Raw genomic sequence first — 59,402 nt, 5'->3', positions numbered from 1 at the left:
GGAGACAGTTGATCTCGTTGGACTTTATGGCTTGACGGTTGACGAATCGTTGATAAGGTCTTTAAATGTTGATGGAATAGGTTACGAGTGTGAAGAAAAACGTTTAGGAGAAGAGTCACGTACTGGCATAAAACACCAAAGGTTTGTTAGAAGGGTCAAGCAAAGGCGTATATACTTTAAAGACAATCCTGTATTTCGCCATTCATGTCCAAGTCATGAAAAAGGGAGTAAACATTCATACTTATTTATCAATAAGGCACCAATTCTGAGCTATTATTGACCCCTGCCTGATCTTAGGTTTACAGTACTCCAGTCATTAGGAGGTCAGATGAAAGAAAACCAATGTCATTTCGTTCAATCACAAATCATTTATCCAATACATTTTTAATATTTGTAATGAGGACGGTTGCTGACATAGGTTTCGATAGCAGGGATCTCGTGAACATGCTTGTAGATTGTAAACAGGGACGGGTATTGCTTCTCAAGAATCTTGGAGCCCCACATACCCTCGATTGATTCCATGATGCCCACGAAGTAGAGGTCAGCCCAGGATAGTTTCTGGAGGAGATATTACAACATTAGTTCAGAAATTATAAAACTGAATTCCAAATTTCATCATTTATCAATTCTTCAAATTCCAAATTAAACAATTTCATGCAGTATTTGTATATATATTTTTATATAAAAAATCTATTTCATTGAATTCAGTTCGGTCGGAGGAGAAGTAAAATATTTGCGGTGGCTGCCAAATATCAACTGGTTCTGAACTCTATTGAAATTTGAAAAAAATAAGGAGTTCAATAGCCCAATGTTACTAACCTGTCCTCCGAAGTACGTTCCCTTCTGCTTTACGATCTCTTCCAAGTCACCAAGGTATCTCGGGCACCAGCGTTCCTCCAACTCCTTCTGCAGATACAACTTCTTCTCCTTGTCTTGCTCGTGGTACCATTCGTGAACCTCTGCGAGAAAAGGTAGACAATTTATATAGTTCACCGTCTTTATATATTTTTATGAAAGAGGTCTATATCGCCTAGAAATCAATATACTTACCTAAATATTACATTCAATAAAAGCAGTCAAGAAATATTGTTTAAGGTTAAGATGCATTCAATTCAAAGATAATCGTAGGCTTAAAAAATTCTTCTTATTCCTGAAAAGCCCGTTACGTTGTTTTTCCTGTCTTTGCAAAAGTCTTTCATACTTACTGGTGCCAAAATCGAAGACAGTCAACGCAATAGCATCAAGCTCAGCTGCTTCCAAGTCGTCATTTGGAAGTAAGCCGACCAGCTTCCCAAGGTAGCGGCTGATGGCCACAGATTGGTATAGCACCTTCTTGTCTACTTCCAACACTGGCAGCTTGCCGAAAGGAACCGCTGAAAACAAAATTAATGGAAGTATTTTACTCTGTGCAATTTCGAGATAGTATTTATTGAAAAAAAAAAGTAAAGAATATTGGGAATATTATATAAAACATATTACTACAGTGATTGGTATATTTTTAATGGTGGTATTCATAAGCCACTCACTTCTTAATATAAAGACAAAATTGATATGTAGATTAAGATATGAAGTCATTAATTTAAATGAACAAGCCTACGACAAGAAATTAAATGTATTTGATTCTATTTGCACATTACGACATTACCTACATTGAAGAACAGGTTTTATTAGAGTACAAAAATAATAAAATTAAGTTAATTTTATACTCACATTTCTGCACATCTGGCCAATCAGCGTCTTCAATTTCGATATTCTTGTAGCTGATACCACCAAAGGCAAACAAGTACCTTATGGGTTCAGCAACACCCATGAAATTAAAGAACTTTAGTTTGTAAACAGGAGCCATTTTAGCTTAGTTAAGTACGAAGAACAACAAAAACTAATATAAAAGAAGTAAAGAAAGTTACTTGCTTATATAGTTGCAGTTATATCTAAATAACCCTTTGTAGAATTCAATGAACTTCAGTTAGTGTGAAATCGTAGTTGTTGTTGTTAATTTTGAAGTCAGTTTGTTCGTTTGTTGCACCTTTACGACTAACGGGCTGAAACGATTTAGATGTTATTTAGTTTGGATACAAAATATAAATAGATTGAATTTAGCAGGAAAAATTAGGAACAAAAAATGCGGTTTTACCCCTTGAAGCCTTAATCAGAAAACAAAAATTGATTACCTGCCTTTTGATAAAGTAAGTTCAGATTTAAGTGAAGTAACAAATAAGTTAATTAATTCAAGGTGTAGATGGACCTGCGGGAATAGTCTAAGTCTAAGAGATAAATAAGTACCTAATATTGTTTTTACTGTTTACTGTCCTTTAAGTGCACTAAAGGATGAACTTCGCAGGTCATGAATTGCAAGTTGTTTACTGAACTTTTAACTGATACCTACAAAGTTAGTAGAAATATTATCAATTGTTTTTCAAGTCGAAATGTTATGACTGTGCAATTGAATTATAACGATAATAACGACCAGGCGAATCATCGATCACGGTGGTTGTTGATTGTTGATTCCACATTCTTCTTTCTTTCTGTCTTTTTATCTTTCTTTGAGATGAAATGGCTTTGGCTGATCAGCCAGCAGGACAGGATATAATTTTAGTGTACATGCATTTGGGCAGACGTAAGTAAATTACATATTATTCACTAATTCCAATAGTCCGATGGGACGTCTCATCATCATCATCATCACCTCAGCCATAGGACGTCCACTGCTGAACATAGGCCTCCCTCTTAGATCTCCACAGATACCTGTTGGAGGCGACCTGCATCCAGCGTCTTCCGGCGACCTTTATAAGATCGTCTGTCCACCTTGTTGGTGGACGTCTAAAACTTACAAACCAATTTCCAGCCGACCCGGGAAACGAAGCCAACACGCAAAGAAGGCAAACAGTGACGCTTTAAGAAACTACAACACTAGTTCAAAATGATAAAATCATGATGACAGGTTATTTATGACAGGCTAAAATCAAAAATAAGTGTGCAGCTGGTAGTCGATAACAACCACGATTGATATACCTACCTAACCACACGAAAATAGCATACTCATTCCGAAAAAAATTATAATGTTACAGTGTTACTCATGACTAAACTCGGCCATTTTATCTTACCGAGAAAGATCGAGCCGTGATATAAAACAATTGGTAACAAATTCAGTTCGTATTGGTGGTTTAAAAATGACCAAACTGCTGAATAATTCCGTAACTAGATAAGTTTCAATTCTGACCGTAGGTAATATTCTTACCCACTTATATTTAAAGTAGAACAGTTTGTTTTCTTTCTTGAACGCACTAATCTTCGTAACTCATCTGCCTAGCCTTTTCCCAACTATTTTAAAGTCGGAGCTTTACATGGAGGGAATCTCCGGAACTATTGGTTCAATTTAAAATACTCAAAAAAAATTATTATCAACATTTGGAACTTGAAAGGCTTTAAAGTCTAGATCTACAATTTGTAATGTATATTTAATATTCGTAGGCGGATAGACCAAAATACACAGACATTAGAACAACGTGTATCGAATAAACCAACGATAAAACAAAGTCTGGCTACGAAGGTCACAGATTATATTTCCATAGCTACAGAAATATATACAGTGTACACTAATATTATGGAAACTAGATCTAATAATAGATAGCAAGGATCTATTGTCTAGTCTTTATTATTATATTGAATTACTTGACTGTTTTAACTAAAGCGTGTCAGAATTAAAAATAGGTTTTAATATCGTGGGAGTGTTGGTTATCGGAATAAAACTTGGAATTAAACTTTCTAGTGGTTTCTATGTACGATACACTGGATTTAAATAATCAAATGCTAGAATGACATAAAGAAAAAGTTTTTAGAATTTGGTCACAGTAAACTATTGTTAGATACCAATTAACGTCTGTTTTTGTAGAAGGTAAAAAAAAAAACAATAAATAATATTTAATTTTTATCACCTTTAAATAATGATTAATTATTATGCAATAATATTATTAAGTACTGCAGAAATATACTTGACATAAAGTAAATAACATTATCGTTAGTCAAATCTACAAGAAGCACGCTTCGATGGTTGATGATGATGATGATGATTGATGATTGATGATTCGAGGTTGATGATTTTTGTAGAAGGTAAAAAAAAAAACAATAAATAATATTTAATTTTTATCACCTTTAAATAATGATTAATTATTATGCAATAATATTATTAAGTACTGCAGAAATATACTTGACATAAAGTAAATAACATTATCGTTAGTCAAATCTACAAGAAGCACGCTTCGATGGTTTTCAAATAGTCAGACAACCTTCCGTTTCCTTTCATTATCCATGGCATAAAAAAGCCTAATACCAACATGATTATCTATCATGCATATACATATTAGCATATGTAGGTACTGTCGTACCGGGAATAATTATCTTGCTCAAAATGAAAAACTGATTCGATATCACGACGTTTATTGCTTGGGCTCGAGAGGTGAAGTGACACACTTCAATATAAAAAACTTATTCTATGGAACAAATCGAATACATTTGAAATGATTGCCCGGTCAGTATCAAAAATATCTAACGAATAAAACCTCACAAATGAAAAAGTTTCTAACTACGTTACACGAGCTACGCCCTTAAGATAAAGTCGAAACTTTATCACAAAAGCGCAACTGTAGGCTGGCAATCATATTAAATGTCCCTACCTAAACAACCTATCTTAAAATTTACCTATGCGTGGAAATTAAAAACACGTCCCTTACAACGGGATAGTTTACAATAACATTTAAGTTGTTTACTTAAGTGTGCCAATCTGCACTGTAAGAAAACATGTTATCGTGAACTTTTTCGAGGCAAAACCACGCAAAAAGCCCCGAAACATGCCTCTAGTAGCAAAGGATATTCAAAGTGAACACCCGTCCTGAAGGGATTACCTTTCAAGCGAAGAAAAACTTTGTATTGACAACTTACAACTTCGCCGGACGCTAACGTGTCAGATGAAGGGATAAGTCACCGTTATCAAAGTTTCTCACCTAACGTGATACAACTAAACATCTTACCCAATAATTATTTTTTTTACAATTTTGGAATATTAAATAATAAATAAATCAAATATAGGGATCATAAATCTTCGGCAGAAACCATTGTGTCAAGCAAACACTCTTCGCGAGGCTATGCCCCTTATTGCGAAGTTGATCTCAACCTCAATTCACCATCCAAATATTTTTTTTTTTCAAAACCAAATCAGATAATAATTTTGGGATCAGATTTACAGAGCAATATTAAAAAACTTATAAAAATAACACAGGCTTGACCACATTGGTTATCTTCATCTTCTTTCATATTGAAGATGAAGTAGCTCTGCCGTGGACATCATCTTCTCACGAAGATGAAGTAGCTCACCTTCTTATCCCTTCACCGGCAATGCTCGTACAACTCGTTCCAGGTAACATGTAATAATAAAATAAATTTAAGAAAAACCATACTATAATAATCAAGACAATTATTTATAACCTAGCATTAAATGGTTTTAATCTATTTACATGAACTATATCTCTAAATCTCCTATTATTTAACTTTCTAATTACATAATTAACATCAGAAATTTGTCGAACAATCTCATATGGACCTTTATATAATCGACACAATTTCATACTTCTATTACCAATGCGCCTAGGTGTAAAAACCATTACCAGTTGATTTGGACTAAAACGCCTAGTCTTTGCCTTTGTATCATATACTATTTTCTGTTTTAATTGAGCCTTCCTAATATTATTCAAGGCTTTCCGGCATAACATATTATGTATATTATGTCTTCTACTAAAATCAACCTCACTACTCCTATCATCATTTACTCTTATATCTGTCTGAAATAATGGTTCTTTAGCGTACATAATCATATAGGGCGATATTTTAGTACTAGCATGCTTACTAGTGTTGTACGCATAACAAACTAACGGTATATAATAACACCAATTACGCTGATCCCCAGAAACATACATTGATAACATTTGTGTTAATGATCTGTTAAATCTCTCAACTAAACCATTAGAGGCTGGGTGAAAAGCTGTCGTGAAACATGACTTCGCTCCAAAATAATTAATAGTGTCCCTAACTAAATGTGACGTAAAAACCGAACCCCTATCCGAAATAACTTCTTTCACGCCTCCTAGTCGACAAAATATTTCTTCAATCAGAAACTCACTCACACTCTGCGCTGTCGCTCTAGGAACTGCCTTACAAATCGCATACTTAGACACATATTCCACGGCTACAATCACAAATCTATTACCATTTCTCGACTTCCTAAAAGGACCTAGTATGTCTATACCTATCTTTTCCATCAAATGGTTTACCACTACTGGCTGTAATTGTGCAACACCTTTCACCTTCTTTCGTTCCTGACAAACCATGCAACTCTTAACATATCTTTCAACCTCCTTTTCCGCATCTTTTATAAAATATTTAGTGCAAAATTTCGTCAAAGTCTTTGCTAGTCCTAAATGTCCCCCTGACCATGGGTCATCATGTAATTCTTGTAGTATACTTGGTAATATTTGTTTTGGTACCACAATCAAATTCTTTATTTCATTAAACCTCCTCGCTTTCTTGCATAGCACATCATTGACAAGTCTGAAGCTCTTATACTCTCCTCCATCATTCTCACTGATTTTATCTGAAATTTGTCTACAGAAGCTATCCTGCCTTTGCTCGTCTTTCAATCTGACTACCTCTATCTTATATAAGTGCATACCATCTTCTTGCATATCACCTATCGTTTCTTTACCGCTATCCTCCTGACTTAATGGATTCCTACTCAAAAAGTCCGCAATTACATTCTCTCTCCCTGCACAATGAACAATATCAAACTCATACGATTGAATGCACAAAGACCATCTCGCCAATCTTCCGTTCATATCCTTTCTATCTCTCAGCCAACACAACGCCTTATGATCTGTCATCACCTGAAATTTCATTCCCCATAGGAAATGTTTGAAATAGTTCAGAGCCCATACTAACGCCAAGCATTCCTTCTCAGTTGTAGAATATTTTCTTTCACTCTCACTCAGTTTCCTAGAAGCATATGCCACTGGATGCATAATTTCCTTACCTTGCATCAAACAGCAGCCCAACGCCTCTCCACTTGCATCTACATAAAGGCGAGTCAAGATATCTTTATTAACTGAATAAAACTTCAGAATCGGTGGGTTGGACATATATTTTATGATGGTGTCGAAAGCTTCTTGCTGCTCCTGCGCCCAACTAAATTTGACACCTTTCTTTAATAATTTAGTTAATGGAAGAACTATGTCAGCAAAATGGTTAATAAATTTACGATAATATGAAAATAATCCTAAGATAGATTTGACTTGTTTCGTATTAACCGGTGGTTTTACCGACATCAATGCCTACAACTTTTTCTTATCATGCCTAATCCCTACTCCCGATATCTCATGCCCTAATACGCTTACAACATTATAACCAAAGCTACATTTATTAGATTTTAACGTAAGATTCGCTCTTTTAAGTCGTTCTAATACTTCTGTGAGTGCAGTTTTGAACTCGACAAAATTTTTACCCCAGATCAGGATATTATCAACATAACATATAGCATTTTTATATTTGATTCCCGCTAAGACTTTATCCATCGTCCGCTGAAAAATGGCCTGACTTGTTTTAAGTCCAAATGGTAATACATTGAATTCATATAATCCGGAAGGCGTTACAAAAGCAGTCTTGTGTTTATCTTTTTCAGATAGCTTTTGTTGCCAATATCCTGAATTTAAATCTAAATCTGCAAAAAATTTTGCTCCCGACAAATAAATAACAATATCTTCAATTATCGGTAGTGGATAACTATCTGTTATAACTTTTTTATTCAATTTTCGGTAATCAATGCAAAATCTCCATGTGTGATCGGGTTTTTGTACTAATACCACGGGTGATGCATAGGCGCTTTTTGACTCTCTAATAACCCCATTTTTTAACATTTCATCTACTTGTGTGTTTATAATCTCTAATTGTTTCGGTGAAACCCTATAAGGAGGTCGGTGAACCGGTATTTCGTCAGTTGTTTTTATTTCAATATTTACTAAATCACAATTTCCTAACTCTGACGTGGAAAAAGCAAAACATTTTCTATATGAAAGGAACAAATTCTTCAATTCTGTTTTTTCTTCAACACGCAGGTCTGGGCTTATGTTAATAGTATCTATTAAAGACTTATCATCTTGCGTTCTTAATGAATGTGAAACATATTTAGAACCTAACACATAATCGTCATTATCCCTAATCTTTTCTGAAAAATAAATATAGTCTGATTTTGACAATGTTTTCAAACTACCTGATGTCATTATGGCATTATGATGACAATAAACTAATGTATTTGATTCTGAAGCAATATCTCGGGAGACTTTGTGAAACGGAACATATATGCGATTCATTACAACTAAACGTTCGTTACTAAAGTCTATCAATGCTTTATTCTTATATAGAAAGTCTTGACCGAGTATCACATCTTGACTTATGTCTTTAATGATGATGAGTTCGTTCTTGAAGAGATATGAATCCAATATTATATTGACCATAGCGGATCCAACAATCTTCAAACAAGAGCCGGAGATGGACTTGATGCAATACCTCGTTTCGTCATGAGTGAAATTAATGTTTAATTTTAATGCCAGCTGTTCAGACATGCAGGAGATCGAAGCTCCAGTGTCTATCAGCGCAAGAATGTTTTGATGGCTGATGGAAATGTTTATTAAAGGAACAGACTGACCGGTTTTATTGTTTTCATCTGGGAGTTTATTTTCTTCGGACGCAGCTCGCAACTCCCCTGTCATTTTCTCTTTTTCTAATGTCTGCGTCCTTGGTAGTTTGGGTTATCATCACGACTTCTTGGGCTAGAAAAGAACCGAGCGTTATTGCTGTTCGTATTTGTAAACCTAAATCTAGGTCTCAAGTTGTATCTAGGCGTATGAAATGTTTCCGTATTTCGTGGTTCCATTGGTCGGGGTGTCGAGGTTGATGGTGATGGTGTTGGACTCTGTGCCCTCGGTGTCGATGTGGATGGTGATCTCGTAATTTCGAAGGGGTGTTCAAATCTAACTTTTGACAAAATCCCTCGCGGGGGTTGGATGGGCAAATTTATTGACGATTTCTGATCTTGACCAAATAATTCTTTTATTTGTATTAATGTCATTCTCAACTCTGCCTTCGAATTATATACACGCGTTCCCAGCTTTTGTAAATTTTCGTTTGTCAGCCCCTTTAGATATGTCTTGATGAAAATACTTTCGTCATTTATTTGGGCCTTCATACTCAAATCGTTTAATCGATAATAAAACATTATAAGGTCCTCGTCTTTATTTTGCCGAGAACTATAGAATTTCTCCACGTAATTAGTTATGGATGGAAATTCTTCCTTTATTTTGTCACAAATAGTCTTGAAAGCAATGCCTTCTGTGTATAGATTTTTAAAGAAGGACAATGCAGGCCCTTGCAAATATGCACCTAATATTAGTGCGAGATCATTCTCCGCCCATTTATTAATTGCGGCAATTAGTTTAAATTGGACCAGAAATTCATCGAAATTCACGTCATCTGTACCCGTGAAAAAATTAATGGTTTGCGTCATCGTTATAGTGATAAATATGATTTTACTTAACTTGTCTGTAGTTCGCTGGCTCCGCCGCGTAGTATACGTTACCCTTCTCGACTCGACACCTCCGCTTTTTCTTCAATATCTGTCACCAAGCCAATTTTTTTTCGCGTGATCTAAAACTTAGTACTTTGTATTTTTAGGGGCTTCGGCGACGGCGCCTCCACCAAATTGTCGTACCGGGAATAATTATCTTGCTCAAAATGAAAAACTGATTCGATATCACGACGTTTATTGCTTGGGCTCGAGAGGTGAAGTGACACACTTCAATATAAAAAACTTATTCTATGGAACAAATCGAATACATTTGAAATGATTGCCCGGTCAGTATCAAAAATATCTAACGAATAAAACCTCACAAATGAAAAAGTTTCTAACTACGTTACAGTACCTACACAAAAACGGCTGTCTGTGAGTCAATGTTCATTCTAAAAGTTGGTTCCAACTTTGAAGCGAATGTTGGTTGTTTAAATTGGAAGAGAGATAAACATTGACTGTTGGACTAGTCCAGACAGTGCCTGACTATTATTATATCATTTTCGTTATTACACACATTTTATGTACTCTTATAGTATAATTTGAACGATTTATTATAAAGGTATAAGTTATCAATCCATACTGTATTATTTTTATTCGAAAACCGTGCTGCCAGTGAGCGCCCACTTCTCTTCCACGCACCGGATGAAAACATTGGATCCAACATTGGACCCAATCGCCTCCACTTTAGAGGAAACGAAACAAACAAAACTTGATAATACTAGAAGTGCTGCATCATCATACGTTGTAATATTATTAGCTATAACCGTAGAATTTAGAAGCGCAACTTTAGTTCGTTAACTGATCCCAACGCAGCTAGTTGTCCGTACCAAAAACGTCATAATGCCTAAGAAACTTACGTATTTCAATATCAACGGTCTTGCTGAACCGATAAGATACATTTTGCATTACACTAAACAGGATTTTGAAGATAATAGAATTGAACTTGGTAATTGGCCCGACCTTAAGCTGAAAGAGAGTGAGTAAATATTTTTATATATTTTTTTATTACCTATCCGTTTAATATAATTTTGTGGTTGGATATTAGCATCGATATAAATTCCGCTTTTCTTGTGTATTAATGCTGTTATAATTTCATTTAGACTCTAATTAAAATCCGAAAACCCCTCAATTTACTAAATACTTAATCGGATAAATGAAGATTTTTAATTTATTTGTACCTAGTACCTATATTACAGTCAGTGGCACCGAAAATACAATTATGATGTAATGTTACAATTGATTTATGCTTGTAATTTTTTCATGAAAGATGTACCCTTATCCATAGCGTTATTTGTACGCAAATATAGCGTTGTCGCGATAAGATATAAAATGCAGCTTATATTTATCAAGTACAACATTAAAAAATATTGATATAAAAATATACTTACCTTAATTACTGATAATGGTGAACTAAAGAGCAAACACCGATTTTCATGTCTTCTTTGCCTGTTTTGGGATAAAAAAGATGGAGTGATTATAAGGCGCAACCAAACATAAAAGAACAGAAAGACCCCTTTTTTGGGAAGTCGGTTAAAATGAAACTGATTATCAGGATTTCAGTTTAATATGCATTAATTGTTCTACATAGGGAATTTTTATTTTTATTTTTAGTAAAATAAAGTTTCTAAATAAAGGTGTAGTTTGTATTATTTATTTAACTGAATTAAATGTTAAAATGAAACCGATTATCAGGATTTCAGTTTAATATGCATTAATTGTTCTACATAGGGAATTTTTATCTTTATTTTTAGTAAAATAAAGTAATTTTAAGTTTCTAAATAAAGGTGTAGTTTGTATTATTTATTTAACTGAATTAAATGTTAAAATGAAACTGATTATCAGGATTTCAGTTTAATATGCATTAATTGTTCTACATAGGGAACTCTTTTTTTATTTTTAGTAAAATAAAGTAATTTTAAGTTTCTAAATAAAGGTGTAGTTTGTATTATTTATTTAATTGAATAAACTTTTTTTTCTACATAATGTTTCAAACCTTAATTCGATGTTTTCTCCTCAGAGCTCCCATTCGGTCAGCTGCCCGTATACGAGGAAGATGGACGTGTTCTATGTCAAAGCTTAGCTATTGCCAAGTATGTAGCCAGGGGTACAGATCTGATACCCAGTGACCCTTGGAAGTACGCTCAGGTGGAATCCGCTGTGTATTCCGTTTTGGATTATTGGAAAAGTGAGTATATACTTAAACAATTCGATATAACGACACGATTATATACGATATAAGTATCATTTATACACTAGTTTAAAAGTGGGGATCTATAATTGGCTGCATGTTACTGGCTACGGTTTGCAAGATATGCGTCAGGCATTTTCCTCAGCTGAAACAAAAAAAAAGGGCTTGCAAGATATAAAACTGCCTGACCATTCTAAGGTTCTCGCAGATTGCAGACATCAAATTAGTCCTGACCAGTTGTGACTGGCCAATAGGTTAAGGTTTTTAGTTTGAAGGTAGCCGTCTCATCAAGCTTTTTAGTCATCTAGTACAAAATATGTAACTATGATGATTTATGTAACCATTAATATAAAGAAGACAATTTCGATGCATCATGCCTATGAGCAATTAAGTAACAGTATGTTTACTTTTGTTTCAGATGTAACCCCAGTAATCCAAGAAAAGGATCAAGCAAAGCAAAAGGAGATGGTTGAAAAACTACACACTGAAACCATTGAGTATTACTTCTCAAGGTTCAATAACTTATTGAAAGAAAACGGCGGATACTTCAGTGGAAAGGTGAATATCACAAAACGATTTTTTTTTTCTTATAATTTGTTTTAAAAAAGTCACAAACCACAAATTGTCTTCATATAATCTGCAAATCGATTTTAAAACTTTGCAATCCTCTTAAAAATAAACTGTTTTTTGTGGAGGGAAAAATCTATCATACTCAGGAGTGTTTTTGAAGCTGATCCCGAAAATACTATTGTATTTTTTATACATATGTGCTTATTCAATTTTTTTTTTCCCAGCTATCCTGGGGAGAATTCATACTCTTAGGTATTGTTGAAGCCGGTAATTTGTTCCTGGGTACGAACGTGGAAAAGAAATACCCTGCTGTAGATGCTCTGGTTAAGGAAATCAGGAATCTGCCGGGAGTGAAGGAATATATTGTCGCTAGAGGACCTTATGACTTCGAAGAAATTAAAGCGCGTATGAATAAGCAGTAAAGATAATTATAACATGTTGTATTTGTAAATAAATTAAGTTATTATTAAAACCCTTTTTTTAAAACAGAATATGTTTTTTTTTTTATATCCTTGCTTTAATTACCAGCTCATTATAACTACTGCATCATTGATCTAGTAGTCGCATAGTGCGACTGGTGTGCACAGAGTTTTGGGTTCGATACCCAGGCTTGTCCAAAATCGCTTTGTAGTAGAAGCAGCCCAGAAACTGAAAATTGGTTCTTGTCACACACACAGCCTTAGTAATTTGACGTCCGATGATTCCTCATTGACAGCTTAGTCATATCTTCACTTTATCTTGTAATACATAACCAGATATAATATGGTGTTATCTGTCTAGCTATCTTCTTCATATCTTTGTCAAGTAAACAACAAAGTGTTGCTAAGGAAAACTTGAAAATGACTGAACTGATTTCAAATACTCTACTTTTGCTAGCTAGATGCAGTTACCTATATGCAAGTTTATACTTACTAAATGAGTGCCTGGATTGAAACCATACATTAATTGAGGCTTAATGTTGTGAATGAGATATAATCATCGGCACGAATCTTGGGCGCTGACCTTCACGTGCGCAGAAGTAATTTATTGGGTCCCTTTTGTGTTATGAAGTGAGGCGCGGGGGCGGGCTAAAGCGGTGATTGGCCCGCAGCGCATCGCGTCATAGCCGTCGCTCGGGATTGGTTCTTTGCTAATAAATCACTTGTGCGCAGGTCAGCGCTCCAGATTCGTGCCGATGATTCTTAGTTCAAATGTCTCCTAATAGCGTGCAACTCATGTCCTAAGAAATATTATCAATAAAATTATAGCGGATAAATACGCGGACAGTTTGTAAAGAACTCAAAATACAGAAAGTACCTATGTATTAAAACTCTTCAAATAAAGTGCTTAACGCTCGTCAAATATACTGACTTCAAACCCGTAAACTTACGTATTTGATGAGAGCTACAAATAAACAATCAAACATCTGTCAAAAAAAAAGAAACAAAAAAATCTGCAGGTTTAGCTTCTTTGTATGATAGTTTGCTTGCACGGACTGATAATCCATTTGTCAACGGAGAAGGATGATTGAGAAACAATAAGGTACGTTGCGCTTAATCAGCGAATAGTTTTAAGTACTTTGTGTTGTATGGTTATTGGAAATTTGGCAATAATAAATCAGACTTTTTCGAAGCAACACGTCTTTGAATACACCACCCCTATGGAGATGTTACATGGCGACCCTGCCAGGATAGCTAGCTAGGCTATAGGCTACTTTTATGCAAACGGGAAAACGGTGTAGTTCCTGAAGAATATCATGGATACCCTTAAAATATTGTAAGCACTACATACCAAATGTAATACCCGTTATGTTTTAAAAAGAGTAACCATGAAGTTTCTTGCCTGTTCTTCTCTCTAGGAAGCTGCTTTTGGAATGGGCAACTAGAATGAACCTTCTTTATAATTTTTGACGTTCATAAGTGATTGTAAAGGCCTAAATAAAATAAAAGATTTGATTTAATTTGATGAATTCGCTGGGAGACATCAGTTACAAAATAATAAGTTTTCCGGGGAAATTGTCGCACCCAGATTGAACTGTCCCTTATGGTACCACATATCACCAAGGTGAATTTCTCTAAAAACAAACTAACTTTCTCATTTATTGATCAAAGACTATTATTATCCCCCGGAATGTGTTGCCCACGCCACTAAAAATAATAACAACGAATGACATTGACTTTGAACTCCTATATTGGCCATGGACTTTATACACCAATTTTATTCACATTTGTTTGATTAAAAAATTGATGTAATCGTCGACCGAGGTCAGATGAGAGATGCTTACAATGGAGACTACGGACAGCTCATCGGATAATGGATTGTATGTGCATATTGTGTATGTAGCTGTTATATGCATTTAATTTGTATATTTTTTGAATATACATAAGACATAAATAACTGGTGGTCAATTAGCTTCCTCCAACGGCGAATACATCGCTCACCTTCGGTTTGCCGACGACATCGTAGTCATGGCAAAGTCGATGGAGGAACTCAGTATGATGCTCGAGGGCCTCGACCGAGTTTCACAACGGGTGGGCCTGAAAATGAACATGGACAAGACGAAAATTATGTCAAATGTCCATGTTCAGCCCACCCCAGTCTCTGTTGGAAGCTCGGTACTCGAAGTTGTTGACTCATATATCTACCTAGGACAAGTAGTCCAATTAGGTAGGTCCAACTTCGAGAAAGAGGTCAACCGCCGAATCCAACTCGGCTGGGCAGCGTTCGGGAAACTACGCAATGTCTTTTCGTCCGACATACCTCAGTGCCTCAAGACGAAAGTCTTCAACCAATGTGTGTTACCAGTGATGACTTACGGCACCGAAACGTGGTCTCTCACTATCGGCCTCATCTCAAAGCTCAAAGTCGCTCAACGAGCTATGGAGAGGGCTATGCTCGGTGTTTCTCTACGTGATCGAATCCGAAACGAGGAGATCCGTAGACGAACCAAAGTGACCGATATAGCCCACCGGATTAGCAAGTTGAAGTGGCAATGGGCAGGCCATATTGCTCGCAGAGCAGATGGCAGATGGGGCCGAAAAGTGCTGGAGTGGAGACCACGGACTAGCAAGCGCAGCGTAGGACGTCCACCAACGAGGTGGACAGACGACCTTATAAAGGTCGCCGGAAGACGCTGGATGCAGGTCGCTTCCAACAGGTATCTGTGGAGATCAAAGGGGGAGGCCTATGTTCAGCAGTGGACGTCCTATGGCTGAGATGATGATGATGATGATGAATTAGCTTCCTCTGTTAGAACCACAGAACAGGTTTGCAGATAGGTAGCTTCTAATATTTTTTTACAAATAATACTATATTTAATATGTACTAAACGTATTATATAAAATTATAAAAAAATATATTTTACGATAACAGTTCGATCGTCCCTATATTTGGCATTTTAAATTGTAAAATGGTTATTTAAATAAAACTACTTTTACGGATTTTATCGCGTTATATTAATATTATTTAATCCCAATTAATAATCTAATTAATTTTATTGTAAAATGGTCTTAAATAGAGAAATCATTTGCTTAACTGATTTTTGTCACTTAGATGAAGGTAGGTAATAATAGTGATTTTTATCACTTTAAGATGTAGGTAGGTGTCGATGATTGGCAGTCAGAAATTACTTTTTTCTGAAACTTAATCTTGCACTTTCTCTTACATAATCATAAGTCAATAAACCTTATCAATAGTTTAGTGGAAAAATACCACAGACAGAACACATTTTTCAGATCGCCAACAAAATCTGTTTCAACCGAGGTCATGTTGCGCAATATGAAATACCTACGGGCATGAGTTTTGCAAGTCATCGTGCTAACATCATCATTTTGAAATGCGACATAATGTTAAAAAGCAATTTAAAAATAATGTAGGTATACCTAACTACTGCTTGTTGGTAGAATAAGGAAAACATCTTCTATTTTAGAATTAATTTTTAATAGAGAGCTGCATTTCAAATTGGTACAAAAAACACATTAATATATTTGGAACTTACCTACGAAATATTTTTAGGAAAATTACATTGAGATCTTAATAACTTTACTGTGAGACTGATCTGCATAAAAATCAATGTTTTTCTTATAATCACAGGAACTAAACAATCAACGAATTCAACAAACTATATGCCATTAAAAACCAACATTATCTCCGTGTAATAAAGTCCAAATTTCAATGCCAACATATCAGGATACCGTGAGCAAAAACTACTTATGAAAAAATCAATGAGTGAGACGGAACATAAAACAGTCTCTGTTTACTCATTCTAAACACATTATCCTATATAACGATGTTTTGGGCTATACGAATTTAGTACGCAAACAGTGTCGGAACAAGTTAGTTGTTTAGATTTTTTTAAATAAGTAAAAATGCCGCGTAGACTTCAGTATTTCGATTTTAATGGTCTTGGTGAGAAGATAAGATATCTTCTACATTATACTGGACAGGAATTTGAGGATGTGCGTCACGATGTAACTATTTGGCCTGTACCAGAAATTAAAGAAAGTAAGTATCTTTATTTATATGTATAGTGGTATTTAAATCATTAAAGGTTGTTAGTATTTTTTAATTAGTTTCCCCACGGTTTCAGCGGCATCTCAAGAGAAATATTCTAGCATAATTATTTATTATTTTGACATAGGTACCTGTAAGGTATATTACTGCCAAGTTTTATCGAAATCCATAAAGTTTTTAGTGAAAGAGGAACAAACAAAACATAGAACCACCCATAGTTCGACCCAAATTTTCATGATGAAGTTTTATTGATATAGTTGTGTATTCGTATTAGAGTGACGTCAATTGATGTTAATTATGTAGGTCCAATTTGTTTCATGAAATGTTCTTACGCCTTTTAAATATTAACAAAGACATTGTTGTGGTAGACCCAGATCAAAAGATAATAGTATGTTTAGTTATCGGCACGGATATTGAGCTCTCGGCGGAAGAGTGGGGATCGCTTTGCGCACTGTACACATCATCATCATCATCATCTCCCGAGCCTTTTCCCAATCATGTTGGGGTCGGCTTCCAGTCTAACCGGATTCAGCTGAGTACCAGTGCTTTACAAGAAGCGACTGCCTATCTGACCTCTTACCCAGTTACCCGGGCAACCCGATACCCTTTGGTTAGACTGGTGTCAGACTGCGCATAAATCAACACACTTTGCGCACTGTACACATAAGGCAATAAACCAATAAATCGCTTCTGCGCAGGTGAAGGTCAGGGCTCAATATCCCTGCCGATGATTATACGTAAGTTGTTATGGTGACCATAAATCTCACAGATTACGTAATGATATACCTACCTATTGAAGTAGATGGATCAATATAATGACTCAAAGGTCATGTTTAATGGCTTTCGAACAAAAAAAAAACATGATTATACACATTACTGTTATAATCGTTACACAAAAAGTATAGGTCAGTACTTATAATACAAAAATAGCTGACAAGCCTTGAAATGTTATCAGTAGAATAAACATTAGATTGTCGGGATAACTTCCTCATACCTATTATTAATTTATGTACGCGACATGTTTTATTTTAATAGTACGCATTTAATGAATCGTATTACCTATTTATGTAGTTCTTCATACGAAGTGCTAGAAACTGAGAAACGTGCATCTATTTTGAAACTACTCTCAAAGTTTATTTTCGACATCTATAGGGGAAGGATAGTAAATCATTAGTATGGTCTTAATTTAGATTTCTACTAAGTATTTCGTATGCCATACTTTGTGATCATGTTGTAATAAGTCATACTTAAAGCATTATTGTTCATATAATAAATTAAATAGGTCTCTCTGATCTCTCGTCTCCTAACTCTGATGACCCTTGAACTTTGATATTTTTTTGTAATTCTCCCTTCTATATATAGATATTCTCCCTTCTTTATATAGAAGGGAGAATTACAAAAAAATATCAAAGTTCAAGGGTCATCAGAGGTATACTTTTTTTACCTGATGCATGTTCTTCGAGCTCAGAAGTTATGAAGCTATTTATTTACAGCTCTGCCATTCGGCCAGTTTCCTGTATACGAAGAAGATGGCAAGGTTCTGTGCCAGAGTCTGGCAATCGCTAGATATGTAGCCAGAGGTACTGATCTGATACCCAGTGATCCTTGGAAGAACGCTCAAGTGGACTCTGCAGTATATTCTATTATGGATTACAATAAAAGTGAGTATGAACTCTAAATCTCTTAAAATCTTGGATATTAATTACTGATGGTCGAGGAAAACTTAGTAATGAAACCTAGAATCAAAAAGTTAGCATCGCTGATCTACGTTGAGCAAGCGTGGTGACGAATGCTCTTTCTTTCCTTCATTGTACGAGAAAAGGCCCGTGCTCTGCAGTGGATCGAAAGGGATGATAATGATGAAATATTTTAGTGGTGCTGCCCTACAAAGTGCATAACATTATTAAATAATTAAAGCAAATGATAAAAATACATTATGTGATTTACCTTTTAGATGTCATCGCAGCTGTTCACGAACCAGACCCACAAAAGAAAGTAGAATTGAGAAACAAATTGTTCAATGAGCACATTGATTACTACTTCTCGAGGTTCGAAAAGTTGTTGAAAGAAAACGGCGGATATTTCAGTGGAAAGGTGACTATTTAAAACTACTACTGATATCCACCTGATGTTTTACACGCTTCCCTCTAGGGAACTATTAGCCACACCCGTACAAAGACATGCCTATACCTATGCTTTTCTGATGTAAATGCTGTATTAATACCATCCAAATCTATTAAATATTTATTACATAAAAGAGTAGCAAAAATTCAAATTTAATCTTAGGTATTATAATCTGATGTTACACTTTGATCATAAATAGACAGGTGATGAAACTTAGCATACCGATAAGACTATCCATATAAATCAAGTTGCCTATCTACGTAAATAAAACGATAGCAACTTTGATAAGACAGGATTATTTTTACAGTATCTTGTATAATTCTCATAATATTATTAGATATGATATGCCCAAGTGAATCATGCCCATTGTATCTTGTCGAAATTTTTTTAGTTAATATAAATTATGATTTTTTAAGGTTTTGAAAGAAATTAAGGGCTTGCAAGGCCTTTTTTAACACTGAAATCATTTCATTAGTTGCTGAGGTTACGCTAGTGGAAGCCAAAGAGAGATAAAACGACTCGACGATGTTAAAAACGGTTGTTATTGTTACAGCTTTCATGGGGTGAGTTCGTCCTATGCACTACAGTTGATAGTACAAATTTCTTCTTCACTATGGAAGTGGAGAAGAACTATCCAGCTATTAAAGCTGTCTGTGAAGAGATCTGGAATGCACCAGGAGTTAAGGAGTATATCGCAGCTAGAGGACCTTATAACCTTGACTGTATTAAGAAACGATTTGGATAAGAAGTAAATAACTTATGTGTCTCACGCGTTAGGTTAAGTATATGTAATGTTAGTGATAAGGATTATGAATAAATAAATTAATGTTCAAGTCAAATCTGCATTTTGGAAAAGAAGAGAGTTAGATACCCGTTTTTGTCTCCCTTGAGCACTCAAACTCAACTTATGCATTTAAGTGTTCAGGTATATTGTAAAATTATAATTGTGGTATCGGACTTTTTGTTGCTGACTATAAAGGAAATATTAGGCTACATTTTGTTAAACTATATGATATCAATGCTACAAAAATTGTCCAATCTAATCCACTTCTTCAACTGTCATACAAAACAAACACACCAATTTAATATGGCCGAAAAAAAAATCTAATAGTCCAAGGCCGTTAGAATAATGTTTTTAAACACGGAATATCAGATCGATAACAGTACAACGCCTTTTCCGTCATAATAACTGATATCGTGTTACCTACTGTAAAAAATCGTCAAAACATCGATACATGCCTTGCCGAATCGTATAGTCAACAGTTCGTACTTAATGTGAATGAATTTGATTTGACTGTGTGTTTGTTGGCCTTTGGTGCCTTGGTGGATTGCTGTACGACTTAAGATGAAACTCATCATGGGTCTTCTTTAAGTATAAGTTACATTTAAAATGGGGGTCAAATTTTCTCGGGCTTTGAGAGGAACTGCGAAACATAATGAGGGGATCCAGAAAAGAAAATTACGTAGGTATTTGTTTACACACAAAATAATTCGCATTAGGTGCAATTTAAAAGTATGTCCGTTTCATGCATAAGTTTTAAAATCTATGTTAATTAACAAAATGTGGGTTCTTTTGAGTTCATATTTTTTATTTTATCGGGCGAAGTCATGGGCAAGAACTTGTGCAAAATAATGACCATTGAGTGACACGGAATGTAAGACTCTTTGTGTCCATTGTAAAAACATACTATAAAACGATCAATTTAGACGGTCGGGTTTAGTTCGCAAACAGTATCCGTAGTTGTCAGTTGTCAGGTCATTATGCCGAAGAAACTCCAATATTTTGATTTGAACGGTCTTGCTGAGCCGTTAAGGTATCTTTTGCATTACACGAAACAGGAATTTGAGGACTACAGACATGATATTGCTACCTGGCCTGACCCGAAAATTAAGGAAAGTGAGTACCTATACGCTTTCTTTGGAAAATTGTTGGTTATCCTACGCTAATGGTGAATTAATTGATTTATCTTGTTTTTCAATGAAGAATATAGATATAGAATAAGATTTGAGCTAATCCATATTATCATTACATAAGTATTAAAAATAAGATTTAGTTGTTGAAATAAGAAAAACAAATGCGGATATGTCGGTTAAACAAATACGAAAATAAACTGACGGTCTTGAGATTTATAGAATAAATTCTCGTAGATCTCTGTCAGAAAAAGTATTCCAAGACTTTGTTTGATTTGAATGATTAAAACACTAGAGACTTAACTGTATCTATGTAGTTTCTTATCAGTTCATAATAATAGGAGTTTGCTTCATGTTTCGGAAGTTTAACCTCGCCATCAATTAGTAGATAGGTACTCATGTACTAAAAGATGTACAATCATTATAATGATGTTATAATGGCATATTGATCAATGTTTAAAATAATAATGTGTTAGTTCGGTAACTGTTCACAAATTGTATTGAACGAGTGTTGCGTAGGTATCGGAGAAAATCTTTTACACATCTAAACAAACAATTTAGCAATTAGTGACTGCACAACTATCAGAACATGTTTATCAAATTGCTGTCTAGTACCAGCAAAGTTATTTAAATAAAGGCGTATTGTGTCTATTTTGATTTGAAGGAATTCGAAGAGGTGTAGTCATTTGAACTTGACGAGGATGCCTTTTTTAATAGGTCTCCCATTCGGCCAGTTTCCTATATACGAAGAAGATGGACGCGTCCTTTGCCAGACCCTAGCTATTGCCAAGTATGTGGCGAGAGGAACCGACCTGATACCAAGTGACCCATGGGAGAATGCTCTAGCGGATCAAGCTGTTTATTCTATTACTGATTATCATAAAAGTGAGTATCAGCTCATCGAGAAAATCAGTCTTTTAAATACTACATATTTTGAATTTTTTTTTTGTGTCAACTTTTTGCAAGATTGTGTGACGATCTGCGCACGGATTCAGTAAAAAAAGCCGGAAGCATCTATTTTGCATATTTTGTCTACGGACATTTTGTTAGTGGTTTTTCAAATCTTCTGAAGAATTATTATTTCTTGAGACACAGGGGCCCGATTCTCCTAAGTTAATATTGTCAAAATCGAATAAAAATTGAATCGCAATATGATCGCAATAGCAGTTTTAACCTTATCGGGCATTCTGCTACTAATATAAGACCAATCGTATTCCAATGACATTCGATTGGTTTGCGATTGGTCTGCTATTTTGGTGATTTTGGTCTATACGGTAGTTTGCTGTACAATCATTTTGCAATCGTAAATCATTTGCAGACAAAATGATTCATTATTGAATGACAGAAAAGGATAAATACGTTTATTTCAAAGAAAAAATAGCGGAATGCCACATATGCTTCAATCGTAATCGAGTCGGGATTGGATCTCAGTCGAACCGAGTCGAACGTGAATCGTATGTCGCTTAAGTAAAATTAGGAGAATCGGGCCCCTGGTCATACGAAAAAGACTAATAGAATAAATTGCATCTTTTATCAGACGAATCAAGAGTATTCTTATTATTGCTATGTACTGACCTATACACATATATCACCTACCCCTACAATCTTGTACAATCAATGAATGTTATGTTCACCACCCAGTTTGACTATTGACACAGGCTAGGCAGGTGCCGGAAAGCTATGTACGCGGAAGACATCTCGGATCTCCCCTTCTGGAAACTAAAAAAAAATCAGTTAATATAGTTTTAATATTATTTTCAGATGTCATAGCATGTATTCAAGAACAAGACAAGGAAAAAAAATCAGAAATGAAAAACAAACTGATCAATGAAACCATTGAATATTACTTCTCTAGACTCAACAAGCTATTGAATGAGAATGGTGGCTACTTCAGTGGGAAGGTAAATATTGAAAACTCTTCATTGTGATTTATCACTAGCTTATGTCCGCGGCTTCACCCGAATCCCAACTGCTTCATGTACTCGGAAAAAAATCAGCCTATGTTTACGCCATATTACTATTAAGGCTGGCTTGGCCGTGCAGGTGTTGGTCTTCGAAGACCGACGCTTAAATATTTAGTCATGTTCTTCTAGCTGACTCAGTTACAGCGGCTGTTATCGATAGGTCTCAATCTGGCATAGTGCACAAGCATTTGTGTAGACACAACTGCACTCCCTGTTCCTTCACTCTCATAGCCTGATGGGACAGAAATCCGACACTAGTATCTATGTAGTAATCAGTATAATATGCTATAATAAATATTATCCACAGATGTTATCATTGTACATTAGACCATTTTTTCCGCTTATATCGAAACCTTTCCATTAAAAGATTTACTTCGACATATAACACTATCTAATCTATACTAAGCATGGTCATTGTTTTCACAAGGATTTATTTATTTTGAGGAAGATTGCATCAGGTATTGAAATCTTAAGATATAAAATCAGACCACCCACTTCACATGATTATGAACAAGGCAAAAACAGAAAAAAAAAAGTTTTTGAAGGTTTTTGACAAAGCCAAACGTGAGACCCAACATAAATACAGGACCAACTGAGTAACTTCATTTTTTTGAAGACGGTTAAAAAATACTTCCGTGGAGATACGGAACTGAAACTACACTTGAAACAAAATCTTTTTTACAGAAAATAAAGACCCCAAAAATGTGCGTAATCTTTGACTATATTTTCCAGCTCTCTTGGGTCGAGTTCGTTCTCTGCGGTACAATTGAAGCCAGTAACCTGTTCTTCAGCTTACAAATTGAGAAAGACTTCCCAGCTATTAAAGCCGAGATGGAAGAGATCACGAGTTCTCCTGGTGTTAAGGAGTATGTTGAGGCCAGAGGACCTTATAATCTTGATGGTATTAGAAAACGGTTTGGTGATATTTAAAGGAAATAAAATGTATTTTTTAAATATTTCTGTATTTTATTTTGGACCTGACTTTGGCAACGATATTCGTTTAATAGTCTATTTTCCAACAGAGACCATTTTTAACATGAAACGAGTGTCTAACTTGTCTCCATGGTCGAGCAAATCTACGGGAGTTCGAAACTTCACTTCAGAGATACAATATTAGAGATAGACTAAAATAAAAATATTTATAGATATGATTATTTTTGCTATGTGGAAGTAGAGTCGTTCATGTCGATCTTCAACTGTTCTCTTCGCTACTCAGTCTTTAAATAATTCGCATAGATATGGAATTTTATGACATGTGCTAAGAGTTGCTCTTATAATCATGACACAGCAAAATGTAAGCATGAAAACAAAATGATCAATGTCCTTGGACTTTTTGTTGGCTAGGTATACATTTTTGAATGTTATTTGTATGGATTATAGTGTGTGAGTCAGATAATGATTTGAATTATTAATAAAACCTGAATTAGTTTTACATAATTCTGTTTTTCTTACAAATTTTTTATTTATTTTTCTAAGAATGCGATATCGTCAGAATGATCATCCGAAATGGGCGGCAGTATAAAGTATTCTTACAGACAATATCCTTTTTCCTACAATAATTGTCCTACACTTTCTAAACTCCTCCTGCGATAACTTTTTTTTCAAACATTCTCTCAAAGAAATTCTATCAGCAGCTTTAGAATAAGAAGGGGTCTTGTTAAAATGCATACCACAGAGAATAACAGTATCTTTATTATGTACCAATTATGAATAAAAAAGCTTGTTATCAAACAGATAATAAGAGGACACTCAATGATAATAGTGTGTTGTGGCATGTTTTTGCTATCTCTTTGCTGGGGACCGATATAATATACTCTACATGAGTATTTTTTGCATTTGTGTTTGTTTGTTGACGGGTATTTAAAAATTTTAAGAAAAAAAAAAAACATAGCATGCTACATGTATGTAACCTTCAAGTTCACTAAAAATCAATGAAGTTTTATCTTCAACTAGCGACCCGCTCCGGCTTCGCACAGGATAACAGTATTTCCTTACTATTAAATGTATGTTACTGTACATATAAACCTTCCTCTTAAATCACTCTATCTATTAAAAAACCCGCATGAAAATCGGTTGCGTAGTTTTTTAAATTTAAGCGTACAAAGGGACATAGGCACAGAAAAAAAGCGACTTTGTTTTATACCATGTATATAGGTATTTATTACAAATATCTTGTCACGTCTATTATGTTCGAGCATAGCAACCCAACCGATATCAGTTATAGAAGCGTCCAACAGTAATACTGTCATTCACCATGACTTGCAAAAACTTCTCAAATACATTAGGCACTAGTGTCCGTAGTGTTATGACTATACGCATGTGACCAAAATATTAAATGACAAAACTACGATTATCTATAAAATTATAGCGATGACGAGGCCATGATATCTCCTTACCATCAAGATGGGTATCATGGTTAACAAATTATGATGAAAGTAATTGGACAATAATAAACGAATCAGTGAATTTTTATTAGTGATTTTTTTATCATCAACATGAGTAATCATATACCTACCAATACATTCTTTGGTAACTGATGCAGTTAATTTCACAGTTGTTTATAATTATTTATCGTCGTGGGTCGTTTACAAAAAAATATGGCGAAAAAACTGCATTATTTTAATTTGAACGGTCTGGCTGAACCGATAAGGTATATTTTGCATTACACGAAACAAGAGTTTGAAGATGTCAGACATGGTTTTGATATGAAGAAAGAAGTAAAGGACAGTAAGTAGAAAATACTATTATTTTCATTAACACATAAATCTTAGTATACATATGTTATATGTTATGGTATGTTTGGCATGTCGTGGGTTCGATCCCATAATCTCCATGCAATAATCGCCCAAAAACCATTTTTTTTTTAAATGACATAGTCCAAAATGCAGTTTCCTTTCTTCAATTTATTACGAATTCAAAGAATAAAGCTTTTTCGAAGGCACTTTTAAACCCAAAACATGATTTACAAATAGGCAGCTATAATATTCCGTTCTGTGAGCATCATTAGAATGAGTTTCGCAAAACTTATCAAAATAAAACCGCAGACAAAATGTTTGAAACAACCCAAAACGTGTTCGTACTGCTAATGGCGCCAAAACGAAAGTTCATTTTCGTTTTGTACGTTTTTGTTACTGGTGCTACGTATTTTCCTGTTTCTAAAATGTGTGAATTGTTTTCGTATTAATGACTGTGGACTCTAATTAAGGAAGAATGTAGTAGATAACTGAGTTCATGAACCCATGCTTATTTCTTGTTACGAATGTCGCTCGTATTTCCACTAATAAGAATAAAAAAATGCTTTAAATCCATGTTACCTAATTAGCGTAATATTTTTTTTGGGCTGACTCAAGTTTGAACAAAACTGTTTTTGATGGCTGAACTTAATATAAAAAAAAGCACGGAATGGCTAGTGCTTATTAATAATACTTGTACATGCGAAAGTAACTATGTCTGTTAGTCATGCTTTCACACCTAAACTACTGAGCCTCACTAAGGACAACAGAAAGATGACAAGAACCTAAGGCGGATTTTTGTTTTTTTTTTTTTGTTTTTGTCCACGTGTCACACGCGTGAATAAAATGTTTTTTTTTTTCCTTCTTCTTTCTTTCTTTCAGTAAACAGCTAGTAGTCGACTATGACGTGAAGTGTATACCATTTCTGCAACAGGCAACACTAAGATGATCTCTTCTCCTTATATTACTGCTATAATTATTCATGTTTTCAAAAACAGAACTCCCATACGGCCAGTTACCAATCTATGAGGAAGGTGAACGCATCCTCACGCAATCCCTTGCCATTGCCAAGTATGTGGCTAGGAATACTGATCTGATACCTGTGGATCCTTGGGTAGTTGCTGTGGTGGAGGGCGCTGCGTACACTATCTATGATTTTTGGTTGAGTAAGTACCTAGTTTCTTTGTTATGTACTCATGATAGAGGGTGCAGAAGGGGTCATAAGATATAGGTAAATAGAAGTTGAAGAAGCTGAAAAATTAAATGTGCCTGCGAGTATTTTTCTGACCAGGTTACCCTAGTCAAAAAAATATGAGTTGTCAGTTCAATATGCAAGTATGACATGTATGCAAGACGATATATCAAAAGGGTTATCACAACACCTTTTGAATGTCATTAACGTTAAGTCGAGACTTTCTACTTAAACTAATTAAAAGACAATTTCTTAAACTATTTTAATTTAATATTTTTTTTCTTCCATTTTAGAGATTGTACCTTACATCAAGGAACAGGATCCAGAAAAGAAGAAAGAATTAAAGAAACATTTACTCGAAGAAACGATTGATTTCTTTTTCACGAGATTTGAGAAACATCTCCAGGAGAACGGTGGATATTTTGGCGGCAAGGTACTGTATTCTAAAAACTACTAGCTTCCACCCGATTCCACCGGTTCACTCGTTTTCTGAAGGGACTACTTCCCGCACCTGGATAAAAAGAAGCCTATGTATTATTTAGATACTACTCATATTACTGCAAAGTTTCAACAAAATCTGTTTCGCCGTTCTGCTTGTAAAGAAGTCACAAACCTACACATATACTCACAAACGTTTGCCTTTATAATATTAGTCTGATTTGCTATGTACACAAAGCTAAACCCGCTATTGTAGATTAGCAGTGACAGGTAATCAAGAAATTCACGTCTTACAGTTAATTGTTTCGACAGCTTCATAATCAGTTCTAAAATGAGGATTTGTGAAAATCACATGCCTATTTTCCTTATCTTGTACTTGCAAACGTATTTGTAAGTTGGCCCTGATGTTGCTGCCAAATGTTGGCAGGGCCAACTTACTGGACAGAATTCAGTGATATATCTAACTGACCGATAACTGACCTTGTCAACCCAGTTACCCGGGCAAACCGACACGCTTTAGGTACTAACATAATTAAGTGACATAATGGTATAAAAATTACCTGTTTTGCAATCAATCCGATGACAAGTTATTCATTGAATTTCATAATATATCGTAATATTTGTGATGAATTATTCAATTGCTTGTAATAATGAGAGTGCTTTTTTGAGTTTATCTTGTACTGTTGTTGGACAACTGTATAGATAAGCTGCATGACTCGATATTTTTGTTGTTGTCAATGCAAAACAACAGATACCTACAGGGGGGCAGTGTCATCCATATATCGATTACGAATAAAGGCTCCTTTGTAGAAGGTCGTCTTTTCACTATTCTTTTTTCTTATGAATTCCTAGCTGTTTTACGTGGATTTACCCGCGTCATAAGGGAACTGCAATACTAGAAAAAAAATAGTCTCACAAGTACCTATCGTGGTTTTCCTTTAGTAAGAAATACTTAAAATCATTTTTATTAAGGCATGTGTTTAAACGCCGCCCAAAAAGTACCTATTTCGCAACCAAAAAAATTCTAAACGGTTACCAAAATGGATTAATGGTCACCAAATAACGTTTCCTAAAATATGAAATAAATCCATTTTTTTCTATTATTGTCTGTCATAAAAATATACGGACGCCTTAAAAATACACTTTAGACTAAATATTATATATACACTCTTTTGCAAAAAAGCGGGCACCTAGGCGAAATCTTGCTTTTAAGGACTTTACGTGTATTTCAAAGGGTTTTAATGACAATAAGATGTTACCAGCATCAAAAGGGTTAGCCAAGCAAGCGTGAGAGTGTATTCTAAATTTGAATTTTGGAGAAATGCTAAGAAACTGGTTAAACCTTGTTTTGGACTAATTGCTGGCAGAAAGTCACTATAGTACGCGCCAAATAAACTTGCAATAAAGGTCATTCAACCGCCCTGCCGTCAGGGGCGCATCACCTGTCCGCCATTTTGTAATAATGTCCTTCCGTCATTTCGAATTTGGAATGCGCTTGGAATAGACTACTCAATTTGTGTAGGTACTCTACTCGGAAAGTTTTACTGACTGATCATACTTTTGACCAAAGGTTTGTAATCCTTTGCGACAAGGACGCCTCTTACCACGATACATTTTGTTTTGATCATGTTACCGACACTGCCCATACATTTTTTTCGTATCGTTTTGGAATATTGGGATACATTAGTAGAAGGAGGTGAACAAACTTTATTGCACGTTTATTTGGCGCGGACTATACTTTGTACTACTTAGCTGTTATTGTCACTACTTAGCTGTTACCAATTATGTAATACCATGAGTTCTAATTTGATAATTTTTACTAGGCTAAATAAGCTAATGATCGCTAGAATATTTCCCAAATACCAATTAATATACTAGGGTTCCCAAACGTACGTCGCTTATTTATTGTTATGTGAATTTGGATGTAACTCAGTACGTTTAAAATGTAAACGCGGTTTTGAATTGCACTCTAGGGGTAGGGCAGACAAGACTACGTGGAGTCGGTTTTGCAGCGATTCGTTTTCGTCACTAACTTTGATTTTTGGTAGTAATATTAATCTTTGAGTTGGATAGAATTTGGTGACCGTTGATCCATTTTAGGGACCAAAAATAATATTTGTGCAAGGTTTGTGATTTTTCTGATGTTATTTCATTTAATTTGGATCATAATATTATATAGTTTAGGGCCCTCATAATAAAGTCAATTGATTTTTTTTTGGAGTTGTTTATTTTATTTGGTGCCTAGGCTTAGAGTCTTAAAAATATTTTTGGTGGCCGTCTAAATTATACCCTTTTGTTAATCCATAGATTACTCTATTTACCTTACATACAACTACAACACAAGCCTATCTACTAAGGGCTTAATTTTGTCTTAAGTTTCAATTTACTATTCCAAATTATTTCCAGTAACATTTCTTTGTCTTTTCAGCTAACATGGGTGGAGTTCATCCTATGCGGTATAGTTGAGGCGAGCAATCTCTTCTTAGACACAGAATTGGAGAAGAAATACCCAGCAGTTGAAGCTGTGGTGGAGAAGATAAGGAATCTTCCAGGAGTGAAAGAATATATTGAGAAAAGAGGGCCATATGTTATTGATCAGTGATTCACTGCTTTGAATTAAAGGGAATACTAAGTAGAGACTGGGTTTTATTGCAATTTACTGTCATAAGAATAACATTTATGTTGTAATGACAGACATGATTACATTGGTATATTATACCAATGTAACTTATAGTAATGTCCTTTCTAGCCATATCTTAGGCTACAATGACTTGAGCATCAAATTTCTGATTTCAAAGCGGAAAGTTTTGTCACGAACAGTAAAAGCCAGTAAAACTGCAAACAGTATCTTATCATCCCGAAATACTTCATACTATCCATTATCAGAATCCATGACCGAAGATCAAAAGTAATAAGAAGGTAAATAACAGACAGAACTCTCAATTATTTCGAGATAAAGTTTACCAAACAAACATTAGAACTCTTTGTCGAAGCGACAACCGTTCAAGACTCCAAAATTAGTTTTGTTCTAATTACTTCTGGAAAGTTCCATTTGTTTGCTCCGCGATTTGTAATGGCTTTGCCAGAAATGAGTCCAAAAACAATTGCTGTATGACACTTTTTGTTTTATATAGCTAAAGGAAACAGTTCTGGAACTGTATTGAACAGCTTTTAGAAAAAGGTACGAAATTGCAATCTTATGATTCTTCTCTGTATGATTTTTTGTGCAATATTTTTTTCACCCACGTCCCGATACATCTTCTTTCCGTACCTACTAGGATAAAAAACAGCCTTTGTACTATTTTCATGTCGTGTAAGCTAGCACCAAATAACGTATTTAGCCAAACATCCGCTCAGCTGGAGAAGCGTGATTGAGGAACCAACATCCAGGTAAGTATCCAAAGGGACCAATCCATGGACATGAAAGTATTTATGTCTCTTCTATTCTGTAGCTCTTAAACAAACTCTAATTACTTCCATACAATCCCAACATGTAAACAAAACACTGTATTCATTGCAACTTCTCTATTACCATAATCCAACGTCTTCTAAGAACTGGAATATTCAGTAAAGATGATAAAAAAGCCATAAGCTGCGTTCTAACAGCACTATGTGGATAACAATTCATATATTTTACTTTTAACGGCGACTGAACTCAATTTAGTATCTCCCTGGGGCTTAAAAACGCTTTCCACAGGTTTTATGGAAACAATTTCTTGGTGAGATGACTGTTTTAATAAGCTCCTTTGTTAAGGGGTATGGCAATGTGAGGAAGTTATTTTATGATGTATAGAGGTACTTGCTCAATGTTTTTTCGTAGGCGCTGATTTGAAGCTGTCGATTGATCGCCTTTTTTGTAGAACTACATGAGTATCTTTACTATGAATCTATTGCTAAAACCTTACTATTTTACAACTGCCACAATTACATTTTGCTGCATTTGGTAATGAAATAAACAACCTTTTTAAACATCTCCCTATTTCCCAAGAGATTTGCTGCCGTTGCACAGTTAAGTCTTGTTATGTTAAACTAACGTATGGCATTACGAACTTCACTATCAAAATAAGGCTTGTTCAATTTCCAAAGAATCGAAATAGGTACCTTTTCATCGATCAACTGGGTGGTATGCACTTATTCTATTACCTCCATCATATTCGGTTTAAAAACGTTTAACTATCTTCGCCTTAAGTAAGTCCCTTATTAAAACAACAGCATTGTACATAAGGGGTGTAATATTTCAACCCCCCCACCGAGATTATCAACAGGTGTGTTAACCTTGCAGGGAGGTGGTCGACTGGTCATCAAGTTAGTAGTTATTTTGAAATATGGGCTTGACTGTCATGGACGCCGGTACAAAGTCACGTCGGATGGTAGGAACTTGGAAGTGTACTTTTAGAGGCGGAACAAAAACGGTTCCAGCTGTTATATTATTGAGAATGGTCATATAAATAAATAATATTAAGTTTTGTCATTAAATATATATTTAGGAAGTGACACAGAGATCGCTAAAATATTAAGTTTGCCATAACTTTTTGATCAAAATCATATAGATTTATTTGACTTGTGTGTTGCAAAAATATAACTTTCAAATTATGTAAACGTCTAGATTAAAACAGTAACAAGTACACTATCATTGAAAAACCAAACGAGACACCACTACCACAATCCTTTACCACAAGGCTTTATACAACACTTAATCATATAAAAATGTTGAAGGAATGTTAACGCTTGGCTCCAGTGGACTAGTTCAGAACTTCTGGAACAGTTTACAGCGGGAGTTCATTAAGAACGTCGTTACTTTGTCGTATGGCCCGATTTGTAAGCAACAGCGATTTTAAACTTTATAGCGATAGAATTAAGAGTCATAATACCGTAATATTTGATAAAAAATTCAATGATTTTGACTTTCATTAAGAAAGTAATCTAATACTTACGTATTAGGTTTTTGTATGCATCGAACTTTGGCTTGGACGAAATGATAGTTCAGTAAGTATACCCAAACATTAAGGCCTTGTGACGGAAGGCAACTTGGTAGTTATAAAACTGGAAATTACAAGCTAGAATGCTTGGATCAATCATAGTTATAATCCTTTATGAAATTACATTTGCTGTCACAATGAATGATGTTATACTAATACATCCACAAACTTCTATCATTGCGCGATCAGAAAGTGATTGGGGGCAGTTCTTAACCGCTTGCATGCCGCTAGTTATAAAACAAAAGAAAATCAATTGTGTCAACCGCAGTTCTCTTCTGCAAGGACCACCGATATCATAGAAGAAATACTTCACTTTCTATAAGTAAGGAAATGAAGTTTTACCCACTTGGGACTCGTTTAGACTTTGCTGTAATTGGACTTAACTTGGCATTGTTTGATGCCAGTTTTGAAGCTTTACCGTTTGGTCTTCGGACAGCTTGCCACTGATTTATACGACTTTCTAATTGGTTTTGACCGCTATTGATTCTGTTGATGGAGTGTAACTCTTAAAAGATTACATTCAGGTAATTGATGCAAGTGTTATGAAATAAAATATCGTGGGGCTTCCAAATAGATAGACTGACATAAAAAAATATCTAAAATAGACTTGATTTAGAAGTGTCACAAGAAGACACCTAGTTGGCATTCCTTGGGTGAGATAAATTTCCTTGTCAATTGTTATAGGCTGGTAAATAGATGCAGTTTTTCAGCTTTCCTCAATCCAGCATAATATATGTATATCCCGGCTGTTGTCTTTGTCATAAAGTTTATACTCACACCAAGCAATTAAACTCTTAATTCCCTCTACGCAACAACCTTTAACAACCAATCAAAATATGCCATCCACACCAATAGTATCAGGCAATAATCCCGATATTTTTCACAAGGACAAATTCGAGAAGTGTCCCCCAAGCCCAAGCCTTGATCTTGTCACGTGCTCGCTGACCTTAGTTTTGTATGTTCAGGATGTTTTGACCTCTATCGGTTGCTTTACGTGACCTGCACGTCCGAATATGGTCAGGAAAAAATGGGCTATCCAATTAATATTGGCTATCCACTTTTATTTTTTTAACGACGTCAAAAATCATCAAATGACCCCTCCCGCTGTGGGTTAGCAGCGGAGAGGGAGTGTCAGACTCTTACTGACTAAAAACCGCCGTGTTCCGTCATAGGCCTTTTGTGTACCAGGGCCGCGGTATCTCTTTCGAACAACCCTCAGCCCTTGGCTATCCACTTGAGAATTACATTTCAGATTTTTTTTTTGGTGTCTTCCTTTGATTATATTTTTTGGGCTGTAGTATACTAGATACTAGTTAAAAGTTTTTGTTATTTCCCTTAATTTATTTTGTTGTATCCAGCCTGTTAAAGAAACTGAAACATGCCTAAAGGCCTACTTAAAAAAAGTTGAATAACTTTTACTTTTAAGAACTTAGCTAATTTATGCTTGTATCTGGACAGAGTTTATCATCATTTGCAGTATTCTGGGAGGGAATCGAACTCACGACCTTTCGACTTTGCATTGCTCATTCACAACCTTTTCACTTTGAGGCATACTCTGTTCATATGAACTTTTGCAAATCGAAAATTCAGGTAGGTATCATCTAGGTACAGCATATTTCTTTCAACGGATAGAGATAAGACAAAATGCATGGCTAATCCTTTCGAAATAGTGAAAGAAGTGTGAAATCAATTGACTGTCTCATTTCAGTAGTTAGATTAGTTTAGTAATGACAAGAAGAGAGATATTATGTCTCTTAAAGAAATATTTATATCTACATCAATGTGGTATTTAGTTTTGATTCTTTTTGTTAATACAGGTAAGTTATAAGTTATTAATTATTAAATTACTACCCGTGTCCCAAGTGGACTACCTACATCCCAAGGTTATAAAGTTATTCTGATAAAGGTTTAAATAAATATTGTCAAGTACCTATCATCAAAGTCCATTTAGCCGTTGACTGAAAAATACATATCCAAATTTATATTCCGGATCTCGATTGAGCTATTAGGTAGGTAAACCGCCACCTAAGATCAGTTGGCTTATCGCTAACTTCATGGGAACAACTAGCGACCCAAAGACCTGAGTGGCGCAGAACTGTTCATGAGAGCGTACAGGATTTTGAACAGCGGCGTCTTGAAGCCCTAGACGCGAAACGCCAGCTCCAAAAATCCCGCCCTAAGCCCTCCTATAACTACACCTATAATGCGCAAGGGCAACTCTACTGCGCTATTTGTGACCGCGTGTTCAAGGCAAAGTTTGGTTTCGCTAGTCATGTACGAGCCCATGAACGAAACTAAACTGCCGATATACGCCAGGGTGTCGCCGTCGACGGAAACGTCTAGGAGGACATCATCATCATCATCACCTTTTTGAAAAAAAAGAAATGATTTAAAACATTTGATTTATAAGAAGAAAACAAATACATTTGAGATGATGAATATCGAATTCGTAGATTAATATCCTACACTAGTCAATAAATATAAACTAAAGTACTTTCATTACAGTTGCTGACATATCCGTATATTACTTCGGTTCAAATGAACCTCCGAGAACATCCAAAGCGCTCAGCTACGGTAATTGTAGGACAGAAGAAACAGCAAATTATTGTTATGAAAAGTGTGGGTCTAAGCATACGTGTTTACTGGGTCAATGTTTTTGTGTGAAAGAGTATGTTACTTCTGGAGACAGTAGTAAGTACAAGCTACAATAATCTGTCAAATTTCTGTAATATGTTTTCCTTTTTAGGGTTCCGTACCCAAAGGGTATAACGGGACCCTATTGTTTTCGCTCCTTTGTCCGTCCGTCTGTCGTCCGTCCGTCTGTCACCAGGCTGTATCTCATGAACCGGAATAGTTAGAGAGTTGAAATTTTCACAGATGATGTATTTTTGTTGCCGCTATAATAATAAATACTGAAAACTAAAATTTAATAAATATTTGCGGAGGCTCCCATACAACAAACGTGTTTATTTTTTCCGTTTTATAAATAATGGTACGGAACCCTTCGTGCGCGAGTCTGACTCGCACTTGGCCATTTTTAGAATAAGTTACCTATGTAAAGGTTATGTAGCGACATGATAAAAACCATAGACATTTTACTTGCTGTTGCGGCGAACTTCGTGTCACCTTATAGGGAATACAGACAGAAGCATCACTGCCCAGATGAAACCATTTTAAACCATTACGATAAACCTGTAAGCAAAGGTCCATCAAGTCTAGTAGGAATCAGGTGAAACTCTCATGTACAGAAAGATTAAATAATAGGATATTAGTTATCCACATTTTTTATTCTAAATATGTAAGTGGGTTTTCCGATCTTATATCTATGCATTTTAGGTGCTTAATTTAATTGTGTTCTGTAAAACTTTGAAAACTTATAAATCCAATGTACGTTTTAGACCTAGTAATAAAAACAGAAGAATTCAGAGTAAGACATAAAGTTTTACCAGCAAAGTCATCGGAAGAAGAAGATGAAGAAGAATCAAGTAAGATCTCTTATTATCTCAATCAGCTGTGCCATCTATACTAAGGAGAAACTTCTTCCTTTTCCTGGAAAAAAAATAGCTTTTTTCTCTCTCAGGCTCTAGACCACTTTTGGCGTGAAAGCCGGACAGACAGAGCTAATTTCTCGTTTATTTTATTAAGTAAGAATTTCTTTAAAAAATCAGAACCAAACTTATTAAGATAACTGACAATTTAATCCATCAGATTATAATCATGATATTATTAATTAATTAATTTAAATAATACAAGATTACAAACAGTCAATCAATCATCTGTTAAAATACAGAAAATAATCTCACTTCTATAGTTAAGAAAGTTCGGTCACCATTAACAAAGCTTATAAACTTCACAATTTCCTCAAATTACTTTGTATTCAATGTTTCCTGATTACTTGCGTTTCCAAATGCTCGAATTTCGTTGTATCGATACCTACGTCCAAAGTTGATCGAATGAAAACTATCAATTTCAATCAATTAACACGATAATTAACGCTGTAACTTGATACACGGGATCGGAAGCTTCTTTGTTACTTTGCCTTTGGAACTGCCGTTAGAAACAAAGGCGGTATAGAACTAAGGTTATATTCAAATTCTAGTGAAAGCTAGTTCTAACTAATATTAGAAAGTAGCTCCTGCCAGCGGTTTCACCTGTTTCTCTTCTGAACTTCTTCATGCATTCTGATAAAAAGTCATCATCCTCCGAGCCTTTTTTCCCAATCATGTTGTCGTCGGCTTCCAGTCTAACCGGATGCAGCTGAATACCAGTGCTTTACAAGAAGCGACTGCCTATCTGACCTCTTCAACCCAGTTACCCGGCCAACCCGATACCCCTGGTTAGACTGGTGTCAGACTTACTGGCTTCTGACTACCCGTAACGACTGCCAAGGATGTTCAATGACAGCCGGGACCTACAGTTTAACGAAACACAGTCAATTGTGTCTAAGATTTACTTAGAAAGTACATACAAACTTAGAAAAGTTGCATTGGTACTTGCCTGACCTGGGATTGAACCCACGCCCTCATACTTGAGAGGCTGGTCCTTTACCCTCTAGGCCACCACGACTTTTAAACGGCACTTCTTATTAAGCTGCTTATCTGACATGGTAATTATTATTTTTAAATTGGAGCAGTAGTTTCACCATTACTGCGTTAAAGCAAATAAACTCCTCAGCTTTAAAATATAAGTAAAAATTTAAGTCACACTAACTCATTGGTTTCAAAACGTCTCGAAAATAGTGTAACTTTTTTAGACACAAATTCAAAATACAACCCACTACAGTTAAGTATACCTTATTATAACTCAATTGCATTATTTTCTATAACAGCAAATCTGGAACCTAACAACTTGGGCCAGGGTTTAGAGGAGCATCCGGCACTGAGGCACCACATCGCTCACTTCTGTCCAGACCTTGACCTAGCGAGAGATTGCATCTACCAATGCATGGCGGTTGGGAAACCGGCTTTTTGCGGAAAGGACCATGTATGTTACTGTGGTCATCTCTATGACAACCCAGCAACAAATCCTGGTATGAATCCTAATGAGACTTACAATCAATTCAGAGATTTGTACGAAAAATACTTCGGACCTGAATATCCTCACATACCGAAGCTCCTAAAAAAAAAGAATCCAAAGGAAAAGAGGACAAAGAAAAGGAAGGCATCGAAAGGGAAGGCAACGAAAGCCGAGGAAACGAAAGCGAACGCAACGAAAGCGGAGGAAATGAAAGCGGACGGAACGAAAGTGGAGGAAACGAAAGCCAACGCAACGAAAGCGGAGGAAATGAAATCGGACGGAACGCAAGCGGATGCAACGAAAGCCAACGCAACGAAAGCGGAGGAAATGAAATCGGACGGAACGCAAGCGGATGAAACAAAAACGGACGAAAATAAAGCCAACGCAACGAAATAGGAGGCACCGGCAACGAATTAAGGTTGCATCTACACAGTGCAAGTAGCTTGCGTATGTTGAGGTACATGCGCAGGTTACATGCATTTTAACACATTGAATGCCAACTACGCAATACTGCGTAGGCACTAGTGATGCTAGGGGCCAACAACGTAGCACTTTCTTACAATTTAAATGGAGGCTTGTGTTCGTTGGCATTTCAAATAATACATAATGTCGAGTAACACACTCATACACGTACACATGCCGAGTACGCAGTATAACGTAGAAGACCATTTGTATGTTGGGAACCAATAATGACATGAACATAATATTTGGCATTCAATGTGTTAAAATCGTGCGGGTCCAGCGATTTGCACATGTACCAAAACAAAATACCCACCCGCGTGCTTTTGTCACTTGTCACTTGCACCGTTACAGCTACATGCACCGTGTAGGCGCACCCTAAGGAAAGATGAGTGGACAACAGAGTGACAACATAATGCAGCAAGATCAGGCGTTTTCTTCTAATTTAAATAAGTACTGTTGGAATGATCAAAACGATCAGTTACGAGTGAAACAACGAGGTCTTATCTATCAACATTTTTTCGGTATTACAAACAATAGGCGGACTTCGAAGTCGGGGTAAACGGCGGAGACAGTAACGTTCCTTGTCCCCCGAACACTGACATGTTGGTACGCATTTTTTTAGTTTTTCCGTTATGGCATCTTCGATAGTTACTTTATTCTCTGTGGACGTGATGGTTAAGTAAAAAAGTATTAAAAAGTATTGTTTCCTTTCTATGCCATTTACGCATGAGTTTGTATTATGCAAGCATGTTATAGGCTTAAATATGACCTTTTTTTTCCGACGTCAAAAATCATCAAATGACCCCTCCCGCTGTGGGTTAGCAGCGGTGATGGAGTGTCAGACTCTTACTGACTAAAAACCGTCGTGTTCCGTCATAGGCCTTTTATGTACCAGGGCCGCGGTATCTCTTTCGAACAACCCGCAGCCCCGGTTTAAATATGACCTTCGTTCAAACTGTAGGTAAATTCATTAACTGAGCTTAGGTACCTAGAAAAATATATAAAAAACACAGAGAAGTGTAAAGGAGACATGTTGAGCCAACTTTGAATAACTATTTCACGGTCTTATGTACCACAGGTAGTAGATTTTGTCAATATTGAGTTTTTTGGTGACATAACATCAAGTACTGCCATAATTCTCACCCTCTTTTTGTATGGAAGTAGGTACCTATCATGGGCTTGAGTCCTCTTAAGACAAGATAATTTATTTTGTCAAAAACCATGTAAAATATATAATACTTTAGCTTATATAGGTACGTAAAATATCTAGTAACGACAAGAAACTGATAATTACATCTATATAATACATTTCAAATTACTCTTTGCCAAATTATAAATACTTAAACGTAAAGCACTTTATTATAAAACGGGGTCTTAAAAAGTACCAACATTTAGCACTAGGCTTAAACAAAGTTAATGGTCTAAATTTTGGTACTAAATTTACCGTATTTGTACGGTACTCTTTAAGACCACGTTTTGTAATAAGGTGGAAAATATTTCCTAAAACCAAAACTATTATGTATCGTGCAAATCTCGATCTTATAGCTCAGTTCTCGAGTTCTCGATTATTTAGCAACACGCAGGTCTCGATAAAGCGGAGAGGGGTGCCACGACGGCTGTCTACTCTGATTTATATGCCGCTAACAGAACCACAAGCCAACAGAATTTTAATTACATACAACCCTTGTGAAGTGTTGGTCAAAGAGTTAAATATACTAGATGTGATGGGTCGCACGTTTGTAGCTTTATTTTGTATTCTGTTTGAAAGAGAGAAAAAAGAAAGGGAGACCAAAAATATCTTCTAATATGTTGTCAAAATGTTCATAAAATTGTATTTTGTTTTTTTTTATTTTTATATATAATGATGGAAGTAAGTATATTCAGTACGGTTTCTAATGGTTAAATTGATATAAAGATAAAGATAAACCATTTACCTATCTAATAAAATATTCATAAGAATAAGAAAAGGGCGTGTGTTTAGCTAAAAATTGCTTATGGTAATCAGTTTTACCATGAAAGTGTAAGAATTAAGCAAACTTACTTTCACCATATACAACATCAGTATCGATGGCATGGTGGATCTTACCGGTCGTGTCGGATTGCCGTCCCATCGGGTTATGAGAGTGAAGGAATAGGGAGTGCATCTGTGTCTGCGCAAATGCTCGTGCACTATAATATGTCCTGCGCAGCTGGCTGATCTCCTTAAATGAGAACAGCCGCCGTGGCTGAAATCGGCCGTGGACGCCATTATTGATGGTAGGTCGTTTCTAGCACGTTTACATCTGTTGAGAAACTTCCGAAGTGTTAGTCGGGATATTTATTGATTGTGGAATAGACATGTGTAAGTAATGCGAGTAATGCATTACGCGTAATATAACCCGACCGCGTAGAGTAATATCACACATTACTCGACTAAATTAAGCATCACACATCACACTAAAGCATTACTCGGTCGCGCAGCTCTAGAAGACATGACTTGTGCGATGGGTGATGTGATGCGGTGTTCGTTCTGCCTGCAATCGTTCGGCAGAGTTCGGCTAACTTCGGAAGGAATCGTCAATATTCGAGAGACCGAGCGGCGAGCGAGGCAGCCCCACCTCCGAGTCCGCAACCGAACAATTCGGTTTGCCAATTGCTCTTTGATTTAGAACTGTATGCTTTAAGACATAAGGATTACATTTTTATAAAGTCACTCATCGTAATTCAAGTATATAAGTATAAGTATATACCTCGTAATTTCGCCGACACTTTTTTGAAATTTCTTTAGTTTGTTTGTTTTGCGTTTGCGTTCAAGGTCATGTTACGACTGCACTTATCGTTTTAAAATATTTCATAATTTATTTAAAGTGAGAGTGATAGCGTGTTTGACATTTTGACAAGTAATACATACAAACTGGTTGAACAATACTTACTTGCTTCGTGTGAGTGAATGTGTAAATAAATAGGTTTAGGTATAGGTATAGACTTGGAAATAGTAAGTTAGTTATAGAAAATAAGTTGTAAATAATTAACTGTTAGTGAAAATGTCCAAAAGAAAGAGCAGCCCCCTTTGGAACCACTTTGAGGAAGTTGTGCCTGGAAAGAAGGCAAAATGTGGCTACTGTTCCCGGGTACTGGCGGTTTCATCAAGCTCAATCGGAAGTTTAAGCCGACACATGAAATCCGTCCACCCGACTGTACAAATTAGCAGTAGCCGACAGCCGGCAATAACACCAGCGGCAGTAGAAGCATTCGACGGCGACATCATAGCATCAGCGGAGCCGGCAGCAGTACCCTCGAGTAGCGGCAGCGTGCAAGGTGAGGATCACAGAGCCGATAATGCTTTGTTTGTACGACTTGGCCAGAGACCGACCGCGGCTGCCCCTACAATGGCTGATTACGTGCAGTCAAAAAAAACCCTGCCAAGACATCGAGTGCAACAGCTCGATGAACAATTAGTTCGAATGATTGCGAAGGGATATCACGCCCTTCGCTTGGTTGATGAAGTGGAGTTCCGCAAGTTCGTGGAAATGTTGAACCCGGGCTACACATTACCGACCCGGAAAACTCTTTCCGAGAGCTTGCTCCCCAAGGTCTATAATAAAGTCTTAGAAACAGTGAAAAAGCAAATCGCTAAAGCTGCAGCTGTTTGCATTACTACAGACGCATGGACATCCTGTGTGCACGATGGCTATATTGCGGTCACTGCACATTTTATTGATACTGAAACGCACAAAGTATGCACAGTTATGATTGGGTGCTTAGAGTTTGAGGAGAGACACACCAGTGCAAATCTAAAAGGCTTTTTGGAGGCGAAGTTCCAGGAGTGGAACATATCACAATTCGTCAATGTAATAGTCAGTGACAATGCGGCGAATATTTTAAGTGCTGTGCGGCTAGGAGGCTGGCGATCTTTGCCTTGTTACGCACATACCTTAAATTTAGTGGTGCAAGGTAGCTTGGACGCCTTGTCTGATACGATGGATAGGGTGAAAGGCGTTATCGAATATTTTCATCGCAGCCATCCAGCGAAGAAGAAATTGGTGGAAATTCAGGAGCAAATGCATATTTCCCCATTGAAACTGAAGCAAGACGTAACTACGCGCTGGAACTCTACATATGATGCGCTAAACCGGTTGCTGAGGATGAAAGAAGCCCTAATTGCCACTTTAGCAATTATGAGGCCAGACATCAACCTGCCGCAAGATGATTGGATCGTTATCGAAAAAGCCACTGAGGTATTAAAACCCTTTTATGAGGTCACTACTGAAATTAGTGGCGAACAATACGTATCTGCGTCAAAATACATTGTACTCTGTAAAATAATAAATCGGTCCCTCAGCAAATATTCTCCGGATGGTCATCCCAAGTTGGAGCGCCTACATAACGCACTCAAACAACAAATGGCGCAAAGATTCGGAGATGTAGAAAATAAACCACTTCTTTGCGAGGCGACCATATTGGATCCGAGATTCAAGAAAAGTGGCTTCAGTGATTTAAGAAATTTTGAGAAAGCAGTGGCTGCTCTAAAATTGAGAATTGGCTCGGACAGAACCCTGACCCACGTACCCGTTCAGGAGGAGGCAACGCAAGTGCCAGCTCCTCAGCCGCCGAAAACTGGCTCTATTTGGGACGATTTCGACGAGGAAATTTCTGCTCTCGTCCCACAAAACCCAACCGCTGCTGGCATTGTCGAATTCGACAAATACTTAGACGAACCTTTGATAAAAAGGTCAGAAAATCCTTTGCTCTGGTGGAGTGATCGCAAAGGCGTGTATCCCCGGCTGTACAGATACATGTTGAAACGCCTCAACATCGCAGCAACATCGGTACCGTGCGAACGGGTCTTTTCGAAAGCTGGCCTAATATTAAATGAGAGGCGAACCCGACTCAAATCAAAAAAACTGTCGGAATTAATATTTATAAGCTGCAATTAGTGATTTTATAAAGTGTAAAATATGTGTACAAACTTATATATATATGTGTAAATATTAACTTATATACATACATCTATATTATTATTATATGTAAATATGCAATCATTGTACATACAGTTGATTTTTAAATACGCCAATATTCATGATTTGTTCAATTACGTACCTACTTCGTCTTGGTTAGTAGGTAATTAATTGTAATCTACGAATATTGCCAGTCCTAAGCCTGGAAAAACGGTCCGTAATATTTGAGTACGCATGGTTTAAGTATGAAGGGAAATCAACTGTAAATAATATTACACTTTAGTCATTTATATGTATATTCTGTGTTATGTGATAAATCTGAACATTACATTACAACATCACGACAGTGATTATAGCCCCTATATTACGCTTATGATGCAACATCACGCGTGATGTTTGAAGTGATGGTAAAATGTAATATTACTCGGCACGAAATGTAATGACATATCACATTACTTCGTGATGTACTGTTTTGCGCATGTCTATTGTGGAACAATGTATAAAGGGCAATGTTCCCTTGTCATGCTGAAGTATTGGTCCTGCACTCGGTGATGACGTCATCTTTATATGAATTAGAATAAACAACTTGACACAGGTACATATAATATGATTTGTCTAAGTTTTGTATGGTATATTTCGTAAGCAACTAGATCTAAATAAGAGTGCCCACTGTAGACTAAATAGTCGGCCCACAGTTGGTTAAAATATTTTTTTTAGTCGCTATACCGATCAATTACCTGATCGTTGTTTTGTGCGCATTCTCAGACAATAGTTAATGGTAAAATGAAGCTAAAACCAACACACTTCCAGCCAGTTTCTTCATCAAAAGTAATGTCATAAAGTAAAAGTAACGGTCAAATATGCTTTTCCACGATTTTATCTATTATTTTGCTTATCTATTACTTTGGCTTTTACTTATGATGAAGAAACTGGCTGTATGTCAACTTTACACACCTGCAAACTTATAGGTAAATTAAAGCAATATTTGACTACAGCTGACAAGAACTGCAACTAGGGACTCTAAACAAACACCCAGCATTTGCACCTCAGAAATCTGCCTCCAAATATGAGTATGTACGACAGCACATACCCTACACATATAACACTTTTTATAAATCCAAGGATTCATCTCCGGGCAGCAGATGTGGTTCCCGTGAGTAATGATGCGGCAAGAGTTTAATTTATATGAGCTGATGAATAATTTGGGGCCATCAAACATGGTGTTATGTTGTAGTGAAAGCTAAGCATTTTAGAGCGTCGAGAAAATTGTGGCTGAAAGTTTTTGTTTTGCAATTCTAGCGAGTACAAAATGGGCTGAATTTTGATGGTTTGAGTGGTAGATTTTACTGAATAATCTCAAAATAAATACCAGGAGTACCTACATAAAGGACTAACATTTACCAAACTAAAACTCTTTAAGACAGACACGGTCCATTGAAAACAAGACGACAGCATTAAGTTTAGCAAGGCTCCATTTAGGTAACCCAAAGGTAATTCAAGATCGTACGTATTGCAGGTGTGGTAGCTCTAAAATCTTATTGTATCATCGCCTTGAGTTTACAATTGGTACATCACACAAATATTATAAAGGCGTATGAATTTGTATGTTTGATACTCGCTCAAACACAAACAGCAGAATAGATATTGAAGAAATTTGGTAGTCATATAGCTTACTGCTCTTTTCCCGCGGTTTCGCACGCATTCCAGGGGACTACTGCCCGTACTCGGATAAAATATAGTTTATGTTACTTGGATATTGTTGACGTTTCGTCTTTATTATATTAGAAACTATATTACGCCCACTTCACCAGACAATTTCACAAAACTGAATAAAAAGCCTACTCCTGCCTCCGTTAAGTTTGTAACTAAATAATGATAAACAAGATTTCACACTACCAAACTCCTACACAATCTACCAGGAACATATAACGCCATAATTATAATTCACTTCGTCAAACAGAATTACATAACTACATCCCGCTGAGAGTAACGCGTAACGTAATGAACACAAGTTTTGACAAGCCCGCAATGCGATACAATACCGCTTGTTATGGAGCACAGCTTTAGCTTTATCCGCGTCTAGTTAGTCTAGTTTTAACAGCCTTTTCACACCTGCGGATTTTCCGAATGCAAACAACTGACAACTATCGAAGAGGATGATGACGTTTTAAAACCGAGCGACAGATTTTTGCCGCTCCGAATGTGTCGTGCGTATACGGTCGTTCGACAAAAATCCCGCCAGTATGAAACCGCTTCAAACGGGTTGTAAATTTTTCTGCGAGCCTTCTGTGAAAATTGGAACTAATTTTACCCTAAGCAAAAGGTCCAAACTCCTTTTAAGTAAAAGGAACTCCTTTTGCAACGGGCTGTACCGTTGACGGCTGTTCAGGGGGACGATCTCCCCTTCTAAACTTCCATATAAGATGCCCTGCAGTTATGAGCTATAGAGATTACCTACGTGTTCTACACTTCGACTCAAATTCTCCATACATATTAGCAAAAATTATAAGGTTTTTCTAAATCAGTAACTACTAACACATACACACATAATTTGCACCATTGTAAACATTGTCTATGAGTTTTCCTCTTTCCACATAATTACGTACCTACATTCAATGTTTTCTCAGAAATCGAATGCAAACAAATAGTGAATAAATCCTCTAAATGTACAAACAAACCCTCACATCCTTCATATTAGCATTAACATTGTGTTGAAGCAGCTCGAGTGGCCTATTGTTCCACGCTACAAACAAACAAACATACATCTACGAGCTTCACAACCCTTATTGGAACGCAGTAAGGTTGATTTTGCATTGTGGGAAGATGTAGTTAAGTTGGTAATGTGAGACATGGTGCAGAACCAAGTTGATTTGATTATACATTCGGTTTCCACCCTGAAATCTATTCTTCTTTAGCTATGATAGTGTGAGCTTATGTGCTTATTAAAACATGGTTTGTTTTGTACTAAAATTATTAAAATAGCATGTTTAATTTTATTTAAAAAACCGGCTAAGTGCGAGTCCAACTTGCGCACGAAGGCTTCCGTACCATTATTTATAAAACGGACAAAAAAATCACGTTTGCTGTATGGGAGCCTCCCAAAATATTTGTTTAATTCTAGTTTTCAGTATTTGTTGTTAGGCATAGCGGCAACAAAAATACATCATCTGTGAAAATTTCAGCTCTCTAACTGTCACAATCGGACGGACGGTCGGACGGATAGAGGAGCGAAAACAATAGGGTCCCGTTTTAACCTCTGGGTACGGAACCCTAAAAACCGTCAAATTTTATCGGTGACAATATGTGACTCTAGTATTTTAACACCAGCGGATTTTGACCGCGTTTACGATAAAGGACGATGGGCGTTTTGGTACCCTGTCCAACAGTGTTGATTCTAGTACCATTGCGTAGGTCTTGGCAAGCCAAAAAATGTTTACTACGACGACTAGTCCCAATTCCTTGTCCATAACGCGTGACATCGACTAATAGAATGTATAATGTTCATAAATCATCAACGTAGATGTAGTTCTGAAATCCAACTGTATTGAATAAAAACTGGTAAAGTAACAAAAAAACAAGAATTTGGCCTTCTTAGAATGTTTGCCTGCCCACTGCTTTAAAAAAAGTCTGTGTGCAAACCTTTGCAGTTCACGCAGAATATAGCTTATGTATTTGATGAAAGTCTTTCAGTATTTACAATAAATTAATGTTTAATGATTATCGTGTTTTAATAACAGGTTTTTTTTTATTTCATATAATGTGTAGGTACATGGAAGCCAGTATGTTTAAAGATAGTATGTAACTAAAATGTTTAGTTGTGTTTTCAGAAATGTTTTGAACTTTTGTCAAATCAGATGACGATTGTGTTACCGTAGTATGACTCCATAGACTATTACAACCTTTAGATTATAGTAGAGTGTATCTCAAACAATTTAAGATGTCTATTAACTTAGTTTAAAATTATTATACTGACGACATATGCCTCTTAATGAATTTGCATATATGGATGACATACTTGTTTCTATGTCGATTTAATTTTTATCGTTACTCGGATCGGACAGCTAATTGAGGCAAGCCCCATAGTTTTTATTATTGTTCACGTAAATACCTTTCTAATGATATATCATACGTTACTGTTGGAGCGGGTACCAAATCCCATACAAAGTGCCCATTGTCCTTTTATTTACGAGTGATTCCTGGTGTCATCATTTGAACCGTCAGATGTCAAAGTTGACAATGCTTGTAACGCCCTTAAGATCAGCACGGAAAATACGTCAGAGTAAAAGCCCTGTTAATAATTAAATGAATAACGTATCAATACATATACATAATTCAACTACCGTTATCTCAGCAAGTAATAGCTAACCGAGTATAGCAAAACTATATTTGACGAAAACAATCTAAAAAAAAGAATCCCGTTTTGTTATTTATTTTACAAAAACTCCATTTACCTACCAATATTTTTCTAGTTTAGGTCGATTTTGTTCCGCAAAATATTATAAAATAAAACTTCATTCAAAGGTGTTTCATTTCAATACAGTTTTCCTATTCCTAGTAAATACTAAAAATTGAAACAAAAAACCTATACAAACCTTTGCACTGTAGTTGTTGTTTTACAAATACACTGTTGTATTTCTGTGTTATTTTTGGAAACACGAAACTTTTTACTATTGTTACATTTAAAAAAGAATCCTGCTTTTATACTGTAATCAAACAATATAAAAATCACACTACACCAGTAGAAAAAATTAGTTAGTTTAGTATTTAAAGGGTAAATGATTACTATTTTAGGTTTGTTTATTCACTTTAATGGTACAGGTAATATTTTGTGTTGTTTGCTTGGGTAAGTAAAACTAAAGATTAACGCTGGAAATAAAATACTGTCATATTGGATACATGCTGACAAAAAGCCACCACACTTAGGAATTCTAAATGACTATTACTTATATGACGAATCCGCTCCCAAGAATACCCACTGATCCCAGGTTTCGCCAGAGCTTTCACCCGCGTCTCATGGGAACTACTTCCCATACCTGAATAAAGGTAGACAATGTCCATGTCTTTCTTTAGAATATCTGTTTACCGAACCTTTAAATAAGTTTTGTCATGAAAGCCCGACAGAAAAATTAACATTCAAATTTTATTTTACTTGAAATATTAGTGTGACAACCTGAAACAAAATATACTCTACAGTAAAACATACCTTGCTCCAAAGAATTACACTTAATTGCAGAGTTATCTACCTATCTAAAACGAAATGCAATTTAATACCTGACAGGTTCATACATCATGAAAGGAGCTTAAGAAAAATGTCTGACATCGTTGACAGACCCTCTAATTCTATCCGAAGCTACAGGGGTCCTTTTGGTCGAGTTGTCAGGAACATTAATAAGCTTCCACAATAATACCAGTGTAAATTGAACCCTGGAGAAATGAGACGTTTAAATTTTGATGTTTTTAATCCGATGTTGGACGTAATTCTGTTGTGGGAGAAATGGTTTGGGAGCTAATGTATTTTGAAAGATAAAATAAAAATATATCTGACAAAAATTATAGAGTAATAATTATGTAAAATATAGCAGAAGTAAACGGAATTTACTCTCTCGTACCACCTGTTTGGAACTCCAACATTCCAAGCCAAAAACTACTAGACCTAAGGATACAGTGAGCTCGTAGTAGCTTGGGTAGCTGTGTGTAACTAGAGGTATAATATCAAGACGACCAACACCTTAGGCTGCCCGTGACCATGGATGCTGTAAACGATCCAAAACGTCGGGATTAAATAATATTAATATAACTGCGATAAAATCCGTAAAAGTTGTTTTATTTAAGTGTCTAATATTCGCGTAAGTGTTTACAGCACATTTCAATGTTTCAAGTAATTAGTTTATACAAATACCGTACTCCAGTTCATGCCTATGTTGTACAATAGACAAAAACCCAAAAATAAGTTCCGAGTTAACTTTTCATATCTTTCTAAAAACATGAGTACCCATCGATTATTTTCCAAGTGAACAATATTGTCCAAAAGTATCGCCAATATTATTGACATTTATTTCATCTCCCAGCTCGATGCTCCACGCTTGAGTCAAGATACACTTGTCGTCCAGTTATGAGCGGGATACCTGTGTCAATATGTTTGTGTATGTGTGTGTGTAACACAATAATGTCATCAAAGTGCGTTTACGTAAAATAGGGGGCATGAGATTAGGTGTGCTTGTGTATGTGTGTGTGTGTGGTGGAGAATAGCATTAGTGGAACTGTAGGTAAAAGTTTCGTAAATAACATCCATCTTCTTCTTCTTTCATATGATAAACAAATAACCAATGCGATTGTTTGGGTTTAAAGTCATTGTATTATTTATTTCATTAAATGTATCAGAATACTATGTAAGTTACTATAGTAGTAATAGACGTCAGTGCTTGACAACAACTGATTTATTCATATAAAAACTCATTACACAACAACTCCCCTTTTAAGAACATAACACACATACTATATCTATGTACATTACATCAAAAATGTGTCTAAAAATTGTGGATGTAACAAATGCATTAAAATCAAATCAAAATGAATCTTAAAGCATGCTGTTCAAAGCATAGATTACTGCAAGAGCGAACTAAAATACTATTAACAACGAACATTTAGGAATAATATTAGTAACAACGAACTTTAGTCCCACGGATTAAGCACAAAAAATACTTTTAATATTGAGAGAAATATATATGGACACAAAAGCTTCCCAACAAACAAGTTTCCTCTTCCGAATTCTGGGAAACGAGTGCAACTTCATTATTGTTGAAATCATCCGCATCGGAAAACCGTTCATTCACCGATCATCCATTTCCCTGTAAAGGAAATATTTACGGAAAAATCTCCCACCCACACATGTACATAAAGTAAGTAAGAACACACACATTCACAATCAGATAACGCCATCAACGCTTAAAATCTGTTTACCTTTGAGAAAATTTCGTCAGTTCAACTTAGAGTACTCACACTGCAGACATTTTTTTAAATAAAATCTTGATTCCAATCAAAGCCTTCAGTTGATTTGATACCGGCTAAATACCTGATTGTTCTAATATGTGTACTACCATTCATCTTTATACTGATTTAAGAGCTCAAACAAACTATCGGCTGACTAAAAGTTTTGCCATTTCTACTTAATTAATACATCAAAAATTACAAAATAGTTACAAATAAATAAGATCAAGCTACCTAAGTCAACGAGCAAAATAAAACATAATTCATTTCAATAATTCACTGAAGAAACTTTGCCCTTTTCTGATGTCTCTCTTCTCGGTATATCTGTCCCTTTCTAGCGCATTACTGTGAATGGTATCACGTTGTCTCGCTCCAATACGCGTAAAGTATTGCCAAGTTAATGTTATCCCGTTTCTATGCATTTGTAAGGATAACGAATTGTATTTTGCTCTGGTGAGCCGAAAATGCGTTTTAATGAAAATTTTATTTGTGTGATAGGTCTGGTGCAAAAGATTGGTCTCTTGAGTAGGATTTTATATCGTTTTTCTGAGTAAAATTAAATCGTTTTGCGTCCAATGTTAAAAATTGGAATGAGTACATATAAAATATATTTTTTTTGTTTTGGAAAACAAACCTGCAGGGTTCATTGATAAGGTAAACGAATTTTACGAGGCACGTAATTAACTTTATCAAAAGTTTACGAAATTTTAATTCCTTGAAAAACAAATAGACTGTCCTCTATACTTATTTTGTATAAAATATTCAAAGGTGGATTATTTTGTGCCAGTACACCCCATATCCCCGAAATAAAATGCTAATAAAAATAAATAAAATAATAAGTCCCCCAAAACCCCTTAATCCGGTGCGTTGTAAAATAATCTCAAAAATCCAAGTCGAGCACACTCCCATTTCGCGCAGCTTCACTTCGATTGGCTACAGATCTCCCCTCGTAGCTCGTAGCAACGTGAGGCTGTCGTACGGGACTCCCGCTACGGAGCGGACGTCTACGCCGTAGCAACTAAAAGGGGACCTTGACACGATTGTCACACCCCGAATTTCGTTTATCTTCTCGAATAATTCGAATTCGATTGTAAATTGTGTGCTATTTTTCGAGGAGATCAGTGTACAATGTATGGGTACACTTGCGGCCAAATTAAATGATACCTTTCACTTTCGAGTGTTTGTTTAGTGTGTGTGGACATTGACTATTTGAGGTGTTTGCACGTGGAGTTGTACGTAAGGTGAGTACTGGCTTTTCATTCATAATTATTTTTCTATGGATTAATAATGGGATTTTTTATAAAGCTGCTGAAAATTTTGAAATTCAAGACTTTAAACCGAAAATATCACAATGTTATGATTAACAGGTCAAAATTTACTTCAATTCTTTAATAATTATTTTGAAAATTCTGACGGTAGTGGTGGTGCAGAACAGAATAGTTAGGTACCTAAACTAAAAGCTCCTACAACGTCAGCATGTGTATACGCAACGAAAATAATAAATGTGTAGATTTTTCATCTTAATACCATCTGCTAAGCATTTTTTATTCTAGTCAATTTTTTATGTGTCATATTATTATATTAAATTCGTATTTTTCAACGCGATACCCGAGAAAATTCACTCTTTAAACACGATTATCTCAATTTTTTTGGATAAATCAGTATCGAGGCTTTACAATTATTCCAATACACACTTCTAAATAGGTTCCAAGTATAAAATGGAAGCATTTTCTTTGGAACATTAATTCAAAACCAGAACATAAGCCGGTTTCTTGTTTTTTTTTTCCGATACGATTTTATTATTTTGACTGACCCGATTTTTCTGGTTTCTAGTGCAGCTATTTTTTCCAATAATTGGAATGGACATTATCAAACAGTGTAAAATCTTATGTATTTTTGCTGAATTTTGTATCTAAACGACGTTCTAAGAACGTTCTTACTTTATTTTTATTTATTTTATATTTTGTTTGCTGCCTTTGATTACGTGAATGCATCAAGAAAAATATATAACGACGATTTGATATCCGTTTGGTCCATATATATTCTTCGAAATAATCGTCACCATCGGAATATCGATATAAAAATATTTAAAAAACTTTTTGACATTAAACCAAAAGCCTGTAAGCTGTCCTTACAGTTCTTTTAAAGGATTATAGTATAGATGAAAACATATTCACTTTGTAGCAAGTCTTCTCAAAGACGTTTGAGGCTTAAGGTGACACCTACGTTACATAAATATGAATGACAGTGGCACTGAATTTACGCGGGAAATATGCGTCATAACGTTATATTTTTAGACATTTTTTTACATAGCATAATGTTGAAATTATACGATGAAAAAGACAATGTGCGATTCTTGCCTATGGATTTTTTTAAGGCCTGTGCAACAATATCGTTTTTAAAAGGTCCTCTCTTATGGTTTTCAACGTGAAAATCTACAGTTTAATAAGTATTACAAAGCTGAAGAGTTTGCCTGTTTGCTTGAACAAGGTCACTTGGGTACTACCTACTGAACTGATTTGATTTTTTTTCTCTGCCAACTAGCCCATTCATCAGGGAAGGTTATCGATTTTTTATAAAGGTGAAAAGAGTAGTTCCTGGGTGGTTAAACTTATAAATAGCATAGACACTTTATTTTCATTTCAAAATTGCAAATTATTTACGCTTAAGAAGATCTTAACGTAAAGCTCATACAATGATAATGGTGACGTAATCGTTCAGTGAGAAAAGTTCAGATTTCAGTATGTAACTTTAAGCGATGCATGACCTTAAAACCTTTATTCATATTACATGACCTACGTTTCATAACCGTGGGACTAAATCGTAGTTCGTCGTTGTAATCTGTTGATAATTTAGGCGACATTAGGCCTTTTAATCGAAAACACGACTACTAAGGATTTAGGTCTTACCTCCGATCTCTATCCTTACTAATAAATGCGAAAGTTACTCTGCCTGTCTGTTGGGCTTTCACGCTAAAACTACTGAACCGATTGAATCGTTAGTTGGTATAGGTTTGCAAATTAGAACTTGAGAAAGGATATAGGAGGACTACTTTTTACCGTTATACAAGTGGTTCCCTAGCTAGTCTATAGTATCTATATTAGTTATCTGTTTCATTTTATTATCAATTTAATGTCTGTAGCTATCTGGTCTAGATTTGCGCATAGCTTGCACTAAAGCATGCAAAGTGGGTTTTCTTTCAATAGAACCTTTCTCTCTTGTTTTAAACGAAATCATCTTTTTCAATAAATACACATTTTAATATAAAAAGTTAAGGATTCGACCAAAATAAAAGCTTCATTAAGGTGTAATCTTTAACATATTGTCCTTAAATTCGAAATGTACAATCCAACCTTTTAGCGTACGACTCATCTTACGTACTTAGACGTGGTCTAGACAACTAAATGGGGCTATTGCTCTATGACGTCATTCATCCTTCTAGGTTTTGACCTACAGACAATACAAAGTTAAACACCGTGTATTTTTTTGTACTGTATTGTATTTTCTTTATCTTTGAAAGACAAAAAAATATTGTAAGTATTGTTGATTTCTTTAGCTCTGAATAAGATGAATATAAATGGTTAGGGGCGAGTCTTAAAATATTTTTTTTTAGAAGATATTCATTATCTAGGCCTAATGTATTAAGGCCAAATATTATTTGATCATCAATCTCTCACTCTGAACTTCAACGTTTCAATGATGCTTAAAATATACTTACATTTAGCGTACCCGGGCAACCCGATACCCATAGGTAAGACTGATAGTCGGACTTACAGGCTTCTGACTACCGGTTACAAACGCCAAAGATGTTGTAATGATAGCGTTGAATGTATTTCTTGAGTAGAACGAAATGTATTTGTCGGAGGGGCACATCTAGGATGGCACTATCGTCCGACATCAGTTAGGGAAATCGAGCAAAGAGATAACTCAAACAGAACTCAAAACTTAGAAAAGTTTATTCAAATTAGTCAGAACAAAAGACAACAAATTGTTGTTTCACCGAAAACGCCACCAGAGGGCGCGCTTGCGTCTCGTTCAGTGACCGTACTATTGACTATCTCCGACATATTTAATTACAACAAACCCATAGTGACCATATTTTTTCATAATACCTACAAGTCATTAAAAGCCAGAGTCCCATTCGTGGTAGTGTAAGTAACCAGGAGCTCAATTCTGTTAATTTGATAATGTGTCAATTGGATATCAGTTGAATCTCAATAGCAGTTTTAACCTTAGCAGGCATTCTGCTACTAATATATGACCAATCGTATTCCAATGACATTTTATTGGTCTGCCATTGGTCTGCCATTTCGTTAGAAAAGTCGTGGTGGCCCAGTGGGCAAAGAACCAACCTCTCGAGTATGAGGGCGCGGGTTCGATTCCAAGTCAGGCAAGTACCAATGCAACTTTTCTAAGTTTGTATGTACTTTCTAAGTATAGCTTAGACACCAAAAGACTGTGCTTCGGATGGCACGTTAAACTGTAGGTCCCCGCTGTCATTGAACATCCTTGGCAGTCGTTACGGGTAGTCAGTAGCCAGTAAGTCTGACACCAGTCTAATCAAGGGGTATTGGGTTGCCTGGGTAACTGGGTTGAGGAGGTCAGATAGGCAGTCGCTTCTTGTAAAGCACTGGTACTCAGCTGAATCCGGTTAGACTGGAAGCCGACCCCAACATAGTTGGGAAAAGGCTCGGAGGATGAACATTGGTCTGCCATTTGGTCTATAGGGTAGTCTGCTCTACAATCATAGTGCAATTGTAAATCATTTGCAGACAATATGATTCATTTTTGAATCACAGAAAAGGACAAAAACGTTTGTTTAAAAGATGCCTCATACGCTTCAATCGTAATTGAGTCGTGATTGAATCTTAGTTGGATATCAATAATAGTACGTCGCTTAAGTAAAATTAGCAGAATCAAGTCCCACTTTAAACAAAAGACAGTCATGTATTACACAACTTGACATGGTAGTGTGTGATCAGCCTAACTCTTTGAGAGAACCAAGGACTAATAGTTGTGTGTCTATCAAAGTTAGTTACTTGACGAATCTAAGTTTAGGTACATATTGTGTTGTGAAGGCCAGACTAGCAAGTTGCTTGTCGTTACTTGAACTAATTTATTATTTAGTTAGTGTGTCTTGGTTGTAGTTTGTTGAACAAAACTGAAGTGCATTTTTAATGTGATGTGTGAGTAAGTTCTTGTCAAACTTAATATTTAGAATAGATGAGAAATATTCGATTATGCCTGGAGCAAACTTTGTGATCAACGCTCATCGCTTCTCCGTATAATGAAATGAGGCCTATGACTTGCAGTGAAACAGTAAAAAGTCATAACAATCATGGCCGAAGAAATTTCTATAAGAGTAACATAGACCTGATCACAGACCAGTTAATAATTATGCCAATTCACTCAAAGTCAGATTGTCATAAAAAATAAAAGATAATTAAAAAAAGGTAAACATCATTTTTTTTTTCAATTTTATAGCGATACGTAAAAGCTCGCTAAAATTCCAAAACGATTGACTCGATGAATATCGATACATAATCGAATCATGCAAAATTGACGAGCAATTTGACCTAAAACTATGTGACTGTATCGAATGCAATAGCAAAGCATTTTATTAATCCGATAAATATTTTTGGCTCACACATCCTAATAAAATGGTGGACCAGTATTTTTCCTTTTCCTTCGCAAATGGCCCTAAGAATATTATCACGGCTTCGCACAAACGGCCTGAGTAAATATAGGGATATATGACATCAATATGTACTAACAAAAGTATAAGAAACCGAAAATATGAGACTATATTGAGCCCCAGGCGCCGCGCGGGTGGAGGTCTGCAAACAGTATTTTGAGCGTAAACAAAAGAATGGTCAGTGTTCAGCTGTTTTAGCGACCATATTACATCAAACTATATAACTAGGGTTAGTTTAGCTTCTAATTAGGAAAAATGTAGAAAAACCTTTTCTTAGTGTCGTGGTTGTTCTCTTTGAGCTTTGTCTGGTGTAAAGGGTGTATAAAGTAAGATATTTCTTATAATTTTTCCTGTAGAATATTAGCCATAAAGAGGTCGCAACGACTTTAGCTGACATAGAATGGGAAATATGTATCGCCTGTAAGACCGCAGACTTCAAGATGCTTTAAAATCATTTTTATTGTAAATGCAATCAGTTACTGCCTGACTTAAACACTACCATTAACCAAAACACAGCAAAATACGATAAGAAAATAAATAAGTAAACTGAGGAGAGAAAAAGTCGAGTAAATATAAGTCTATAATAAATAACTTGATTTATAAACTTATTTTCCTAGTAATAGAGTTAGGTTTCTACGATTGGCAATGAAGGACTTTTCCTTGAATACTGCCAATCAGTAAATGTATAGTCCTCATGTAGGATCACAATTTCTCAGAAACCCTTGAAATAGTTCACTTATTTATTTAAATAAATGATTATTTTAACGTAGAAGTTTCCTATAATTATATTATATTAACTGCTCTTTGAAATAATATCTATCGTACCTTATTTCAAAAGTATATAAACACTGTTTTGAGTACGTTTAAGTGAAATAAAAATTACCAATAATTTTATGTATAGCAGAGGAGAAAGAATATTAAAAGCAATTTCTCGTTAATAGGTAGCAACTTATAACCTTTTAATTAAGTCAGGTAATGAGAAAAAATGGCTCTGCTAGATGTTTTTATGGACATTAAAATAATGAGGTTTTTTAGCTTATTTAGCAGCTTTGTTTTTCTACATGTATCTAGTTTTGTCTTCTTTTATTTAACTTTTGTGGCGTATTGAGGCTAAAAAACTATCCATAATATGTTTTATAAATATCTTCACGTGAAACCGAGAATCATTGTTATTTTTCCCCATTTGAATTCTGATATTCCACCGTACATATATCAATTTCAAAAGCCATAATTGTTCACTTTTTCCACCACCTTTATATTCGCATTGTTATTACATTTTACATTCATAGTATGATATCATCTACCTCTATATATAACTCACTCAAAATATTTCAAGGGATTGATGAATTTACATCAGAAAACTACTTTCAAAATGTTGCTATAGAAATGTTAAGTGTAGAATCCAGACTAACGGCCAGTTTCTTCATCAAAAGTTAAAGTTAAAGTAATGTCTAAAGTAAAAGTAACGGTCAAATTCGTTTTTTCAAGGCTAAAGTGACAGCAAAACTAATAGAAAAATTGAATTTGACCGTTACTTTTACTTTAGACATTACTTTGACTTTTACTTTGGCTTTAACTTTTGATGAAGAAACTGGCTGTAAGCCTATAATGTTTCTTTCTCTTATGAAAATATGTACAAAACTATGTGATACGTTTTTACATAATTATTTATGTACTCGTATTATAATTCTAAATGACGGATAACAGTTGCATTTGCACACACAAGCCTACGTCATAACCTAGTTATACCTATGCCTAACCTATTCCTACACGAATCTCTCGCTATACGTATCCATACTAAACAGACGTACAAGTAAAAGCTTGTATCTATACACATATTTGTACAAGCAAACTTCGTTGAACACGGTAGCGAGGACTCGATCAATCAAATCTTCGTGGCGCATCTTTCAAAGCAAGTTTAAGGAGAACTGATTGCTTACAATCAGAGGATTAATTGATTCCTTCCGTTTTATGTAGCGCCATTTATTGTGTTATTATAGAAGTAATTGATGATACTACTTTATTTCGAGTATCTTTTGATGGTGTTATGAAGTCTTTTTGAGCTCGTTTGTGTCTTGAATGGTGATTAAGGATGTTACTTTTGTTTTGGTTATGGAGGGTACTTAGTTGTCAGCTGTCAGCTTTTCATTTACATCTAGGGCAGGTGCTGCAATACCACCCAATCTTCTTCTCAGTCATGGGCTGTCAGGTTGTTATGCGTAAACTATGCCTAGGGTATGTTAGGTGCACCTCTCATCCCGGCCGCCGCGCTGGACCAGGTAGACACCATGGGCGCCGGGTGTCGCGTGATGACTCCCGGCCACGTAGGCGTGGGTCGTTCCACGCGCTCCTCAAAGAGATGTCAGCAACCCCAGCGGGGCCCAGCAGGGCCAAGGCCTGCCGGGGCTGCGGGTTGTTCGAAAGAGATACCGCGGCCCTGGTACATAAAAGGCCTATGACGGAACACGACGGTTTTTAGTCAGTAAGAGTCTGACACTCCCTCGCCGCTGCTGACCCACAGCGGGAGGGGTCATTTGATGATTTTTGACGTCGGAAAAAAAAGGGTATGTTAGGTTATACACTTGTGATAAAAAAATGAATGTGCTAACAAAATATAATTTTATGTCCAAACAAAAAAAAAACATATATAACGAAACATTTTGAATCCACAAAAACAAATGCAGGAAACAAAAAGACTCTTTCTCTGCTCTCAAACGAGCAACTCGAATGTAATAACAGAGCATTCATTGTAAATAACTAACAAACGCGACCCAATTTAAACAGGCAACCAGACGTCCAAAGAAAAAACCTTATGCAAATACAAAAAATGTATTTTCTTTACAAACATCATCAGCATAACAAAATGTGCATCTACTGTTTGATCTGCGCCCTTTTGGAAAAGTAAAGTGGGGTCGGTTAAAAATTCAAGGCCTTTTGAATGCCTTGGGTGTTGGCCTCGTAGAATTCTTAAAGTTTAGAAAAAAGAGCAAATGGAACTGCGCAATAGTATGTTTCAACTAAAGAGGGTTTTCATACTAGCGGATTTTCCGCGCAGGTTTTCTGCGTACCACCGCTCGGTAAGTACGGACAATCGTGATAAACAATTGACTTCTGCCTGTACAGAAATTACTTACATTACTAACCATACGACATATTTTTTGTCGCTCGGAAGGTGTAGCTCGTAGAAAAACCGTGCGTCACGCCAGACAAAATCCGTAAGTGTGATAACGCCTTTTACCTTACTAATACCAATTTAAAATATGACGTTTTAATCCGAAAAATTTTTGTAAAGCTAAAAAAAAAATTTTTTTTTACCAAACTAGGTGCCAATTCGTTCAGGTTTGGTTCAGGGTTACTACTCTGAACCAATTGGGAGTTATTTTTGTATCCAGTGCTTCTTTGCTAGATTTGCTAGACAACAAGAGAACAAAATTAAAGTTCAAGAACAAAACAGATCGAAGGACCAACAATTTTAAAATCGTAACTTAAGACCAGTGACGTCCAGGGTCTCCGTGTGAAAGCACCGTAATACTGGCTGTGTAAAACGGATGTATGCGGAATGCGGATATTGGCTGCATTACTTTGTTTGACATACTGAAACTGATACAAAGTATCTCTAGAAAATTGTGTGCCTCTGCTAGTACTCTATGGGAACTTCGGAATATCAAATTCTGAACTAGAAGTTGTCAGATACATAGAAAAATTATGCTTAGTTAAGAAAAATACAAAAAAGTTCTATGAAGAATAGGATAAAATATTAGGGGTCTTTACCAGGAATTCTGAAAACTCAGATGTCTTGTCAGATGATCAAAACCTATAACCTAAATATGAAATAAATTTTCCACAATGAGGACAAATTTTAAACAGCATAAAAAGTCTAAAAATTAATCAGCAACCTAAATATTATTACAACAAAGTGCATTTTCGGTTTTCTAACAGTAAACTCAAACTAGGAACATTTGTTATGTTAGTAAACAAGGACTAATTAATTTTTTTCCAAAGAGAACACGCCTGTTTATAAAACTCGAAGTAGCCTTTAGCATATTGTC

The 59,402-nt window shown here is 35.8% G+C and overlaps 6 protein-coding genes across 6 annotated transcripts; 5 read left to right on the top strand and 1 right to left on the bottom strand.

Moving 5' to 3' along the window:
• Positions 1–348: 348 nt before the first annotated feature.
• On the bottom strand, positions 349–1,861 carry LOC124634324 (glutathione S-transferase-like). Its single transcript, XM_047169860.1, has 4 exons — positions 1,711–1,861; positions 1,206–1,373; positions 820–959; positions 349–558 (listed from the first exon to the last, which is right to left on the bottom strand). Exons 1-4 carry the CDS (start codon positions 1,844–1,846, stop codon positions 385–387), a joined length of 618 nt encoding a protein of 205 aa, XP_047025816.1. The 5' UTR covers positions 1,847–1,861; the 3' UTR covers positions 349–384.
• An 8,576-nt stretch (positions 1,862–10,437) lies between these two features.
• LOC124634675 lies at positions 10,438–19,879 on the top strand. The gene is made up of 8 exons (XM_047170336.1): positions 10,438–10,643; positions 11,685–11,852; positions 12,274–12,413; positions 12,650–12,843; positions 16,765–16,907; positions 18,410–18,577; positions 18,871–19,010; positions 19,594–19,879. Exons 1-8 carry the CDS (start codon positions 10,508–10,510, stop codon positions 19,783–19,785), a joined length of 1,281 nt encoding a protein of 426 aa, XP_047026292.1. The 5' UTR covers positions 10,438–10,507; the 3' UTR covers positions 19,786–19,879.
• Positions 19,880–20,765: 886 nt separating this feature from the next.
• On the top strand, positions 20,766–23,871 carry LOC124634634 (glutathione S-transferase-like). The gene is made up of 4 exons (XM_047170288.1): positions 20,766–20,937; positions 21,669–21,836; positions 22,713–22,852; positions 23,648–23,871. Exons 1-4 carry the CDS (start codon positions 20,802–20,804, stop codon positions 23,843–23,845), a joined length of 642 nt encoding a protein of 213 aa, XP_047026244.1. The 5' UTR covers positions 20,766–20,801; the 3' UTR covers positions 23,846–23,871.
• Positions 23,872–25,142: 1,271 nt separating this feature from the next.
• LOC124634723 (glutathione S-transferase S1-like) lies at positions 25,143–29,912 on the top strand. The gene is made up of 4 exons (XM_047170384.1): positions 25,143–25,642; positions 26,646–26,813; positions 27,133–27,272; positions 29,706–29,912. The coding sequence occupies exons 1-4, from the start codon at positions 25,513–25,515 to the stop codon at positions 29,877–29,879; spliced, it is 612 nt and encodes a 203-aa protein (XP_047026340.1). The 5' UTR covers positions 25,143–25,512; the 3' UTR covers positions 29,880–29,912.
• Positions 29,913–34,003: 4,091 nt separating this feature from the next.
• Positions 34,004–37,668, top strand: LOC124634674. The gene is made up of 4 exons (XM_047170335.1): positions 34,004–34,073; positions 34,762–34,947; positions 35,655–35,741; positions 37,085–37,668. The coding sequence occupies exons 1-4, from the start codon at positions 34,004–34,006 to the stop codon at positions 37,666–37,668; spliced, it is 927 nt and encodes a 308-aa protein (XP_047026291.1).
• A 3,089-nt stretch (positions 37,669–40,757) lies between these two features.
• LOC124634673 (E3 SUMO-protein ligase ZBED1-like) lies at positions 40,758–44,196 on the top strand. Its single transcript, XM_047170334.1, has 2 exons — positions 40,758–42,542; positions 44,188–44,196. Exons 1-2 carry the CDS (start codon positions 40,758–40,760, stop codon positions 44,194–44,196), a joined length of 1,794 nt encoding a protein of 597 aa, XP_047026290.1.
• The last annotated feature ends 15,206 nt before the right edge of the window (positions 44,197–59,402 follow it).

Source organism: Helicoverpa zea, chromosome 11 (genome assembly GCF_022581195.2).
Source record: "Helicoverpa zea isolate HzStark_Cry1AcR chromosome 11, ilHelZeax1.1, whole genome shotgun sequence".
NCBI lineage: Eukaryota > Metazoa > Arthropoda > Insecta > Lepidoptera > Noctuidae > Helicoverpa > Helicoverpa zea.
This window is presented reverse-complemented; position numbering and strand designations above follow the sequence as displayed.

Excerpts from the sequence above, each read along its gene's own strand:
- LOC124634673 (XM_047170334.1), top strand. The coding sequence starts at position 40,758 with ATGTCCAAAAGAAAGAGCAGCCCCCTTTGGAACCACTTTGAGGAAGTT.
- LOC124634674 (XM_047170335.1), top strand. The coding sequence starts at position 34,004 with ATGTCTCTTAAAGAAATATTTATATCTACATCAATGTGGTATTTAGTT. Across the intron at positions 34,074-34,761 it reads GATTCTTTTTGTTAATACAG|TTGCTGACATATCCGTATAT; the intron begins GTAAGTTATAAG and ends CTTTCATTACAG. Across the intron at positions 35,742-37,084 it reads AGAAGATGAAGAAGAATCAA|CAAATCTGGAACCTAACAAC; the intron begins GTAAGATCTCTT and ends TTTCTATAACAG.
- LOC124634634 (XM_047170288.1), top strand. The coding sequence starts at position 20,802 with ATGCCGAAGAAACTCCAATATTTTGATTTGAACGGTCTTGCTGAGCCG. Across the intron at positions 20,938-21,668 it reads TGACCCGAAAATTAAGGAAA|GTCTCCCATTCGGCCAGTTT; the intron begins GTGAGTACCTAT and ends CTTTTTTAATAG. Across the intron at positions 22,853-23,647 it reads GTGGCTACTTCAGTGGGAAG|CTCTCTTGGGTCGAGTTCGT; the intron begins GTAAATATTGAA and ends TATATTTTCCAG.
- LOC124634675 (XM_047170336.1), top strand. The coding sequence starts at position 10,508 with ATGCCTAAGAAACTTACGTATTTCAATATCAACGGTCTTGCTGAACCG. Across the intron at positions 12,414-12,649 it reads GCGGATACTTCAGTGGAAAG|CTATCCTGGGGAGAATTCAT; the intron begins GTGAATATCACA and ends TTTTTTTCCCAG. Across the intron at positions 19,011-19,593 it reads GCGGATATTTCAGTGGAAAG|CTTTCATGGGGTGAGTTCGT; the intron begins GTGACTATTTAA and ends TTATTGTTACAG.
- LOC124634324 (XM_047169860.1), bottom strand. The coding sequence starts at position 1,846 with ATGGCTCCTGTTTACAAACTAAAGTTCTTTAATTTCATGGGTGTTGCT. Across the intron at positions 1,374-1,710 it reads TTGGCCAGATGTGCAGAAAT|CGGTTCCTTTCGGCAAGCTG; the intron begins GTGAGTATAAAA and ends TTTTGTTTTCAG. Across the intron at positions 559-819 it reads GAACGTACTTCGGAGGACAG|AAACTATCCTGGGCTGACCT; the intron begins GTTAGTAACATT and ends TATCTCCTCCAG.
- LOC124634723 (XM_047170384.1), top strand. The coding sequence starts at position 25,513 with ATGGCGAAAAAACTGCATTATTTTAATTTGAACGGTCTGGCTGAACCG. Across the intron at positions 25,643-26,645 it reads GAAGAAAGAAGTAAAGGACA|AACTCCCATACGGCCAGTTA; the intron begins GTAAGTAGAAAA and ends TTTCAAAAACAG. Across the intron at positions 27,273-29,705 it reads GTGGATATTTTGGCGGCAAG|CTAACATGGGTGGAGTTCAT; the intron begins GTACTGTATTCT and ends TTGTCTTTTCAG.